At 41.9% G+C, this 72,089-nt stretch overlaps 1 protein-coding gene across 1 annotated transcript; it reads left to right on the forward strand.

Moving 5' to 3' along the window:
• Window positions 1–4,314: 4,314 nt before the first annotated feature.
• On the forward strand, window positions 4,315–54,267 carry E2F7 (E2F transcription factor 7). Its single transcript, XM_066257607.1, has 13 exons — window positions 4,315–4,514; window positions 5,222–5,314; window positions 13,366–13,641; window positions 18,398–18,566; window positions 22,551–22,841; window positions 24,824–24,979; window positions 26,405–26,539; window positions 41,905–42,090; window positions 42,865–42,937; window positions 45,190–45,691; window positions 46,997–47,252; window positions 48,939–49,360; window positions 50,996–54,267. Exons 1-13 carry the CDS (start codon window positions 4,449–4,451, stop codon window positions 51,164–51,166), a joined length of 2,796 nt encoding a protein of 931 aa, XP_066113704.1. The 5' UTR covers window positions 4,315–4,448; the 3' UTR covers window positions 51,167–54,267.
• Window positions 54,268–72,089: the final 17,822 nt, after the last annotated feature.

The following is a 72,089-nucleotide window of genomic DNA, read 5'->3' on the forward strand; positions in this document are numbered from 1 at the left end:
AATCTTACCTTTTGCAATGTCATGGATAAATCTTGGAATTATTATGCTCAGTGAAATAAGCCAGGCAGAGAAATATCATATGATCTCATCATATGAGGAATCTAATGAACACAATAAACTGAGGAGCAGGATAGAGGCAGAGGCAGGATCATAGAGACCAGAGGGACAGCTGTCAGAGGGAAGGCAGGTGAGGGGAAGGGATTAGAGAAGGTGAACAGATTAGTGAAATTATATAAATATAATATATACATAACACATAGATACAGAGAACAGGACAGCAAATCCTAGAGGAAAGGGGGGAAGGAGTCAGAGAGAAGAGGACAAAGGGGATGTAATGGGGGCATGTTGTTGGGAAGTGAGGGTGTTATATTGAGCAGGACACTTGAATCCATGTTAACACAATAAATTTAAATTTTTAATTAAAATATATTGGAAAAAATGCTTTTCTGCCTTCTCTGAATTTGCTAGCAGTTATAGAAACAAATGTGTCATATTCTCAGACTCACAGATGCCTGAAAACAAGGGTTATTTTAATGGTAGTACTCAATTTTAGAAGAACTGCTAACCTGACCCACTCAAGAAGACCTGAGCATTGCCAAGATGTGAAGCCAAAGTCCCTTTTACCAACATGGTGGACACCCAGTTTCTAATTCCCTTCTGTGGTTGCACTTCTGTGAGCAGATGATAAATCAGGATGACTATACTTGCCGTAGTGAAAGGAAAGGGAAATATCTGAGGAAGCTTATCCATTAACTGGACAACTCAGACTGTTCTAGCATGAAATATACCTCACTACAGTAAATTCTTTCTGTAAAGGTAGATAAATCTTGGGATTTGGAACCTTGAAAGGGTGAAAGGCTATTGGCAAGTTCGAGAAGCTGTCAGTTGAGTCTTTTACACAGAGGAATGTCAGATGCCATTGGTGTATATTCTCCTGAGCACAGCCTTTGTTGCTTATCCTTCTGTTATACCTCCAGCACATGCCCTGCTCGTAAGATTTCTCATTTACAACCTCACCTTCTTCCAGAAACCAGTGACATAGCCACACACCAGCAAGACCCAGCCCTTTGAAAGCTCTGCATCTACTCCACAGGGTAACATACCCAGCCAACTCTTCTATTCTTATTGATGGGACTTGAAGGCCTCTTTCTAAAATCACTGAGTCAGAGAAGTATCAAAGGAATTGATGAGTAGGCGTACAGATGGCACGATGCTAAAGAACAAGACACTAAGCGTTGAAAAAATAATACCCCAAGTCCAATTCCACATCAAGTAAACTAGAAATCTATGGGTCTGGGGTTCAGAAATGGGTATATTTTAAAATCTCCCAGCTGATTCTAAAGCCTGGACAGGGCTGAAAACCATGAGCTTAGTGCAATACAGAGCCATTGGGACTGTTGCCATATATATATAATACTATACTATGCCCAAGTCAATGACCTTTGCAGAGATTGTTGGGGTAGAACTGAAAAATTCTTCAGGTGGCATAAAATCTGGTATGACAGTTTTAAAATATGGCTCCAATTCTTCAACACGTCTCTCATTGAGAGGTAGGATGTATACCCTCTCCTATTCCTCATAAATATGGTGGATCTTTGACTGCTCCATCTAAAAAAATATAGCAGAATTGATACTATCTTACTTCTGAGGCTACATCACAAATGACAACATAATTTCCACCTCACAGGCTAGGACACTCTTGGAGCCCTGAGCCACCATACTGTAAGGAAGATCAGGCCACATGAAGAATCCACATGCAGGAAGTGATGCCAGACCCAAGTTCCTAGCCATCTTCAGTATCAAGTGAACAATTGAGAGATTGATAGCTTATTTACAAATTCCAGGACTTAAAAGTATCAATATAAATAAGAGCTGGAGTAATACCTCTGAATTTGCCCATCAAACATTCATTTTCATTTTTCTCCAAGTCTAAAATCAATCTTATTTTAAACAATCAATGAAATTACAAGTGCCTGAAGCCTCATATTGAGTTTTTCTTGTTTTGAATAGCGGCTACATCTGAATTGAAAAATTTTTTAAAATACTCTGGAAATGCTAGGAAAAAGTCTGCAACATAAAATTGCCTAACCTCAAAGAAATAACCATTATTATTTTGAAATACCAGAAAAATGAATGAACTTTGAATAATATTAATATGGGTCTAGAAGGCTGAATGATGTTCCCATAAAAAGGTGTATCCCTATCCTAATCCCTGGAACCTGTGACTGCCACCTTATTGGGGAACAGGGTCTTTGCAGATATAATTAAGGATTTTGAAATAAAATCAACCTGGATTATACAAGTAGAATCTAAATTCTTATAAGAGACACAGATGAGATCTAACAGACAGAGAGGGAGAAGGAAATGTGACCACTGATGCACAGATCTCGGAGACCTGAGCCAGGCCGCCATTAGTATAGAAGCCACCACAGGCTGGAAGAGGCAAAGAACTTATTTTCTTTTAACACTCCAGAAGTGTGGAGCTTGATTTTGGACTTCCGGCCTCTAGAACTGTGAGAGAATAAATCTGTGATCTACACCAAACAGTTTGTGCTGATTTGTTACAGCAGCCACAGTAAATGAATACAGTTGGAAAAAAAGAATCGTTTCCTAATAGAAATGTTCTGATTCCACATGTGCAAAATTTAATAAATTGCTATTTTATTCTTTATACTTGTCTCCTTATGCTTCTACTTACATGACAGATTTCAGTTCAAAATATCACTTCTAATATAAAGTGTCATATTTTTATTACCATTGTTTTCTTTATTTTTAAGGTTTCCATGCTTTTATCATCTTTTTAACATATAACCTAGTAGTGATTTTTAGGCTGTATTTATATCAACAATCTAGGTAGGAAGTGAAAGACTAGATTGAGCACCCTGAACTATGCAGACAGTTCATTTAAAATTGTGTGTATTGGGGAAATGAGGGGTGGAAAGTGAAGCACTTGGTACAGAAAAGATGATAAAAAGAATGATATTCTTGTTATAAAAGTATATGGTTTGTAAGATGTCTGTAGACACGCTTTAAAGAAGGCTGTCTCAAATTCCAATAGCGGAACATTCTACAAAATGACTTAACTAATACTGTTCAAAACTCTCAAGGTCATCAAAAATGAGGAAATCACTGTATGACAAATTGTCACAGCCAAGAGGAGCCTAAGGAGACATGAAGACTAAATGTAATGTGTCCTAGAAAAGGAAAAAGGACAACAGGTAACAATCGAATCTGAATAAGGTGATGGCTTTAGTTAAGGATAATATATGAATATTGGTTCGTTAATTTTAACAAAAGTACTATACAAACGTAAAATGTTAATAAATAGGCGAAGATGGTTGCTGGATATCCAGGCACTCTGTCTTCTGTTCTCAATTTTTCTGTAAATTTAAAACTGTCCCAAACAAGAACGTCTAAACACGCGCGCGCACGGAAGACTATCAATACTCAGTTTAAATAAGAAGCTCAAGTTGAAGGAAATGAAACTTCTAATAGAAATCAGTCATGTAGAGGAAATTTTCTCGACTGTTTCCCAGAGTACTAGTCCTTACTGCAAAGAACTATTTAATAAAGCTCCCCCTCCCCCTCTAATTATTGGCGATGTTCCGAAATGAAAACACCAAAAAACTTTTCCAGACTTGCAAGAAAAGGGGCGGGCGGGCGGGCGGGGAGCTGGCCTTGCCTGCAGCCCGGCTTCCAGGGCTAACTGGCGTGCCATCTGCTCGCGGCAGCGCAGTAACCATGGTTCACGTGTCGCGCTAGCGTTAGGTGTTAGGAAGTTTGTCCCCGACAAGCCTGGGCAACTTGGCTTCGGCGCAAGTTGCCGGCGTTAGGGGGTGGCGGTGGCAGCATCCAGCGTGTGTGTGTCGCTTTCTAAACCCCATCTGCTTCCCCTCCCTTAGCCGAGCCCGCCGGCTCCTCTCTCCCCGCGCGGCAACCTTGGGGGACCGGAGCGGGTCTTTTCTGCATAACAAAAGAGCCCTCCTGCTCCTCCTCCCGCCGCCCCGCCCGCCCCCACCTCGGCTTCCAGCGGCCACCGGGCCCGCGGTCACCGCAGGAATTGGCTCCCAGGCCCCAGGTTTCCAGGTACCCGGAAGGGGGAGGGAATCGAGGCGGCAACAATCCGGCGGGTGAGAGCGAAACGCGCGGCCAGGAGCGCCAAGACTCCGAGGGCCGCGAGCCGGGGCCGCGAGGCCGCGTGATTGGTCGGGGCCGCTTCCCCCCGGCCGCCGCTGATTGGTGGGCTCTCAAATTCGGCCTCAAGGCGCCAGAGGAGGTGTTTTAGCGGGGATTGCGATCCTGGGCTTCGCTGTTGGCGTGTGGGGACCTTGGTGCTGTCCGGATGCCGCGGGGTGCCCCCGGGCGCAGGGCTTTCGGAGCGGGGGTCTGCGCGCCTGGCTCTCCGCGCCCGGGGTCGCCGCCCGGCTGCTGATCGCCTCGCTCCGCTGATGCCGCGCGGCTGTGAGGGCGTGGAGGTCCGGGTGGAGGCAGGAGACCTCTTTCGCAAAGTGGGGGTGAGTAGCGTGCGGCCGCAGCGCTGGCGGGCAGGCGGGAATGGGGGAAAAGGAACCCTCCCGCCCCGCTGCCAGCCTGCTACCCCTCCCCTCCTCTCCTCGGCTGGCGGGGAACTGAATTGGTGCCCCCGCATCAGGCGGGCATGGGGTATCCTGGCTGCAGCTCTTCCGATGGCCGGACTGCAGAGGGGACTTGCCTTTCCTCATGATTTGGGGGCTTCACTGGAAGAGTTGGTCCTTAGGGTCTGCTTGGGAGTCTGGAGAGGGGCTGCGCTAAGCGCCAAATGGATTTGGTTTAGCGATCAGGTTTCCTTCCCCCCGGATTCAAACCTCCTCAAAGTTGAATTCCTCCCAGTTCTTTGCGCCAAAACTAACTGACCTAGGAGACCCCGAACTTTCTGACAGATTGGCCCTACACCTTCCTGACGTGGTAACTTTTATTTTGTTCTGTTGCTTTTCATTAAAAAAAAAAATTGTACTATTTCTGTCGATTTTTTTTTCCTTCCTAAATTTTCAGTAATTAGTGGGTGTTTGTATTCGTTCCTGTGCGTTTCAGAGAGTTGGAGGGTGGCTAGCGCCTGGAAATTCGCAGGATGAGTTGAGGGCGGGGGAAGTTCATGTTCACGAGCAAGTAGTAAATAGATATTTTTGTTGGAGGAGAAAGTATCTAATTGTAAAATCATTTTCTAATGTAATTGGCATTACAGATGGATGTAAATTGTTTAACACTAAAAGACCTGATCGACCACAGGCAGCCCAGAGTAGATTTTGCAATTGAAGATGGGGATCATGCACAAAAGGTAAGTGCACCAAGGTCTAAAAGGATGGTTATGTCTAATTCAATTAAGTGTTTCAAATATGCCACTTGTATTTGTCTTATAAACCTAATAATTATGATGAACATTATAGAAATATACTGTTTTTTAATAGAGGCATGCCCACCATTATTAGTTGAGTTTCTCAGTCATTGTACAGTGGAAAGAGGCTAGGTTAGTGTTGAGACCAATTTGTATGGATCAAAGACATGATGGACGCCAAGATCAAAAGTTTGTAGTACTTTAAGTTGGCAAAACTGGATTGAGGTAATGCTGTGCAAGAATGTTAAGCCTTGAGAATAGACTCTGCTTTAAATGCTGGATTATTAAAGTGCTATGAAATGGTCTTCATGCACATTAATTAGTTTCTAGAGGCTGTTCCAATTCCCCATGTAGGAAGATATTGTATTTCCCTGTGTATAAGATGTTCCCATGTATAAGACGCACCTTAATTTTGGGGTCCGAAATTTGAAGAAAATGTATTACATAAAGTTATTGAAGTCAAGTTGTATTCATCATAAAATTCATACAACTCTTCATCACTGTCAAAACTCCCATCCATTAGCTTGTCCTCATCTGGTGACGAATCACTGTCTTCAACAATGAGTGCAAAACAAGCTCAAAAAAGCAGGAAATACAAGTAAAAATATCTACAACCACTGTATAAGAAGCACCCAGTTTTTAGACCCCAAATTTTTCAAAAAACGGTGCATCTTATACATGGGGAAATACAGTAAGTGGCAGTCCACCAACACACTCTGAATATTTTACAGTACTACTGTTGGTCTGGTTTTGCACTGAGTCATCCCTTCATCCCTCCGGTTTTGCACCCCTGTGATTTGTAAGACCATGATGGTGTCCTCAAGAAACATTACCAAGTAAATTGGCCATAGCAATATCTAAACTATCACCGTACCCACATCAACCCAGACACTCACTGACCAGTGGCCTACCAAAAAGTTGTGAAAGTTAGTAGCAAACATCTAAGCATTTTTAGACAAAGGCAAACAGATGTAACAAACCTGTATGTAGGAACTTTGAATATATTTGAGCATAGCACCTTTCTTTAGATTTTCCATCAATAAAACTGCCTGACTGCAAAGAACCTGTTACAGTATATGGATGGCCCTTTGAAGAATATTTGACAACCACTAATTTTTGGATAGGTGTGAAATCGTATGCTTTTCTGTGTAGGGGTATTTTTCTTCTTAGCATTTGATTTTTTTGTTTGTTTGGGAAATAAGGATGCCAAAGCATTATTGTTCTAAAGAGGACTTTAAAAAAATTACCTAAGCCATATGAGGGTGGTAATGCCCAGACTATAATTTTAAAGTTTTGGCTTAGTGAGCTTCAGAGCAGAACTTTGTTATCTTTTATCATTTGGATGGGACAGCCTTGAAAAAATATGTATATAATTTATATAAAGCCTAAGTTGGTGTCCACTTTTCTGGGTCATTGACTTTTTATCAAGTACCTTCAACAAGGGCACTTCTACTCTAGTGAACATCGGTGAGTGCTGTGTCCAGTTAAGCTTTCACAATCTAATGGATATGGAGGAAAAAACTCAAATGACTCGAAAGAGATTGGGGAAGTGGTTAAAATGCTTGAAATGGAATGTCTGGGCAGAAATTGCTTTTCTCTCAAAGAGAAGGCAAGAGATGAGAACAGTGCTCCTGCCTCCATACTTGGTGTGGCTTTTTGTCCTTTCCTGTTGCTGTGAAGGATTTCTAGGGATGGTGAGAACATGGGATTTGGAGTCAGATCTGGGTTTTGAGTTTCTGTTCTGCCATTTAGTAGCTATGTTACCTCGAACAGCTATATTTATTGTCTTTCAACAAATACTTATGTCAAAGGTGCTAGGGGTACAGTGGCTTAGTAAGTCTTCTTACCTTGTTAAATCTGTTTCTTTTTTCACTAAATTGCAGCAAGTTAGTAGCATCTCCCTCTTCGGGTTTTTGTTAAGCGCTCAAGAACACTTAGTGTTCACACTTACTCACACTGACAGACTAAAGCTGAATATGATACAGACCCTGCCCTCAGTTACTGGAGAGACTTGCAGGGATTCAGATGTAAAACTAGCCAACTGTACTATGATTTGGTAAGTGCTCTAATAGGAATGGGAACAGAGTGGCCCCCACAGAACAGAAGAGGAAGAAATAAATTCATGAGGAGTCTAGGGAGAGTTGAAAGGCATCAGAAGAGCTAACATTATGGTTGAGAATGTTCAACCTACATGAAGACAGGAGTGCTCTGGCTGGATTGCTTAGTCGGTTAGAGCGTCATCCCAATTCTCAAAGGTTGCCTGTTCAATCCCTGATCAGGGCACGTATAGGAACAGATCAATGTTTCTGTCTCTCTCTCTCTTTCTCGCTCCATTCCTCTCTCTAAAATCAATAAATAAATTTACAAAAACAAACAAAACAAGTGAGTGAGAGGGACATTCTAGGCAGGAAAAACAACATGATGTGTGGGCATTTAAGAAACCTTCAAGAGATTCAGCGTGGCCACAAACTCATGGTGCTGAGTTGTTCCTTCTTTAAACCCTCTGAGGGATGATTGCTGCAGAATCCCGTGGATTAGTCGGCATATATCTTTCTTGACTGGTCAAGAACTCTTATAAATACTGTATTATACATGCATCTTCTTACTACTCACAGAGACACTTACTTTAAAACATAAAGGATTTTCAACTTGATTACCCAATACTGTGCCCAGTTGTGGGATTATAAACAACTCTCCTAAGCTGTTTACAGACCATTAAGGCATGACAAAACTAGAAAATGGATGATTTGGGATAAAGAGGTGAGCAGTAAGGATTGAGCTCTTGGGAGGGCTTTGTGAAGAACATACACTAGAGCTTGAATGAGTGAAGGCTAAGACAGGCACATAGAGAGGGAAGGAACTAGTAAAGAAGTAGAAATGAGCCTGACCTGTGGTGGCGCAGTGGATAAAGCATCGATCTGGAAATACTGAGGTCGCTAGTTTGAATCCCTGGGCTTGCCTGGTCAAGGCACATATGGGAGTTGATGCTTCCTGCTCCTCCCCCCTCCTCTCTCTCTCTCTCTCTCTCCTCTCTAAAATGAATAAAAAAATAAATAAAAAAAAAAAAAAGAAGTAGAAATGAGTGGTATATTTGAGCACAATGCTAGACTTAGTGGGCACAGCTTTTCTTTAAAGGTCATTCATCTTCTTGAGGAGTGGTTAAGAAGGTGAGTTAACTATGAAATATATATATATATATGTACCTATGTGATGACAGGTAAATAAATATGTGCAGAAGGCAGCTGATTGCCTGACTTTGGAAATCATGGAAGGTGCTAGCCAGACACAAACAGGAATTATCAATGTACAGGTTGGTTTTAAAGCCACGGACAGGAGAGTGGTGAACTACCCAGAGACAGCAAGTAAAGAGGAGTGGAGGGTCATTAGTAAGAGTGGGAAGAGGAACCAGTGACGGAGGCTGAGAGAGAACAGGGAACTAGGAAGAGAACCAACAGAGAAGGACTGCAGTCTCCAGACTGGCAGTTTCATAAGGCAAAGAACAGCCAACAGTCTTAACCATTGCAGTCACCTGAGGGCTCCTGCCATTGATTTGGCACCTGAAAGGTGGCCTAAGTAAGAAGCAGTGGCTCAGAATACACTGATCATTTGAGGCACCCCTGGGATACGGGGAAAGCCCTCAGTGTGGATTACTCATTCTAGAAAGTGCTCTGAAGAGGAGGAGAGTTGTTTGTCAGTAGCTAGGGGCAGTGAGCCTTAAACAATAGGTAGACTGTCAACAAGCCAGGCAGTAGCCAATGGCATTCAAGGCAAAGTGATGGTGTGAGCAGCAGCTCAGATGTGACCAAGTGCAGGGCGGGTTTAAGAAATGCAAGTGGAATGTTGGGGCAGAATGTGGAATTTGCATGAGATGGAACTGGAAAGGAGGTTGGCGTAATATTACCAAAGGCCTTGCCAAGGCTGATGGCTGTATATTATTTAGGGTAACATGATCAGAGTTGTGTCTGACGCAGAAGCAGGACTGAAACCAAGATCTTTTTAACTACCAACCCCTTTCTGTGGAAGCGTCCAGCATACTGGTAATGCTGGTATAATTAATAATAATGAACATTTGTATAGCACTTCACAGATTACAAACTGCTTTCACCTTCATTATCTGGTCTGATCTGATCCTCACAGTGACTCTATGGTAGGTAAACCAGTGTATTACCTACATTTACATATCAGATCTTAGAGACCCTGTGTTATGGGTTACTTTCTCCAGGCTCTAAGGGAGGAAGTGACTTCCAGGGTGTTGCAGCTTAGATTTCCAGATAAGCAACTGTGACACAGAGCTTAGCGTGTAGGAGGAGGTTTGTAGGGAGTGTTCTGGGGCTCAGTGCCTGGGGAACGGAAGGGAAGCTGGAAGGCAGCAGAAATGGACAGAGCAAGAAGCAGATCTGCAGCACAGTTTCCATGCAGTCTGAGTGTACCCAACAGGGAGTTCTGGAATAACCCTTCAGAGCAGTCCTGAGTCGGTGAGGGAGCCAGGCTTCCACGGATCCGTGCTACCTCTGCCGGCCGGGAGGTCCAGGCATCTTCAGCCCAGGCATTCCAGCTGAGAGCTTCTGTTGCAGCAGCTGGGGGATGCACCACTCATTCCTGAAGACGTCTGGCTGCATCCCAGTGTCCACTGCACAGCTGGGCAGCCTTGCTGGAAAGCCTTGGAGATAGAGACTTTCATCTAAGCTCCTTAGTTAATGGATCAGGAAACTGGGTCCCAGACATAATGAGCAATTTGTCCGTGTGAGGGAGACACAGGGCTGAGACAATAACCAGGTTTCCAAATTCGTGTTTCAGTCCCCTTTCCGCTGCTTTGTCAGGACGGCAGGATAAACAGACAGAGTCAGGTGTGACTAGATAGCAGTTGACTTTCTACCCACCGCCATCTCATAAAACAATTGGCTAGGCTTTTTCTTTGTTTTTCCTTTTGATGTGGAGGTAGGATACAATCACACCTGCCAGGTAACCTAACTCCCCTCCTCCTTTGGGTACAGATGGCCCCAACTTAAGACAGTTGAACTTACAATTATTCAACTTTACAAAGGTGTGAAAGTAATACACATTTGGTAGAAACCATAATTCAGGTTTTGAATTTTGCTCTTTCCCCGGGTCGGTGATGGACTGTAGGATGTTCCCTTGTGAGGCTGGGCCATGGCAGCCAGCTGCAGCCCCCACCGGCCACGGGACCACGAGGGTACAAAACCCATTGTTGCTGTTTTTAAATATTGTGGTTTGTATTTTCACATCCCTGCATGTCTACAAAATGCTTTCAGGGCCTCCTGCTTCTGGTGAAAAGAGGAAGTAGTTACAGATGCTCCTCGGTTTAACGATGGGGCCACATCCCCATAATGTAGGCTAAGCGATGATCGGTAAGTTAGGTATACTACATGCATTTTCAACTTACAGTTGGTTTCTCAGGACGTAACTTTGTAAGTCAAGGTGCATCGGTAACACATAAACCAGGGGTCCCCAAACTTTTTACACAGGGGGCCAGTTCACTGTCACTCAGACCATTGGAGGGCCAGACTATAAAAAAAACTATGAACAAATCCCTATGCACACTGCACATATCTTATTTTAAAGTAAAAAAACAAAACGGGAACAAATACAATATTTAAAATAAAGAACAAGTAAATTTAAATCAACAAACTGACCAGTATTTCAATGGGGACTATGCTCCTCTCACTGACCACCAATGAAAGAGGTGCCCCTTCCGGAAGTGCGGTGGGGGCCGGATAAATGGCCTCAGGGGGCCGCATGCGGCCCGCGGGCCGTAGTTTGGGGACCCCTGACATAAACTGTAGTGGAACTCTATCAAAGTGTTGGAGGAAATGATCTATCTGGATTGCTCCTTGGTAGGTAAAAAGTGGGAGCACATCGCTCCTGTGAGTACCAGTGCCAGGGAAGGCAGAGGAGGAAGGTGCACCTCTACCTCAGCAAGCCTGAGCCACACCCTCTACTGTAGGGGTACCTTTTCACATAACTAAATAATCAAGGCACAGTGTTCTCTGAGCACTGATATGGGGAAAGGCATTGTGCCAGAAGTTGTGAGGAATGAGACATGTGGAACTTAACTCCCTGACCTCCAGAAGTGCAAAGTCTCGTTAATGAGACAAGAAATACACCCAGGAAGTTATTAGCTCTGAGTGTCAGAATGAATGGTAATAAAGAATGGAAGAGATAATAGCTAAGTTTTATTGCATGCTCGCTATATGCCAGGAACTATTCTCATAACCCTTGAGGTTGGTGTTTTTATGAACTTCATTTTCAGTTGAGAGAATGAAAGCCTAGTGAGGAGAGGAATGTGCCCTCCCTCACACTGCTAAGTGTCTGGCCCGAGAACCTGCGCACGGAGCGGCTACCCATTCTGCCTCTGCGAGGATTCTAGTGGGCCGCTGTACGTCGGAGCTGTGGAAAAGATAACTCTCTCCCCACTGGCACGCAGGGCAGGCTTATTTCTAGATGCAGAATTTCAGAACCTCCTGCTTTCAGCTATTTCTTGCATACCCGTTACTTTTTATATGGAATGAGGTTGTATGTAACGTCGAGCAAGTTATTTAACCCCTCTGTGCCTCAATTTCTTCATCTGTAGGCTGAAAAAATAATAGTACCTAGGTCACAGGATTAGATGAGGAGTGAATATAGGTAAAATACGTGAACCAGGGGGTGTTACATGATAAACACTGGATACTTTCCCTGGAGGGTGCCCTTGTGGAAGACTGGTAGGGACTTGTTAAGGGATGTTGGTAGATGCAGCGCCCCAGGCTGGATGCTAGCTGCTGCTGTGGCGTGAGAAACCGCCACTCCCATGCCCGCCCTCTTCCTTCCTGTTGCCAGAGGACAGAACCTCACCATGGCTAGCTGGCAGCTTCTGCTAATCCCAGGAACAAGGGTTGGCATGCTAACACAGACTCCAGTTTCTCCTGATCGGTTCCCTCTTCACATGTTGCTCATTTATAAGAAGGCATTTTTTTTAAACTACTGTTCAGCCAAAATACAAGAGTACATTAGCTATAAAGTGATATGTGCACAGGAAAAGGAGTGACAAACACTTAACTCACCCACTTTCATCTTTCTTTAAGACACTATTGCCCAGAGGTGAATTCTGCTACAGGAAGAGCAGGCTTTCTCTTTTTTTGAATGCCAAACACTGGTTTTAGAGGAAAGAAATTTGTTTTAATTACTTGGTAGCTTTAAATGTGGGTTCTCTATTATACTCAGTCTTTTTTTACAATGAACATAATGGGCTCACCATTAATTTTTTCTTATACTTAGCTAAGACATTCTATCAAGTGTTATCTGAGGGAAGGTTATCCTCCACAAACTATTATCATGCTGCAAAAAATTAAGAATACAACCTGCGAGTTAAGCACTTAGAAACCTCAATAGCCATTTGGTATTTCCCTCATGACGTCTAAGCCTGTGATCAGCGGTCTCCTTGTTGAACAGGCTGCAGGCCAGTTTGACTGGCAGACTCTTTTACCATGCGTGGTTTGAGAAGAACTGCTTTGTGGGGGAATAGCATTAGATAGCTCTACAGGTCTGCTTGAAATGTGGCGTTTTGTTGAATGAGCTTCCATTAATTGGCCCTGCTAATTGCTGTCTTCTCAGTGGTGAACACTGAACTACAAAAGCATAATTTTCTTCACTGGTTAATGCAAACTTACAGTTTTAAAAAGTAAGGCGCTTAGGAGCATATGGACTCAACTCACGCTTGCCCTTCTCATCCCCAACTGTTATTACGAGCATCCACCAGTGACAGATACACTCATCACTTCTTTTGCAGAGATGCCACGAGAAATATGCATAAAAGGAGTAGCCGACTATGATCAGTTTCTCAGCGAATCCTTTCATCCGTTTTTATTAGTTCTATCCTAATATTTTTCAGTCATGGCCATATGGTCTGTTTGTATTTTCATGGTGGGAACTAATTGTCCTCTTAGCTGATAGCTGATCTTTCTCATTCTTGCTAAAAGATCTCTTTTTTAAAATAGGAAAATATATTTGTTGAGCGATCACGGATGGCCCTGAAGACTCCTATAAAAAATGAACCAATTGATTTATCAAAGCAAAAAATCTTCACTCCGGAAAGAAATCCCATCACCCCGGTGAAGCTTGTCGACATACAACAGACAGAACCATGGACGCCCACTGCCAACCTGAAGATGCTTATCAGCGCCGCCAGCCCAGACATAAGAGACTGGGAGAAGAGGAAGGAGCTGTTCAGACCCATTGAGAACAAGGGTGAAGCTTTTACGGACTCCCTGCAGGTAAACAGGCTGTGCTCCCAAGGGCTTTTATGGAATTTAAATTTTTTACTTATTAAAAAGAATAGAATTCTCAATTTTTCAGCTGCTATTAAGCCAAAAGCAGTATTAAACTTAATCTATTTTTTTAATATAGCTGAAATGGAATTTTTACTTGATCTCATTTTTTACACTGAATGCTTTCTTTAGGATACTCCCTTGAGTCTACAGCCATACCACCCTGAACGTGCCCGATCTCGTCTGATCTCGGAAGCTAAGCAGGGTCGGGTTGGACCTGGTTAGCACTTGGAAGGGAGGATACTCCCTTGACCAGTACACATTTAAAAATCAAATCTTAAGCAACCATATTTAATCGTTTTGATTTAATGAGGGAATTTGCTTTTTGTTTCTTATCTTAAATGCTACTATGGGTGTAACTTTGCTCCAATCTTAAGGAAAATATTAATCTAAATATTTTTGACTTGGGAAATTTTATTATTTTCATGTATGTTTAGTTTGTTGGTTTGAGGCTTTAATTTGATCTTTAAATTACATGTTCAATGGCAAATCAGAGCTGTTGGATAAGCAGCATATCTATACTTTCTTATATTTTTTTAAATTAGTGGTCAAAAATTTTTACTCTCCTATCAAATCTCATCTCCATTTTCCCAGACTTGCTAAGAAAAATTACTTACAGATTTGAGTGTTATTTTTTCTTTCACTTTTCCTCATTTTGGCAAAAAAAGATTTTTAATTTATAAAAATTACCAAAATAAATAAAGTAGGACTAGGGAAGAGAAAAAGATACCCCGAATTACAACTTGAAATTTATAGACCAAAATGAATCTGCTATACACTTTACTGCAGGGGTAGAAGAGATTCTTTCATGTAACTGAATGCAGATTAGATCACACATTGAGCAGCACTGCCCTAGAGAAACTCCTGTCCATGTACATGAGTAGCCATGAACAAGAATACCATAGCAGTATATATAGTTCCTATTAACCCAATTTGGGAAACAACCCAATCATTATAAACAGGTAATGGATAAATAAATTGAGGTTTATTCATGCAATGGATTATCACACAGCAATGAAAACATTTAATGTCAATAGGTTATGTGACTTTAAGCAAAATGACATTTAAAAAAATACCAAACAGGTCTGACCTGTGGTGGTGCAGTGGATAAAGCATCAACCTGGAATGCTGAGGTCGCCAGTTCGAAACCCTGGGCTTGCCCAATCAAGGCACATATGGGAGTTGAGGCTTCCTGTTCCTCCCCCCACCCATTCTCTCTCTAACATGAAAAAACAAAAACAAAACCAAACTATTTTTATCGTAGGCTATTTGATATAAACAAGAGTTAAGTTCCTATAGCATTTCCTCAACATTATAGCACGATGATATTGAACTAAATAACGTTATTTGAGGTAAGGACCTGTTGTAGGTTGATTGAAGAAAACAAGTCCCAAACTACTAAGATCCAAATAAACAAGCCTATGCAATATATTATAGATGGATAAACATATATGTGATAGAGTAATTTAAAGGCCCAAGGAATTGATAAATACAAATTTAGGAGGGAGGTTACTCTGTGGCGTAGGCAAATGTAAATTAATAGTATTGTTCTGATGTAGTGGTTGGTTGGGAGGTAGATTCATGGGTATTAAAGACATTATGTATGATAAAGTATATTTTATATGACCAAATATTTTATTAATGGATAATAAAGAGTAATTTATTAAAAGATATTCCTTGGTAAGTTTTAAGGATACAGGTTGTCCTCAAGTTATACAGTCTTGACATATGACGTTTAGAGTTTAAGATGCTCACTCCCATAAAATCTTTAAAAAATTGAGACATGAGTGTTTCGACATACCCTGTTAGCATCGTACTTACAGATTATGTAGGCAGACTAGTTTGGTTTCGTGTGCCAGAAGAATACGTAGTAATGTGGCCTATGAGTGAGGGAGTTGCATCCTCCAGTACTCTTAACTCTGCCATTTTGGACTTTAAAAACACAAGTGTTCCATTTGTGTTAGGCTAGAGTGCGTTTTGACTTACACCAAAATTTGGGTTACGTCACTGTCGTAGGAACGGAACTGTGTTGTAACCTGAGGACCCCCTGTATAAAGGGATCCACCTGACCAGGCAGTGGCACAGTGGATGGAATGTCGGTCTGGGATGCTGTGGACCCAGGTTCAAAACTCGAGGTCACTGGATTGAGTCCAAGGTTGCTGGCTTGAGCAAGGGGTCTCTGACTCAGCTTGTAGGCCCTTCCCCCTATCAAGGCACATAAATAAGAAAGCAATCAATGAACAAGTAAGGTGCTACAACTATGAGTTGATGTTTCTCATCTCTCTCCCTTCCTGTCTGTCTCTCTCTCTCTTTCTCTCTCTCTTTTGCTAAATATATAAATAAAGGGATCCTTGGACCAAAAAGTTTGAGAACTACTATTCTAGAGTATACACCTAATAGTGGAATTACTAGGTTATTGGCCAAATACTAGAAGATAATGCCAGATTATTTTCCCAAGTGCTGTTTGCCTCTACCTGAAATATATAAACATGTATTGATCCACACCCTCTCTGACACTTGAAATTTTCAAATTTGTTAATTTCTGCCAATCCAGTGGATGTATAATTGTGTATTATTGTGGTATTCATTTTTTTCCCTTGGTTACTAAGGAGGTTAAGCTTCTTTCCATATCTTTACTGGCCACCAGGTATTTTTCCTCTTCTGTGAAATAACCTGTTTGTTTCCTTTGCTGATTTTTTTTGTCGATTTGTAGTGTTTATTGTATATTCATGAAACTAAACCTTTATTAGTTATACGTGTTACATTTCAATTTGGTGCTTGTCTTTTCTCTTTATGTTGCTTCTTATAGTCAATTGTCCTTGTATCATTTATTCAGTTCTTCCTCTGTTGTATGTCTGAGTTCCACTGTGTGTACATCTCTTCCTGGGCTCTTTTCTGTTCTGTTGGCCAATTTGTCCATCCGTACACAATGCCACATTGTAATAAGCCTTCATATTAGATAAAGCAAGAACCTCAAATTTATTTTCCTTCAGAATATGTGGGATATTCTTTGCCCTTTTTTCTTCTATATGTACTTTAGATTGGATTTTAATTGTAAATTGCATTGCATGTAGATTAATTTGAGAATTAACCTGTTTAGGGTACTGAGTCCTCCTATCCATGAGTATATGTTTCTCTAAGTTCTAGGTCTTATTTCTTTAAGATATAAGTTTTAATATTTTATGCAAATAAATATTTGCTAGATTTGTTCCTAAAAACTTTATCATTCTTTTTGTTAATATAAATATCTTTTTAATTCATTTTCTGTCACGACCAGAGCCACTCTAGCGCCTGGGGCAGAGGCCAAGGAGCCATCCCCAGAGCCCGGGCCATCTTTGCTCCAATTGAGCCTCGGCTGCGGGAGGGGAAGAGAGAGACAGAGAGGAAGGAGGGGGGGGGGTGGAGAAGCAAATGGGCACTTCTCCTATGTGCCCTGGCAGGAATCGAACCCGGGTCCCCTGCACACCAGGCCGACGCTCTACCGCTGAGCCAACTGGCCAGGGCCTTTCTTACTATTTTTAATAATTTGTTAGAGTATTGAGTTTTCATGTAAATAATCATGTGTTCTGCAGAATGAATAATTTATTCCTTTCCAATTCCTGTGTTGTGGGTTTTTTCTTACCCTCATGTACTGGCTAGGATCTCCCATATGATGCAGAAGATCTTTTCCTGATTTTTAAGGGAGTGTGTCCAAGATTTTCTTTTCTTTTTTTCTGTTTTAGATTTTATTTATTGATTTTTGGAGAGAGGGTGGAGAGAGAGAGAGAGAGAGAGAGAGAGAGGAAGGAGAAGCGGGAAGCATCTACTCATAGTAGTTGCTTCCTATATATGCCTTGACCAGGCAAGCCCAGGGATTTGATCCAGCAACCTCAGTATTCCAGGTCGACACTTTTATCCACTGCGCCTTTACAGGTCAGGCAAGATTTTCTTTTTAAGACAGATATCTACATTTGGGTTTTTATTGATACTTGATTAAAATTCTCTATTCCTGGTTTTCTAAGAGCATTTTGAAAATCATGAATGGGTGTTAAATGTATTAAATTGTTTTTCCTGCAGCTATAGAGATAATTATATTGCTTTTCTCTTTGAATATGTTCATTGAAAAACTTTTTACTTTCTTGGGATTGAATTCAGTCCTTTTCAAATGTGGGTTGATGAGACAAGGACACTCTTTCTGTGTTCTTGCAATGAGGAAGAATAAGATTTAGCTCTTGTTCTGTTCTATCAACCCTTTCTCGATTGTAAACATATAAAACAGTTCAATGACACAGTGGAGGTCAGTGTATCTAAAATTTCATGTCCATAGAAATCACCCAGGATCTTATAAAAACACAGATTCTGATAGATGAGGTCTGGGATGAGGCCGAGATGCTGCATCTCTAAGCAGCTCCTAGTGCTGCTGATGTGCAGTCCTACGAACACACTATCAGCAAGGGTACAGCAACCTGGGAAAGACCACGTGGTTCATTGTTTAAGCCTTTAACCAGTAGACTCAGCCTCAGATTACAAAGGAGAAAGAATTCAGTCCAGAGAATACAATAGTTGAATGTGAAGAAAATTAGTTTAGGAAATATACTTTAACTAGAATCTAGGAAGGTATGGGTTGGGATGCCCCTCCCCACCTGCCAATACTGCCAATGCAATTTCTTTATTACAGTGTTAACCGTGACGTCTCCCCCCGCCCCTCTGTCTGCTTCTGTAGCTTCATGTTGTTGGAGACAGTGCTGTGGACAAATTTGAAAAGCGAAGGCCAAGCAGGAAACAGAAAAGTTTAGGACTTCTGTGCCAGAAGTTTCTAGCTCGCTATCCAAGTTATCCCTTGTCAACTGAGAAAACTACCATCTCCCTAGATGAAGTTGCTGTCAGTCTTGGTATGTATCGTCAGGTTACCTGGAAGTCTGTCTCCGGGTGTAGTGGAAGACTGGTTTCTTTGGGCAGCTTGAAGCTTCAGATTGCCTCTTATTAAGAGTGGGCCTTCCAAAGGAGTGAGCACAGAGGAAAAGGTAGAGTCTCGCTTTGCCATTATCATTATGCACAGGATTCCAGGGTGCCTTCTAGGCCTGAGGGTCATACAGAAATTTGGTTTTCTTAACCTTAACAAATGCTTTTACAAGACTCATGTTGCAGTGTAATATCTCATATTTTAATTTCATCTTATTTTAGACAGACTCAAAAAAATTTTTTTAAATATCCTGATATTTATTTTTAATAATACTTCTAAAGGTTCAGAACTGGTGTTATTTATATTATAAAGCAAGATTTGGGAGCAAGAACATTATATTTGAAACCCTATGCTGTGATATTCGCAGCAAGCCTACCCAACTAGAAAAAGCCACATCTGGACATATCTCAGACAGCTAAACCTTATAACAAAGAAGAATACATGTGTGTGTGGGGTGGACATGTATAATGTGCAGTGGTGTATGTTCTGTAAGTATGTACAGCAGCCTCCGAGCAGAGACCTCTAGTGGACGTGGACTGCAGTTGCTTTCAGGATGAACATATTGTAGACAATCATTAAATAAGCAGAAATCACAAAGACTTGAAAGTATGAGGTATCTCCTTAAAAAATTCAGAAAGTTTTTCATACATGATTTTGATAGATTATATTTTTAGTTTGCTTACTAGTTCTAGTTCTTCCAGAGAAATGTGCACCAGTTGATGATCACCAGTCTTATTCATCATCATCGGAATTACTCAGACTGATGGCTGGAATTCTGATTTGCTGGAAACGGAAAGAATGAGGAGGCAGTGGGTTGTGATAGGAAGACCACGGCCTTGGCTTTGGGTCAAATAGGGCTGGATTTGAAGGCCCGCTCCCCAATTTACAGGCTGTGAGAGCTCTGAGAAGTTAATTAAGTTTTTCTCTTGGGGACCATGGCACTTACCTGGTGGACACTTAGCAAAGTCAGGATCGTGTTGGTGACGTGCCTAACTTGGAACCTGGCGTGAGTGACTTATTGTTACATGGAAGTTTTCACTCCGTTCTTACTAGTGTATCCCCCTTTCCCTAAGCTGTCCTTTCCACCTCTGTACTTAGAAAGAGGAAGCAGAGTACTTTGATTCAAGAGCCACTTTGAAACCCAGAAGTAGAACACAGGATTTGGCACTGGTGGCAATGAGACAGGAAGGGGACAGCGACCCAGCTGCACAGAGGCTTGGCATAGAGCCGTGTGAGGCACAGCGTCGTGTGGAAACTAGTTCTGCGGAGGATGAGGGTAAACCAACAAATCCCAGTGTCCTCACTGGGGTTTACGCAGCCAGGGCCTCGCACTGAGGTATATGCAGAAGACAGAGATTCGCTGTGGGAAGGCTGTGTTCAAGGACAGAAGAGCAGACTCCTCCTCACGGGCTACAAGCCATTCTGCAGGTCCCAGGTTATGACTGCCTGGAGCAGAGCACCAGAGCTTTTTTCTAACAGTTTCCTAATGCCTCGCATCACCCAGACCTACCAGATACATTTGCCACAACTCATCATGTGAGGTCGAGAAAGGAGGTCCCCCCCCTGGAAATTAGTTCAGTGGTGACCGTTGCTTCTGGTTGAGTCTAAACTCCCCGCTGCAAGCCAGGTGTTAGGCTATAAGACCACCAGTTTTTCACCAGGGACATGCAGAGTCTTCGGATTGCACACATTCCCAGATTCTGGTCCCCTGTAGATTTGACATGGATATTAAGGTGAGAAGTTAAAGAACTGGTGGTGACTTTATCAATGGAAACTAGCACAGCCTCAGAAACTATCTGACAGGATGGAGAGGTATTCTTGGAACGGTGAGCTCCCTCAGGGACTAAGGGGAGCCGGGTAAGAATTGGTAAATCCCTGAAGGCATCGTGTATATGCCATGACTAGGATTAACAGGATTGCCTTGAGACACAAGGGAAAGAAGACTGAGTGCCAGGGAATGCCTTCCTGGCAGAGCAAGGCCCAGAGAAGCCTGCACACCCCGAGACTTGTGAAACGGGGCTTTGTGTGCACCAGCCTGTGGACAGCTGATCTCAGTCCAGGGAGAAAAGGTGATGGTTATAGCTGTACGTGCTGTGACCAGCCTCACCTATGAAACACCTCGTGTGCGCATTAAATACCATCTTACTCTCCAAGTGATCTGAATCTTCCTTTATTTTCCCTTCTGGAGACGTCTAGCCACTAGGTGGAGATTTAACAGCTTGCATCTAATACAAAACAACAAAATAGCTGGGCATGTGGCTGGCCCTGGGCTGTCTCAGTTGCATTCACATGACATTTCCAATGGGAAGGTTTATAGAATGTTACAGTCTAAATACGATGTGTTAAAACATCAAGGCAGATTGGAATAAGGAACCTGGGAGGTCTGGACAAGGGGCTGCTGGCTGCCCCTGCCACCACCTTCCTGCAGACATCTGGCACTGAGGAGGGAGCTCCTGATGGTGAAGAGCCTTTCAGGGTCAGGAGCTGAAATGTTCTGACTGACAGTGAAATGCCTCTTCATGCACGTGCTAGAACTTCCTCTCAGCTCGGAGTCCTCGTTGTAATATGGTCTATCTCTCCTGTTAATTCTGTGAAGGGCCAAAAGCCACATCCACTAACTCTGCCCTGATTGTGTAACAGCTCCTGGCAATGGAACAGAAAGAGGGCATCTGTACAGCCGGGCTGGTTTTCTAGAAGATGCCTGGAAGCTTCTGTTACGGATACTTAGATGAGAGCAAAGAGAGGCCAGCTGTAAAAGAGTATGAGTCACAGGCAGATTTTTAAAAATTTGTTTCTGCTAATCCTCTTAGGCTAGCAAGCGATCTCAGGTATCCCCAATGCCATCCAGGAAGTATTTGCAAAATACTATACACACAGTGTAAAAGTAGACATCTGTTGGAGACCCTTTACATTGTGGTCTCATTTAACCCTCACCGTCTTAGGAGATAGATACTAAGGCACAGACAGATTCAGTAACTTCCCAGCATCGCCCGTTTAGTAAGGGACAGCACAGGGATTCAAATCCAGGCAGTCTGTCCCCAAAGCCCCCACACTAACCACCATAAATAGTTTTGGTAAATTCAGTTGGCAGCCCATAATCCAAGCTATTTGGGGAGTATTGGGAAAGAGGGTAGGGAACTGATGAATTTGATGGTCCATCTGTACTGTACATGAAGTCTCTTCTACCGTTGGGCTATCTGGCAGGATACAGTGAGTGAGGGCACAGGCAGAGTTGTCAGTAGGCATGATGAACCAGGGGATACTCATATTATTCCAGGCCTGGCTGTAGCTTCCCCCATCAACTTGGAAAGGGTGCCCAAGCTCTTGACTCTTGAGTTTCTGTGTAAAACAGGACACAGAATATTGACTATATGTTTTTCTTATTGGACCATCAAGAAAGTTAACGAGATAATTCTTTCACATCGTTCAAACTTCAGGAAAGGATAGTATGTCCAGACAAGGTATCAGTTATTGAACACAATTTATTTTATAGTCTGCATGATTAGGAATATTAGAATAAACCAGCCAGCATTCCTCGGCTGTCTGTTAGGCATCCTAGCACTTGAGAGGCTCAGTCCCACCCGTTTTAATCTGCTGCAGTGATTGTGCAGTTTGCCTAACAGGTCTGAAGAAAAGACATACTACTGTATGTCATACAGATACAGACGGAATATCATTCATCTCCAGGTGGATGATTTATCCTCTATCTTACTGATGGTTGGATCCCAAGAAAAGGAGAGAAAAAAAATGTCTACTACTTGCATCCTTACGAGATGGATCTTTGGGGCATCCACACTTGCTGGGCATTTCACTGGGCATCATGCAAACTAGTTTGCAGACATGGGCCAGGCTCTCAAGGATTTATACTCACAAATGTCTGCGTGATGATGGTTGGCTTCTCTTTTTCAAACAGGCGTTGAAAGGAGACGCATCTACGACATTGTAAATGTGCTGGAGTCACTGCATCTGGTCAGCCGGGTGGCCAAGAACCAGTATGGCTGGCATGGACGGCACAGCCTGCCAAAAACCCTGCGGAGCCTCCAGAGACTGGGAGAGGAGCAGAAATACGAGGAGCAGATGGCGCACCTCCAGCAGAAAGAGCTAGACCTGATGGACTATAAATTCGGAGAACGTAAAAGAGATGGCTCTCCAGATCCCCATGATCAACAGTTACTGGATTTCTCTGAGCCCGACTATCCCTCCTGTGAGTTCATTGCAGCCACACAAGCAATAGCGAAGGCGGTGGTGGTCTCTTCTGCAGAGATTCACTACTGGGATGGGAAGTGCCAGATTGACAGCCCTAGAGGGAGGTGTCCTCTCATTCTCACTACTGGAGAAAGGGAGACAGATGGCTCCCCAACTGGGTTGCCCACTCAACCTCACTGAAAACCTGGGTAGTGGCAGATCACTTGGTATTTGGTGTTTGGACTGCAGATCGCTAACAGAACCCTCATTTCAGATTGACAGCCCCATGCTGATTTCTATTTTAAGGAAAATTTACTTTGAACGAAGTTATTGTTAAAATGGATTCAATTTTCCAAATTATATATTGGAGCATATTACTTAGAAAATAACCCCGTTAGCAAAAAACGCTGACCAGAATGGTGGACACCCCTCCTTTTGTTGGGTGCAGCACTTTTTCACTTACACCTACATTGTTCTTCCCCTCCCAGCCCATGTACGCCCTCCCTGTTTTTACCATTGTTTCCATAGCTCTCACCCCACTCCACCGTTGCTAAGGTGACAGAGTGCAAGTATCACTCACAGTTCACTTGCAGATTAAAGAAATGGGAATGGAAAGGTGGGCCTGGTGTTCATTCATGTTACTGCCTCCTGTCTTTTAGTTCTACCCCATGAGCCAGTTCTTATCTTAGTAACCAGAGGAGACAGCCATCTGTCGGGGATTGTTTGCCTGCCAGCCGCGGCAGCACACATCCCATCAGCACCTCCTATTTGCTTTTTATTTCTTCACCTGTTTCTGAAAAGAAATGGAAGAGGTGGTCACCTACTGCGTTTGGAGTATATTCTAGATACAGACCTACCTGAGAGCTGTGGGTTTGTTTCCAGACCCACAATAAAGCGAGTCCTAATCTTTTTGCTGGTGGAAGGTCTTGCCTTCAGTTTGTTAAGAAAGAAAGGAAGGGAGGGAGAGAGGAAGGGAAGGAAGGAAAAAGGGAAGGAGGGAGGGAGGAGGGAAGGAAGGAAAAAGGGAAGGAGGGAGGGAGGAGGGAAGGAAGGGCTGTATCTGTGATGTACAATAAAGCGAGTAGCCATGAAAGGGGGTCTGCCTGTGTCTGGGCAGAGACATTAACGCGTAGCCCTTGCCTTTAAAGGGAGAGTTGCTCTGAAAACAGTACCTCATCCCCATCTTATCCTTTTTTCCTTCCACATGAATCCTGGCAAAAAGTTGCTTTAGGAAAACTACCTAATGGATTCTGCTCAGTGAGGTATGGGCACAGAGCATTATGAGTGGCTGGACGGCCGCATTTCAGGGTTTACACCCAGTGGTCGGATTCAGCCAGTTCGCACCAGTATGGCTGAACTGATCCCTAATTTTTTGTTGAGTTCGGCAAACCAGTTGTTAAAATGGCACTTGTACTCAGGGTTCTAAGGTGGGCACCTGGGCCACCGCCCAATGTGGAAATCTCAAATTTACATTCCTTACTCTTTTTAACGTTCATCTGCACAGCAGCGTATTTAAGTGCCCATAGTAATGTTCATTCTGTCCACAGGCAAACAAAATTGCAAGTGAGGATGCCAATCAAGAAGCAATATGGAAATATCTTAAGTAACAGTTTTATTGTTTTTGTCATGCGTTATTTAATATTTTTAGATTAATATTTTAAAATTCTTTATAATCTAGTTTTATGTACCTCTTTTATTCTTATTTATTAAATGCATGAAATAATAAACTACCTTTCGGTGTATCGTTTTTTTATACTTAGAACTGTCATTAGGGCAGCGAACTGGTTGTTAAATTATTTGAATCCCACCACTGTTTACACCCACTGAAAGTTCCTTTGTGTCTCCATGAGCCATTTCTCATGATGTGTCTGGAAGGCTTCTCGCTATAACAGAAGTGATCTTCCATCTGCTAGCCGAGTCAGGTGGTTCAGCAAACTGTAAGAACAGTCTTGCTTGTGGTAAATTATCTTTTCTGATGCCTTTGTTTTATTCCCTTTGTAGCAGCTGCAAACAGAAAAGACAAGTCTCTGAGAATCATGAGCCAGAAGTTTGTCATGCTGTTCCTCGTCTCTAAAACCAAGATTGTCACTCTGGATGTGGCTGCCAAAATCCTGATAGAAGAGAGCCAGGACATGCCGGACCACAGTAAATTTAAAAGTAAGCATCTTCACCTAAATCCTCCTCACACAGGAAGGGTGGGGTGTCCTAAGTTGACATTTTCTGCCTCTGAACATAAAATAATTATGAGAAGTACACTCCTTCCTGCGTCCAAAGGTTCTTGGTGCTACGAGGGGTAAGTGAGTCACCTACTGCAATTCCCATTCAAGTTCTGTCGGGTGTCTCTCCATGGCCGTTAGAGTGGACGGCGGAGGCAGAGTGCCGTCCCCCAGTGCAGGTCAGGGAGGGTGTAAGATATTTTGCATTTCTCTTTCGTATCGCCGCGTCCAAGACAGAGTGTCTGAGTTTTGTTTCCCCTTTTCTCCTCGCCCCTTGCATACCCTTCTGATGGGTGGAGATGAAAGTCGTCTGCAGGTAAGAACCAGAGCAATGACCAGGGCGGGGCCAGGGTGGTGGGGCACAGCTGCCGGACTAGGAGAGCGTGTCTGAGCGTCATACTCGGTGCGTCTTCCTCTCTGTCAAGCATGGGTCCCGAGCCAGATGTCCTTGGCTGCTGGTAGTCCTTTCAAGCCCTGGGAAGCCATGTGCTCAACATATTCTAGCTGTTTGTTTCCAGGAATTATAGCCACCCTACGGGGAAAATGACTAAAGAGAATATAGCTTTACAATAATCAGAAAGAAACACTGCACCTGGGACAAATGCTTCTTCTTTCTAGAGATAATTAGAGCCCCCTTTTGTGTGATTTTAGCCCTGAAGTCAAGCGAGTTTCCTACATGTAAACTGACTTCTTAAATGGAAGTGACCTTGGGGGCATTTTCCTGCCTATTTAATGTGCTACCACCCCTTCCGAATGTCTCCTCCAGTACATGCATTTTCAAATGTGTCTCCCCAAACCTCTCCAGACTCAGCGAGGGTGTGCCCCACCCCTCCCTCACTGGGTGGCCTCTGGGTTTCAGGGGAGGAACTGCCCATCTTTAGCACAGTTGTACCCCGTCATCTCGAGCCAGGAACACCTCCTGTGCCCAGGAGTGCAGCCTTGCAGGAGGCCCTAGGGAATCCCTGTCATTTTCACAGCCCAGCTGCCTGGTGGAGCTGGTGCCACCACCTCCTGCTGGGAGACGCTCAAGGCAAGTTTTCAACACGCCACACATCAAAATTACATTTACTGAGCCGCTGAGTGCAGCCCATTTCCCTCCCTTGGGTGTGTCTGCATCCAGGCACTCCCTGCTTGTTTTTTAAGGTGTGAAGTTGTGGAAGTGGGAGGACACACTGACCTTACTTAGTCTGCATCTTCAGACACATCAGATACATAAATCCTGGGTGATTTCCTGACAGAGCCGTTGGTCGTTCATTCTACCCCACTGCTTTCCCATCGAGGTTCATGTGGCGGCTGAGAAAATGACCCGCCAAGTACACTGAAATGTCACGGCAGCATGACCGTAATTGTGTTTCCTATCTTCAAGCCAAGGTACGACGCCTCTATGACATAGCCAATGTCCTGACCAGCTTGGCCCTGATCAAGAAAGTGCACGTAACAGAAGAACGGGGCCGTAAACCCGCCTTCAAGTGGATCGGGCCTGTGGACTTCGGTTCCAGTGGTAAGGCATGGGTTGGAGAGGGACATGTTTTATTTATCATCTCCAGTTCCTTTTGTAAATCAGACATCTACTACAGAGTGAGATTGATCTTCTCCTCCATTTCCCATTCCCCAAGACACATTCAAACCTAGACCGGTGATGCGGCTCTTGGAACAATGAGTATTGTCTACAAATGGTACGGGCTGCTTGGCGCGCACGGCAGGAGGGAAAATGTGGAGAGCTTGTCATGTGAGAGTTTCTGCAGCTATTACATTACAGCTCTTTAGCATTTTCTATCTTATCCAGAAGTGTTTTTTTTTTCCCCCCTGGAAGTTTGGAACCGAGGACTAAAAATGATACAAAATCTGGTGATAACAACATGAGTGGAGTAAAATTCCGCTTTTCTTTGAAATTTTGGATAATATAAAAATTACCGTCACTAAACGGTAAAATGTGGTAAAATGGCTTCTAAATATAGTGCGGCTATAATGAACACTTTTTTTTGTAATTTATTTAAAAGGTTACAAATGTCAGTTTTACTAAACTAGAACAAAAGAGGGTATTCTACCTACTTCACAGATAATATCTGAGCAGTGAGGACTGGATCCTGCTGTACCGGCCACTTTACATATAACTGGGCTGCCTGCAAAAAAGCTATTATAGTTATTTTAAAATTACCCTTCTAATTTTGGTGCTAGTGGTGTAAATTCCTGCCACTTAACCCAGGTTTATAAAAGATACTGCTGTCTACCTCATTATAACCCATTATTCACTTAGGATCTAGATGAAACCACTTAATATCTAGTAAAACTAATGCAACCCAGCAAGTACTTACTGAATGCGGACTGTGCACAATTATTATCCTGAGCGCCGTGAGAGATTTGAAGATGTATATGATGTAGTCCCCGCCCAGGTGAAATACACAGCTTTGCTATTTTCTATCCTCTGCCTTTGGTTTCTCTGAATCCTTTCACCTGTGACGCCCTCTTCTTTTTGAAATGAAACTATTCTGTTCAACTTTCAAGATCTGTCACAAATGTCAACCCCTTCATGAAGCTTTCCCAGATCAGGCAGAGCAAAAAGTGTCTCGTCTAAACTGTTGCAATTTAGCACTGTGCTGTTGTCCTTGGAGATGCTGATGTTATGCTCTTGTCCCTTCCCTGTGCATCTGAGGGCAGAAGAGGTCTTTCTTCATCTTTGATTATCTGTAGTACCCAGATCAGTGCCATACTCACTTTAGTTGGCTAATAAACTTATCGACGGTGTATAATTTGCACACATTTGGAAGTTAGAAAACAAGCACTACGCATGGTGGTAGTAGAAATCAGAGAGGGACATAGGTTAGGTTCTGGTGGACTGTTCAGTTTTGCAGGGATGGGGAACTTTTCAATTGAAGGAACTGATACCTGTGAACAAATCCGGTTTGTGTTGGAACGATCGGCCATCCTGATTTAAATGGAGGGCGTAAGGTAGAGAATGGTGAGGAATGAAATGTAATCAGCGGAAACAACATTTTTGGAGGGCCTCAAAAGTTAAGTCAAGAAATAGACTGAAGTGACAAGGGATCTTTAGAGAAAGAGATAGAAAGAGAGGAGGGACCTGAAGATGTGGTAATCATCGCAGAAAATGAACGAGTTGGGGAAATGAGCTGAAATTGAGAAACTGAGTTCATGTATTTGCATACCCAGTGGGATAGCAACTGGGAGAGCTTAGATATGATGGGGGAAAGAGGGCTTGGAACCAAGTCAGGAACCCATATTGAATTACCTACCCTTCAGAAACACGATTCTCCTACAGTCCCTAGTTTCAGCCTAGCAGTCAAATGTGGAACATCAAGTTACCCCTGACTCCTTAACTCACGCTCCTTCCCTCCTTGATGAGCACCGCCTCACAATTAAACTTCATAGATGCCTCTTTCCTCTTTCCCTCCCCACCATGATGGCCTGTTCTTCCTTTCAACAGCTCTCTTGAGGTATCATGACATACACTGAATGGCGTGTGGTGGGAGTTACAATTTAATACGTGTTTGTATTGTCTGCACCTGTGAAATAGTCACCACAGCCAGAATGATGAACCCATAACCCTCCCGAGACGACTCCTGCCCTTTCAAATTCCTTCCTTCCTGACCCCACCCCACGGGGAACCACAGATCTGCGTTCTTTCACTCCAGATTTATTATCCTCTAAAAATTTTTTATCAGTGAGTCACATACAGTCCATGTTCATTATTCACAGATTGCATATTTGTGAATTTACTACTAACTAAATTTATTTGTAACTCCAGAATCAATCATCGCGCCATTTTCAGTTGTTCACAGACATGCTAAGAGTGGCAAACAATCTGAGTTGCCAACACAGTTTCCGGCTGAGGTCAAACAAGGCTATGCTGTACCTCTTTTCAGCTCTCTTAATATAAACAAGTGTCCTTTCTTGTGATCTTTTTTAAAATTATTATTCATTGGGGGGGGGGGGGGAGAAAGAGAGAAAGAGAAGAGGGGAAAGACCAGGAAACATCAACTCCCATATGTGCCTTAACCAGGCAAGACGGGTTTCGTACCGGTGACCTCAGCGTTCCAGGTGGAGGCTTTATCCACTGCGCCACCACAGGTCAGGCTAATTTTGCCATGTTTTCACATTTGTGTGCTTCAACTTCGTGATTTTGCTGTTTCAAATGGTTCCCAAGTGTACTGAAGCATTGTCTAGTGTTTCTAAGTGATGTACCTTACAGAGAAAATGCATATATATATGTTCAAGAGTCTTCATTTAAGCGTGAGTTCTAATGCTGTTGGCTAGAGTTCAGGGCTAATGGATCAACAAAGTTTATTAAATGTAGTGTCTTTAAACAGAAACACAGAAAACAGGGTTATGTATTGATCAGTTGACAAAAATGCTGTCACCAGAGGCTCGTAGGAACCTAACCCTGTATTTCTTGTAGGATCAGTGGTTCAGTATTTGCTAATTCATTGTTTGTGCTGACTTTATAAAACACAAGAATCACAAATAAGAATAGACTGTACTCCGTACACTCTTTTCCAGGCTTCTTTCAGTCAGCATAATTATTTTGAGATTAATAATATTGTAGCATGTGCCAGTGGTTTGTTCCTTTTATTGTCAAGGAGTATTCCACTGTATGGGTATATCATTCTTTAGTCATTTACTTGTTAATGGACATTTAGATTATACTTTTTCTTTTTTGGCTATTACAAATAAAGCAAAAATATTCATTACTTGTCTATATGTGGGCCTGCTTTTTCCTGTGTGAGAAGGTTTTTAACAAACAGGTTTAATTACTTAAATAACTGTAGGGTTATTCAGGTTCTTTATTAGTTCCTTTCTTGCACTTGGAGTTCCATTTGCTCTTTTTCAAGTCTCTTGAGATAGAAGTGGAGGTCATTAATTGGAGGTCTGGTTTATTTTCTAATACCTGTTTAGTGCTAGAAGTTTCCCTCTTTATTTCTGTACCACAAATTTTGATTATTTTCATTGTCTTCCAATTCAAGATAACTTTGAAATTTCCCTCTTGATTTCTTTTTTGATCCTTAAGTTATTTAGCTGTGTGTTACATAGTTTTCAAATATTCTGGAATTTTCCAGATAATTTTTTCTTGTTGATTTCTAATTTCACTTCCTGTGGGCAGGGAACCTACTTTGTATAATCTGAATCCTTTTACATTTATTGGGCTTGTTTATGATACAGGTGTGTTCTATCTTGGTAAATATTCCATGTATACTTAAAAAGAATGTATATTTTGCTTTGTTGGGTGGAGTGATCTATAAATGACAAGTAGGTCAAGTTGGTTGATAGTGTTGTTTAATTCTTATATGTCCTTTTTGATTCTATGTTTACTTGTGTCAGTTATTGAGAAAGAATGTTGTAGTCTCAGATAATAATTGCAGGTTTGTGTAGATCTTTCCGTTCTGTTGAATTTGGCGTCATTTATTTGAAGCTGACATTAAGTATATAAATATTTTAGGATTGATATGTCTTTTGAAGAATTGACTCTTTTGGCTTTATGAAATAACCCCTCTCTGTGCCTGATGATACTGTTTGCTGTGAAATCTACTTTATGTAATAGTCACTTCAGCTTTCTTTTGACTAGTTAGCATAGTGTATATTGTTTATCCTTTTACTTTTAAACTCTTGATGCCTATATTTAAAGTGAGTTCCTGGTAGTGCAGAGTTGAGGGTTTTTTAATCTAATCTGACAACTAGATTTATCTAATCTAACAATTTGGTTGTTTAGACTGTTTACACTTAATGTGATGATACATTTGGATATTAGTCTATCCTCTTGCTTTTTTATTTCAGTTTATCCTACATGCTCATTGTTATTTTACTCGTTTTTTCTCCTTTTGGATTTATTATGTTTCCATTTTACCACCTTTATTGGCTTGTTAGTTATAACTCCTTGTTGTGTTATGTTAATGTCTGCTTTATGGTTTATAGTATGCACCTTTAACTTATAGGCTACCTTCAAATTTCATACCATTTTTATTGTTTAAGAACCTTAGAATAACGTACGACCTTTGTACGATTGTTTCCAAACATTGTACTACTTGCTCTATTGTTATAAACCCCATAATACATGATTACTATTTTTGCTTCAAAGAATTGATTGTCTCTTAAGAGATTTTAATAAGGGGAAAAAATTGATATCTAGCCATGTAGTTACTGTTTCTGGTGCTTACCATTTTTTTTTTTGTAGAGGTAAGTTTTCATCTGGTATAATTTCTCTCAGCTTGATGAGCTTTAACATTTCTTATAAAGTAGGTCTGCCAGTGATGAATTCTTCCAGTTGTTATATGTCTAAAAATGTCTTTATTTCACTGTTGTTTTTGAAAGATATTTTAGCTGGATAAGAAGATTCTAGGTTGAAGGTTTCAGCACTTTGAAGAAGTTACTCCACTGTCTTTAAGCTGGCATTGTTTCTGAAAGGAAATTTACTGTCATCCTGTTTCTCTGTAATGTTTTTGCTTTTTTTCTGGTTACTTTTAAGATTTTTTTTGTGTGTGTGACTGGTTTTAAGCAATTTGATTATGTGTGCCTTGGTGTACTTTTCTTCCTGTCTCTTATACTTGGGTTTAAGCCTCTTGGATCTGTGAATATAAAGTTTTTATCAAATTTGGCAAATTTTCAACCATGACTTCTTTGAACATTTTTCTTTCTTCCTCTTCTGTCCTTTGGGGTCTCCATTATGCTCATATTTGCCTGCTTGAAGTTTTCACATCATTCACTGGCATTTTGTTTGTTTTTTTTATTAATTTTAATGAGGTGACATTAATCAATCAGGGTACAAAGGTTCAGAGAAAACATCTCCAGGTTATTTTGACATTTGATTATGTTGCATTCCCATCACCCAAAGTCAAGTTGTCTTCCGTCACCTTCTATCTGGTTTTATTTGTGCTCCTCCTCTCCCCCCCCTCACCCCTAGTAACCACCACACTCTTGTCCATGTCCCTGAGTCTCATTTTTATGTCCCACCTATGTATGGAATCATATAGTTCTTAGTTTTTTCTGATTTACTTATTTTGCTCAGTATAATGTTATCAAGGTCCATCCATGTTGTTGTAAATGATTCGATGTCATCATTTCTTATGGCTGAGTAGAATTCCATAGTATATATGTACCACATCTTCTTTATCCAATCATCTGTTGAAGGGCTTTTTGGTTGTTTCCATGTCTTGGCCACTGTGAACAATGCTGCAGTGAACATGGGGCTGCATGTGTCTTTACATACCAGTGTTTTTGAGTTATGGGGGTATATTCCCAGTAGAGAGATTGCTGGGTCATATGGTAGTTTTATTTTTAATTTTTTGAGGAACCACCATACTTCTTCCATAGTGGTTGTACTACTTTACATTCCCACCAACAGTGGATGAGGGTTCCTTTTTATCCACAGCCTCTCCAACACTTGTCAACCTGTCTTGTTGATAATAGCTAATCTAACAGGTGTGAGGTGGTATCTCATTGCAGTTTTGATTTGCATTTCTCTAATAGCTAATGAAGATGAGCATCTTTTCATATATCTGTTGATCATTTCTATTTCTTCCTGGGAGAAGTATCTGTTCATGTCCTCTTCCCATTTTTTTATTGGATTGTTTGCTTGTTTGTTGTTGAGCTTTATGAGTTCTTTGTATATTTTGGATATTAGGCCCTTATCTGTGCTGTTGTTTGAAAATATCATCTCCCATTTAGTTGGCTGTTTGTTGTCAGTTTCTTTTGCTGTGCAAAAGCTTCTTAGTCTGATGTAGTCCCATTCATTTATCTTGCCTTCACTTCCCTTGCCTTTGGAGTCAAATTCATAAAGTGCTTTTTGTAACCAAGGTCCATGAGTTTAGTACCTATGTTTTCTTCTATGTAATTTATTGTTTTGGGTCTTATATTTAGGTCTTCGATCTATTTTGAATTAATTTTAGTACACGGGACAAGCTGTAGTCAAGTTTCATTCTTTTGCATGTGGTTTTCCAGTTTTCCCAGCACCATTTGTTGAAGAGGCTTTATTTTCTCCCAAATTGTGTGTTGTTGACCCCTTTATCAAAAATTATTTGACCATATACATGTGGTTTTATTTCTGAGCTTTCTGTTCTGTTCTATTGGTCTGAGTGTCTTTTTCTGCCAATACCATTGCTATTTTGATTATCGTGGCCCTATAATATAGTTTGAAGTCAGGTATTGTAATGCCCCCAGCATCGTTCTTTTTCCTTAGGATTGCTCTGGCTATTCGGGGTTTTTTATAGTTCTATATAAACCTGATGATTTTTTTGCCATTTCTTTAAAAAAATGACATTGGAATTTTGATGGGAATTGCATTAAATTTGTATATCACTTTGGGTAATATAGTCATTTTGACTAGATTTATTCTTCCCATCCAGGAACAAGGAATATTTTTCCATTTCATTATGTCTTTTTCGATTTCCCTTAACAATGCTTTGTAGTTTTCATTATATAGGTCCTTTACAATCTTTGTTATGTTTATTCCTAGGTATTTAATTTTTTTGTTGCAATCATGAAGGGGATTGTTTTTCTGAGCTTGTTTTCTGATGTTTTATTGTTGGCATATAGGAAGGAAGGCAATGGACTTTTGTATATTAATTTTGTATCCTGAAAACTTACTGTATTGGTTTATTGTTTCTAGTAGTCTTTTTGTGGAGTCTTTGGGGTTTTCGATGTACAGGATCATATCATCTGCAAAAAGTGATACCTTTACTTCTTTCCCAATATGAATGCCTTTTATTTCTTTTTCTTGTCTGATTGCTCTGACTAGAACTTCCAGCACTACATTGAATAGGAGTGGAGAGAGTGGACAACCTTGTCTTGTTCCTGATTTAAGGGAAAAAGTCCTCAGTTTTATGCCATTTAATATGATGTTAGCTGATGGTTTATCATAATGGCCTATATTATGTTGAGATATTTTCCTCTATACCCATTTTGTTAAGTGTTTTAAACATAAAAAGATGTTGTATTTTATCGAATGCCTTTTCTGCATCTATTGTAAGATCATATGGTTTTTCTTTGTTGTTGATATATGGTGTATTACGTTATCCGTTTTACGTATGTTGAACCATCCTTGTGATTCTGGGATGAATCCCACTTGATCATGATGAATTACTTTTTTAATGTGTTCTTGTATTTGATTTGCTAGTATTTTGTTTAGTATTTTAGCATCTGTATTCATTATAGATATTGGTCTGTAGTTTTCTTTTTTTGTGTTGTCCTTGCCAGGTTTTGGTATGAGGGTTATGATGGCCTCATAAAATGTGTTTCACATTATTGTTTCTTCTTCAATTTTTTGGAAGACTTTGAATAGAATAGGAACCAAGTCTTCTTTGAATGTTTGATAGAATTCACTAGTATAGCCATCTGGACCTGTACTTTTATTTTGGGGGAGCTTTTTAATAGTTGTTTCTATTTTCTCCCTGCTTATGTGTTTGTTTAGGCTTTCTTCTTCTTCATGACTCAGTCTAGAAAGATTGTATTGTTCTAGGAATTTATCCATTTCTTCTAGATTGTTGAATTTGGTGGTATATAGTTTTTCATAGTATTCTACAATAATTCTTTGTATATCTATGATATCTGTGGTGATTTCTCCTCTTTCATTTTGGATTTTGTTTATATCAGTCATTCCTCTCTTTTCCTTGGTGAGTCTTGCCAAGGGTTTGTCAATTTTGTTGATCTTTTCAAAGAACCAGCTCCTTGTTTTATTAAATTTTTCTATAGTTTTTCTGTTCTCTATTTTGTTTATTTCTACTCTGATTTTTATTATGTCCTTTCTTCAGCTGGTTTTGGGTTGTCTTTGTTCTTCTTTTTCTAGTTCCTTAAGATGTGAAGTTAAGTGGTTTACTTGGGCTCTCTCTTGTTTGTTCATATAGGCTTGTAGTGATATGAACTTCCCTCTTATTACTGCTTTTGCTGCATCCCAGAGATTCTGGTATGTTGTATTGTTATTTTCGTTTGCCTGTATGTATCTTTTGATCTCTGCACTTGTTTCTTCTTTGACTCACTCATTTTTTAAAAGTATGTTGTTTAGTTTCCACATTTCTGTGGGTTTGTTTACCTCTTTTTTGCAGTTGAATTCTAGTTTCAAGGCTTTATGATCAGAATATATGCTTGGTATAATTTCAATCTTTCTGAATTTGTTGATGTTATTTTTGTGGCCCAACATATGGTCAGTTCTTTAGAATGTTCCATGTACACTAGAGAAAAATGTATACTCTGGCACTTTGGGATGAAATATCCTATAGATGTCTATCATATCCAATAGCTCTAGTGTTTCATTTAAGGCCCGTATTTCTTTATCGATTTTCTGTTTCGATGAACGATCTAGAGCCATCAGCGGTGTATTGAGGTTTCCAAGTATAATTATATTTTTGTTGGTTTTTGTTTTTAGGTCAGTCAGTAGTTCTCTTATATATTTTGGTGCTCCTTGGTTTGGTGCATATATATTAAGAAATGTTATGTCTTCTTGATTCAATGTCCCCTTAATCATTATGAAATGACCATTTTTGTCTCTGATTACCTTTGCTGTCTTGTAGTCACCATTGTTAAATATGAGTATTGCTACACCTGCTTATTTTTGGATGTTATTTGTTTTGCTTGGAGTATTGTTTTCCAACCTTTCACTTTGAACTTGTTTTTATCTTTGTAGCTTAGATGTGTTTCTTGTAGGCAGCATATAGTTGAATTTTCTTTTTAATCCATTCTGCTACTCTGTGTCTTTTTATTGGCGAATTTAATCCATTTACTTTTAGTGTAATTATTGACATTTGAGAGTTTCCTATTGCCATTTTATATATTGCTTTCTGATAGTTTTCTATCTTGTTTGGTTCTTCTATTTTTCTATTTGTTTTTGTTTGGTTGTAATCCATACTTCTTTTCTCTCTTACTTCTTTTTTCAAGCCATGTACTTCTGTGTTGGTTTTTTCAGGGGTGGTTACCATTAAGTAATGGAAAGCATACATATCATGTTCGTTGTAGTACATTATCTCATAAGTACTTCTGCACTTCATCCTCCTTTGCTACCGTTAATCTTTGTCCTCTCCCTTTTTTGTTTCTTTGTCACAGATTAATCTTGTTTTTATTGCAATCTTGATGGAGCTTTTACTTGTAGTTTTGTTTTGTTTTGTTCTTTGTGTCTGGTTGGAAAACCCCCTTTAGTATTTCCTGAAGTGGGGGTTTTCTGGTGATAAATTCCCTCATCTCTTCTGTATCTGTGAATGTTTTTATTTCTTCATATTTGATATGTGATGAGCTTTGTGATAGCTTTGATGAGTATAGTATTCTTGGCTAGAAGTTCCTCTCTTTCAGAACTTTAAATATTGGGGTCCACTCTCTTCTAGCTTGTAGAGTTTCTGCTGAGAAATCTGTTGATACTCTAATGGGCCTTCCTTTATATGTTGTATTCTTCTTTTCCCTGGCTGCCTTGAGAATTTTTTCTTTGTCATTGGTTTGTGCCAATTTAATTATGATGTGCCTTGGAGTAGGTTTATTAGACTCAGTGTTCAGTTTGCTTCTTGAATTCGAGGCTTTAGTTCTTTCCACAGGTTTGGGAAGTTCTCATCTATTATTTGTTTGACTATGTTCTCCATTCCATTTTCTCTCTCTTCTCCTTCTGATATACCCATTATTCTTATGTTGCTCTTTCTGATGGAGTCAGACAATTCCTGTAGGGCTACCTCATTTTTTTAAATTCGTGAGTCTCTCTCCTCTTCTCTTTGTACTACCTCTAGTTGGCTGTCTTCTATGTCACTAATTCTTTCCTTTGTCTGGCTTGTTCTATTGGCTAAGCTTGTTACCTCATTTTTCAGATCATGAATTGAGTTTTTCATCTCTATTTGATTCGTTTACATAGTTTTAATTTCCTTAGTGAAGTATTCTTTCTGTTCATTGAATTGTTTTTTGAGCTCCCTAAATTGCCTTTCTGTACTTTCTTGTATATCCCTGAGTATTTTTAGGATTTCAATTTTAAATTCTCTGTCATTTAACTCCAAGGTTTCTAAGCTATTGAAATATATTTTATTATAGATTTTTCCTCATCTGTCTGAGCTACATCACTGTTTTTTATCCATGATATTTTATTTCTTTTTTAATGGCATTTGAAAGTAATATTGTTAATAACACTAGTAAGAGTTGATAAAAATTTTTTTTGAGAAAATGCAGTGAAAAATTGAAAATTTTATTGTGCTAAGTGGAACAAAAATACATAGAATGGAGGGCCTGAGTTGGGAGGGAGTGACAAAGAGGCAGAAAACGAGGCAAGAACCCACAAAATGTCACAAGGAAAAAATTTGGATCAAGAATAAAATAATTTGTTGTAAATGATGGTCGAATGAAAGAAATAGTGTAAGGAAAAGAAAAACAGAAAAAAGAAGAAAAATACAGTGAAAAATCAAAATTCTATTGTATTAAGTGGCACAAAAACTATAGAATGGAGAGCCGGAGTTGGGGGGAAATGGTAAAGAGATAAAAAGTGAAATAAAAAGCACACAAAATGCCGCAAAGAAAAAATTTGAATTCAGAATAAAATAATTTGTTTTTGGGTGAGATTTGAATGAGAGAAAAAGTGAAAGAGAAAAGAAGAAACAAAAAGAGAGAAAAAAAATAAGTTTTTTAGAATGTAACACTCAGAAAAAATAAAGAATGGAAAATGTAACACCTATGGGTAATAACGTTCAAAATGAAAAGAATAAAATGGAAAGAGGATAAAATGACCAAGGTGGAAGGAAAAAAGAAAAAGATAAAAAATACAAGATAAAGAAAGGAAAAAGTTATAAAGACTGTGGATTTTTCCTGGTTTTGAGAAGTTATCTTCTTCCTTTTTCTCTCTTCTATTTTCGACCACTGGCACTGTACCCCAGGTTCTGCCCCTGTGGCACTCTTAAGCAGAGTTTTGCTGTTGTGTCGCTATGGTGATGACATAAACTAGGCCTCAGTCCTTTTGGTAGGCGGGGCTTGTTAGCGTTTGCAGCCTCTGACAATGGGAGAGTCTGTTTTCCCAGAGCCTCTCCCCAAATCTCTCCTTCCTTAACCAGCAGCCTGGTGATTCTGCTGTGAAGTTGCCCCAGCCACTGCCTGAAGAGCAAGAGGCTCTAAGAGCTGCCAAATCCCCTCTCTATCCCCACTCAACGCAGGGTTCTGGGTAAGGCTTTTCCAGCCAGAGCCGCCAGTGTAATCAGGCAGGGCTGGGAGCCGATTGCCTTTCAGGTGTCTTTCTATGAGCCTCCGGGCATGTCTAGTGTGCCTCAGCAGTCCGCAGGTCTGCTCTCCAGAGGCTGTCTGCAAGCTGCCTGCACGCCCTTCCCCCCACCACTTCCGCAGTTCTCTTCCCCAGGAGTGTACTTTGTTAGCCTGTATGGCTGGTGGAGGTGCTGCAACCAGACAGGTCTGGGTGTAGGGAAGCCAGCTTTCATGCACTTCCCACGCGCTGTTGTTTGTGAAGCTGGGATTATTCAGGAACTGTGGTTTCGGCCCACACAGTGGGTCACTACTGACAGTCTCCTACCCAGCCCCTCCATCCAGGAACGCAGGCACCCACGCCTGAAGTGTCAGGTGGATCCACTCATACACTGCCCGCACTCACTGACTGGGATACTGGGAATAAACAAGGCAACTGTTCACCCACCTCTGCCAGGTTCTGCCGCTGGCGTTAGCTCCACATGGGCTGAGCCACGAACACACTCTCTCCTTGGCTTGAACATCTCTGCCCTAGTCCAGCTTTTTCCACACCCCCAGTCCTCGCTTTCTCTCAGTTCCAAGTGAAAGAAGCCCTTGCTCAGGTCAGTGAGGAAAGCAGAATACATCATTCTCTGTCTTATTTCCTTTAGAGTGGATTATATATTCAGCCACCTTTTCGCCCAATCATACGTTTGTTTGATGTGTATTTCAGATGCTCCTGAGATTGTTTTTCTGTCTCTAGTTGTTGAATTTGTTGAAGTTTCAAGGAGAGGTATCAGAAGCACTCCTCATGGTGCCATTTCTCTGACGTCACTCCTTCACTGGCATTTTTTGTTCATTTCTTTCCATCTTTTTTCTGTTTCATTTTGGTTTCTACTGTTATGTATTCCAGTTCACTATTTTGTTCTGCAGCATCTAATTTCTATTAATCCCATTCATTATTGTTTTCATCTCTAGCATTGTCATTTTTATCACAGAAGTTTGACTTGGGCCTTTATATTTTTAATGTTCAGTCTCTCCCTTACTTAACATGTTAAGTCTTTCCTCCAGTTTCTTTAATTTATGGAATACAATTATAGTAGCTGTTTTAATGTGCCTGTCTACTAATTCTATCATCTGTGTCACTTTGAGTCCATCTTAATTGCTTTTTATCATCACTGTGGATATTTCCCTCCCTTATTTTGAGGAGGAAGGGGAGAGTGAGAGAAACATGACCTTGCTGTTCCACTTAGTTGTGCATCCATTCATTGCTTCTTATACATGCCTTAACTGGGGGTCGAGCTGGCAACCTTGGCACTCTGGGATGACTCTCTATCCACTACACCACTGGCCAGGGCCTCCCTACTTCTTTACGTACCTGGAAATTCTTAATTATATGCCAGACACTGAGAATTATATATTATTAGGTGTTAGATAGTTCTGTACTCCTAAAAATGTTCTTGGGCTGTGTTCTGGAATACAGTGAAGTTGTTATGTAAACAGTGGTCCTTTCTGGTCTCACTTTTAAGCTTTGGTAGATATTCAGTAGCATTTAGTTTAAGGACATTGTCCCCACTATTGAAACACCCCCCTTTTTTATATTTTGAACCAGTGACTCATGAATTATGAGGTTTTTCTACTCTGGTTATTGGCAGTAAGCACAAGCACTTCTCCCAGCCCTGTAGGAGCTGTAGACGCTATGCCCTCCTCTCCTTCTGAGTTGTTCTCCCCCATCTCCAGCCTTGGGCAGTTTTCTCACTTGTGTATTTCACTGAACTCTTGAGGGGCATCTCCAGCACTTTCTGTATGCTCTCCTCTCCAGTAATTTGTCATACTCACTCTCGTTGCCTTGGCTCTCCTGGCCTCCCAGCCCCATTTTCTCAGGTGTCCCCAAACTACGGCCTGCGGACCGCATGCGGCACCCTGAGGCCATTTATCCGACCACACTTCCGGAAGGGGCACCTCTTTCATTGGTGGTCAGTGAGAGGAGCACTGTATGTGGCGGCCCTCCAACAGTCTGAGGGACAGTGAAGTGGCCCCCTGTGTAAAAAGTTTGGGGACCCCTGTTAGTTGTAGAGACTTCCAGGCCCTGTCTAGGTCCCCGTCTCTACACCCCAGCCTGGAAACACTGCCCAGGCAGTACACAAGGGCGGTCATGGAGCTTAATTTACTAGGTTCTTGTCTCTAAAGGATCATTGTCTTTCATGTCCTGAAGGTCAGTGTCTTGAGAGCCATTGTTTTATTTATTTTGTTTCATGTTTGTTTCAGAGAGGAAGGGAACTCTGAGCCCTATTAATGCCTTGACCCATCTGCTTTGTTTGGAGTCTGTAATTCCTGATTTTCTAAAAAGACCAAAAGACCACGTACTGGGTTTTTGTTATAAGAAATAGAAAACCATAAAGGTGATTTTTTTCTTCAATGTCTGTGTGTTTTAAAGAATGTAATTATTAGCTGGACTTTTCAGTTTAATTAGTCTTAGTAAAATGTGCATGTTTTGAGCTTACAAAAAAGAAATAGCACAGATGAAAAAGATAGGAATAACTATCTGAGCAACAAGGTCTTTTTTTTTTTTTTTTTTTTTTTTTGAGAGAGAGAGAGAGGGACAGGCAGGCAGGCAGGCAGGGAGAGAGATGAGAAGTCTCAATTCATAATTGCAGCACCTTAGTTGTTCATTGGTTGCTTTCTCCAGGGACTATTTCTACACAGAAATACAGGCCTGGTCCTATATGCAGGTCCTGTCCTGACATGATTTAGGTTTTTTTAAGCTTAAAATGGGCCCCTAAGGCCCAGCCTTTTATTAACTACTGTTCTGCAGTTTTTCAACCATGCAGTTTCTGCTGACCGTATTCCTTTGGTCACTTAGTAACGGAGCCTCCTGCTGCATAAGAAAGAAATAATAAAGCAGCAGAAAATAGAACTCTTATATCCATTGCCCTAGAGCTAGGGCATAAGGAGCTGATTTCCATTAACATTACAATCTCAAAATATGCATATTGGTCCGAGCATAGCTGGGTTTTCCTTTGCTGCTTTCTGCCCCAAAAAAGTATCTGAAATGGCAGGTCCATTCTAATTTAGGGTGAAGAACATCTTGCTCTACTTTTGTTGCAATTTAGATAATTTTAGAATGTATATAGATTCACTCTCACTTTATAGTCATCACCTAAAAAAAGCTTTGTACTTTGAAAAAATTGGGGTTTGAGACAAGGCTCATGAAATTCCTCTGAGTGCCATAGTTTTCAATATATAGGGTAGCTCCATTATAGTTATAGGCTTTCCTTTTTTTTTTTGTTTTTTTAGTGAGAGGAGGGGAGGCAACAATACAGACTCCCACATGTGCCCTGACCGGGTTCCACCCAGCAAGCCCCCTATGGGGCAATGCTCTGCTCATCTGGGGCTACTGCTCCGTTGCTTGGCAACCAAGCTATTTTAGCACCTGAGGCAAGGCCATAAAGCCATCCTCAGCACCCAGGGCCAGTTCGCTTGAACTAATCAAGCAATGGCTGTAGGAGGGAAAGAGAGAGAGAGAAGAGGGAGGGGTGGAGAAGCAGATGATCACTTCTCCTCTGTGCTCTGACTGAGAATCGAACCCAGGACATCCACACACGGGGCTGACACTCTACCACTGAGCCAACCAGCCAGGGTCCAGTTATTGGCTTTCAAAGCCATATCTTAAAAAAGGGTAAAATTATCCTGAATTATAGCTGTATAACAACATTGCTGAATCTCTCATTTATTTAGATGAAGAACTAGTGGATGTTTCTGCATCTGTCTTACCAGAACTGAACAGAGAAACATATAGCCAAATTCAAGTCTGTGCAAAACAAAAGCTGGCTCGACATGGTTCTTTTAACACAGTTCTAGTTTCTGAGAAGATTCACAGGAAAGCAAACTCAGAACCCAGCAGCCCTTCCAGAAAAGAACAAGGTATGTGCCTTGACTTAATCCATGGAATCTGTCAGTTCCAGGTACTTGTCGCCTTACACGTGCACTGGCACTTTAAATTGAACTAACTTTCTAGGTCCTGCCTGTTTTTTTCACTTACTTGAACTGAAACAGTTATTGGGGGTAAAAAAGTTGGTGACTTCATAGGGTATGAACATGGCCATGTTCCTTGAAATTGATCACAGCCTTAAAGATCAATTAGCTTGCTACAAATTGGCCTGTTTTATACATCTCAAAAATTAATCTGATTACAAAACAACTTTAGTTTCTTTTTTTTTTTAAGTGGGAGGAGGATAGATAGACAGATTCCACATGTGCCCCGACCAGGATCTACCTGGCAACCTCCATCTGGGGCTGATGCTAGAATCAGCCAAGCTATCCTCAGTGCCTGGGGCCAATGCTCAAACCAGTTGAGTCACTGGCTATGAGAGGGGTAAAAGGAGAGAAGGGAGAGGGACAGAGAAAGAACCAGATGGTCACTTCTCCTGCATGCCCTGACTGGGAATTGAACCCGGGACATCCATACACTGGGCTGACACTCTATCCACTGAGCCACCAGCCAGGGCCTTTCTTACTAATTCTTGGTGAGACCTGAATTAATAACTAGCTTCTGAAAGTTTCTCTCTTTGAATCGAAACCAGAATGAATTTGAGATAGCCGTATAATCCCTGAACTGTGAATAATGAGTCCTGCTGTATATAATTGGTATGTGTACATCTCTTGCTGTATCTGTTAGACCTTCATTTTCCTTTATAGGATCAGGTGGCTTCTCCTTAGAAATTGGAAGTCTGGCAGCTGTTTACCGACAGAAAATAGAAGACAGTTCACCGTAAGTAGTCTTAAAAAAACTCCAGGTATATTCTTTTCTATTTCTGAGAGTGAATTTTGACTAAATTGAAATGCCACCCATCAAAACATAAATTTTAGTAATCTTGCTCATAAGTCAGCTGTTTATTAAAATTTTTTAGTTTTTCCTTTGTACAAAACACTGTACAGGTTGTAGCATCAGGGACACAAAAGTATTTATACAAAAGAAATCTCATAAGCTATGAAAGCTTATAGGGAAAAAATATTTTAAAAAAAACAAATACACTGAAAAAAGATATGTCACTACTAGTGTGACACTGAGAAATGATGCATTGTAGTCTCATGAATCACTTTGTCATCATTGGTGCTGTTTCCTTGTTTTATAGAAATCACATATCAGAGGAAGCAGAGGAAATGCTAGAGAAGGAACAAGAGCAGTTTTTAATGACAGATATGGGCAGTAACAGATTCTGAGGCAGAGTCAGGGAGTGAGGGGCAGTAAGCCAATTAGCGATAACTGCAGTATTTATCTAAATAGGATAGTAAAAGGAAATATCATTCAGAAGAAGAGCTTGAGGTGTTGGAAGTAAGTAGGTCAAGTTGGAAAAAAGCTTTGAAAGCCAGATACAAGAGTTTGGATGTAGCCTAGCCAGTGGTGGCACAGTGACAGCGTGTCACCCTGGGACAGTGTGCCCCAGTTCAAAATCCCGAGGTCACTGGATAGAGCACAGGCCTGCCAGCTTGAGCGCAGGATCTTCGACATGATCCCAGAATTGCTGGCTTGAAGCCCAAGGTCTCTGGCTTGAGCAATGGGTCATTAGCTCGGCTGGAGCCCCCTGGTCAAGGCACGTATGAGAAACAATTGAAAAACAACTTAAATAAAGCAACTACGAGTTGATGCTTCTCATGTCTCTCTTCCCCTTCTCTCTCTCCCTTCCTGTCTCTCTCTAAAAGGAAAAAAAAGTTTGGATGTATGAGATAAACAGTAATAAAGAACTGTTGTAAGGTTTACTAGGAAGGAAAGACCATCATGGCTGCTTGAAGCAAGTGGGATTGGAGCAGGTAGAGGAGGTGCCAGGTGAGCAGATCAGAGAGCAGAGCATTTGCGGTCATTCTGGTCTGGGGTGCAGGCCTAAGCAGGTCAGGTGGAGGTGGAAATTAGTGTAAGAAATCAGTGAGTCAGCAAGACCTACCAAAGTAGAAAGAAGTCTCACACAGAGAACACCTGGGTCTCAGACGATGATGCTGTCGGTAGAGATGGAGAGGTTGAAGGTCAACAGCTGGAGGTAGAGGGGTGGGTGATGTACTCAGTGTGGGATTGAGTTTCACAGAGCTGAGGAAGAGCGATGACTGGTTCGGAGAGAGCTGCGGTTGGAGAGACACCTCTGCAGCCCAGTGCACTCCATTTTATTCCTAGCGGCGCAGCGGACAATGAGATTGTGGGCACTGCGATCTCAGCAGTCCCATCAGAAAGGCTGTGGGGAATCCCTGTCTCTGCCTGCTAGTTCCTAAAAGAGTCTTGAAGGGATTTTCCTCATCTAGTTCTAAAAAGATATAATATTAAACATATAAACTTTATTATTTTTTTAATATTTGGAAGTCTTTTTTGTATAAAAGGCCAGACATTGTGTAATCTCACATATTGATGGGCCTTAATTTTGAATGTGTGTTGTCTAAAAATTCTATAGTAATACTGTGCAGAATGGGACAAGAATGAGAGAAAATAATTTTGTAGATACATTTATTTTTTCACTCACTGCCCACTTCATTTATGTCACAGTCTCTTAGGCACCCGGGACCTCTCACGGTGACTGTGTGAGGCCTGGCTAGGTGACCTTCAGCAGGTAGCTTAGCCTCTGGACCTCAGTTTTGCTCCCTAGTAAACTGGGGGGAATGAGAGTGGCTATCAGTATTACAATAATTATGTGAGTTATTAATAACATGCTGATTATTATAGTACGTATGTAAGGGGTACGTGCTGGGCAAGTGGTTAGATGTGGAAGAGGCCGGTGAGGAGCCAATGTCACTCTCACCTGAGACCCTCCCAGAGCGACGGCCACGTCAGCTTCCCCTCCCTCCCTATCCGCCACGGTTCCACCCGGTCGTCTGCCTCTGGGTTAGTAACCAATGCGCGTTCAGGAAACAGACTTTAATATCATCCTGAGCGGTCATATCTTGTTCCTGCTTTGGTGCATCTCTCTTCAGAATAGCAGAGTCAGGAGTTGGTAGACTGTGGTAACTCATTGGTTCCCATTATGTTTCTTTTTATTGCAGGGGGAAAACCTCTGACAGTACGAGAGCGATGCCTCCCTCAAGCAACCTGGACCCCGCTGCTCCTCTCCCTGTCCTCTCTGTTGACTCAGAACACTGTGTCAACCCTTTGGCCCACCCAGTGTTTTCTGTGCCTCACACGGACTTGCAGGCCTTCTCCATACGGAATGGTCTGCATGGAGAAGTCGGTGTCTCGCTCCCTTCGGCAGCCTCCGATGCCGAGAGCCTGCAGCCAGCCCTGCTGGCCGGCCAGCCGTTGCTATACGTGCCCTCCACCTCCCTATTCATGCTGTATGGGAGCCTGCAGGAGGGACCGTCCCCAGGCTCAGGGTCAGAGAGGGACAGCAGGAGCTCAGAAGTCTTAGCAGCCCCAGAGCCGTCACCAGCACCCGCCTTCCAGAAGCGCCTCAGTGAGGAGAGGAAGCCGCAGGCGGAGGAGGCGCCGGCCCCTAAAAGGCAAAGTAGGGACGAGGGAGATGGCCCTCTCTCTTTTGTCATGCCCAAGGTAAGGGAGTTCAGGTGGACGGGACTAGTGACGTCTCCCTAACCGAGAGCTTCTTCCTGTTAAGGACACACAGATATTAATAAGCTACTGAGTCTGGAATAGGAAGTGTTTCATCTGTCACCTCTATACTTAAGCCATGAACTAGCTTCTCACCAAAAAAAAAATCTTGCCATAAAGTAGTACTATAAGAAAAGTGATTTTTATAAAAGTCACACTTCGTATAAAATGATAAAAAAGTTTGAAGAAAGAAACCTGCCCATAATGCCTCTTCATAGAGGTGATCACTGTTAACGTTGGTATTATTTCCTCCCAGTCTTTTTGCTGTACTGTTGTTTAAATACACTGAGATCACGGAAATAACCTTACTCCAGGGTGGACCTACGTTCCAGAGTCAGGAGCGGGGATGCTGCTCGACTGTCCGAGTCTGTGCTTGGTCAGCGGTCCTCTCCGCCCAGAGATCCCGTTTCCTTAGCCACTCAGAGGTCCATGAGACATGACCAGCGAAACTCTCACAGTCTGGCAGAAGCCCTGTCATTACAGCAGTTTATCATGGGTCAGCTGAGCATATTTCATGGAAATCAGTTCATTAATTAAGACCTTTTCTCCTCTATTCCTTTCTCTTGCCAGAGTGAATTCTCCTAAAGTTGTGTATAGCTTGAGCTGGAGACAGAAGAGAAACACTGAGTGGAATATGCCTTAGAAAACCAAGACAGCTTTGGGGCTCCCCACAATTCTTATCAGGCTCCTCAGAGATGATAGTATCCACACCCTGTGTTAGCAGCTCAGACATTTATTTCACAGTCTGAACACTGTGGCCAGTTTTCCATTATAATCTCCACCATCTCTGTGCTTGAGACGTGGCATTGACTGTCAGACCATTCCTGTAAACATGACTAAGACAGTTGACATATACACATGATGGTGGTGCACGGCTATGTTCGACCTTTCTGTGTATATGTTAGCTATTTTGATAAAAATGTTATTAACCCTTTCAGTAGTGAGGTTTTTTTTTTTCATGCTTGCTGACCCCCGGGAGTGAGTTTCTTTCAAAAAGTGAAATTAGTTCCAGTTCCAGTTTTATTAACTTAAAATCATGTTTGTTTGATAACCAATTTATGGAAACAAGAAGAACATACATTTACCTTTTTTTTAATGTTGCCTAACACACTTTTAAAATAAATCGATCGTACTCTGGGCGGTCAAGAGGCACGAGGACGTACATGAACGTTCGTACTGCTCAAAGGGTTAGGGTTTGCTGCTGGGGTTTTGACTTGCTTTTCTAATTCCGGGTTTGGTTGTGCTTAGAAACCCTCAGGTTCCACGGACACTGCCTCTCCCGAGATGCCGGGCAGCAGGGAGTCCGTGCCCCTCGGAGACGCGCACGTGCATAGCCAGCTCCCTGCTGCAGAGGAAGTTTGGGGAAAGGCTCCAGCAAGCGGCCTCGTTTCTTCTGAGTGGGGAAGTCTGTCCAGAAATACCGAGGTTGAAAAGCCTTCCAAGGAAAATGGAGGCACCAAAGAGCCCTCTCTGCTGCCTTGTCTTTATGTGCAGCCGCCGGCTGGTAAGGGACGTCATCCTGCCTTCAAGTCCCTGGGGGTAGTCAGGCCGTAAATTGGATTTTTAAATCTTTGTCATGTCACCTGACCAGAGCGGTTCATTGATGAGCTGCCTTCTGCCCTCTTGTCTCCTCCATCGACGAAACGATGTGACGAAGGGGGAGGCTGCTCTCACTCTCACCAGCCTCGAGGAGAAGGAGAAAATCAGTAGGGCAGGTGATTGTTTTCAAAAAAATACATTAAACCTAAAAAAGCACAACAAATTCAAAAAAAGATTGACTTTATAATTCAGCTGAGCCTGGCATTGGTTCCGTGTGACACTGTGTGCCCCTGGCACGCTGATCTCCTGAGTATCTGATCGTGCTGCATGGGACCGGGGCCCAGTGCAGGGCAGGAGTGAAGGGCTGGCTGTGAGGACCACGTAGTATCTGTGGGGACTTCAGACGAGTATTCAGCCGTCCTCGTTGGTAAAACAGCAATAATAATAGCACCAACTTGATGGGGGGGGGGGGTGCTGTGAACATTAAAGTTAATAATACAACAAAACAAAAACATTTAGAATAATAGTGCCTGACACTCAGTAAGACTCAATAAATGCTGTTACTATTTTGAAATAAAGAGGAGATACAATCAATTCCTAATTTTTAAGATAGATAGGCACATTGTACAGGAAGTTGCTCTTGATGCAAAGAGACTTAAATTGGTTTTCCCCAATTCCTTGTTTACCTCTCAGGTTAGGTAGGTACTGGTTATTATTCACTCATCTAGAAAACATCCTTAGCCCTGGCCGGTGGCTCAGTGAATAGAGCAGCCCAGAGTATCAAAGTCCCGGGTTCAATTTCCAGTCAGGACACACAGGAGAAGCGACCATCTGCTTCTTCCCCCTCACTTTTCTCCTCCCGCAGCCAGTGGCTTTATTGGTTCGAGCATGGGCCCCAGGCACTGAGGATAGCTCCTTGAAGCTCATCAGCCTGAGGCACTAAAAATAGCTCAGTACTTGAGCATTGGCCCTAGAGGAGGTTGCCAGGTGGATCCTGGCTGAGGTGCATGTGGGAGTCTGCCTATCTCACTTCCTCTCATCTAAAAAAAACAAAAGGAAAAGAAAATATTCTTTATTCCTTTAGCAAACATTTTTTGAGAGTTTAAGCAAAATACTTTGTGTTACAGATACATTGAACAAAAAACAGACGCAGCCCCTGCCGAATGTAAATGACCACCCAGAACAGGGCTGGGCCAGGGGCCCTTTGCCACTGTGGTGCAGCTTGTGGACTCCTCCTTAGTATGTTTACAAATGCATAGAACATAGAGATTGCAAAAGAAGCCAGTTATATTGAAATACAAAGTACTATTAATAGTGTTGTGATCCTAACAGCGTGAAATAAAATTTCAGCTAGAAGTAAAGACAGAATTTTTCCCATCCAAGTTCACTTTCCTCCTCAATCTGGATTCAGTGGAGCTCACATGTAGAAACCCTCTCAGGAGACACAGGCATCCACCAAATTCTCACACAGGAATGTGTGGGATCTCAGTGCAAGCCGCTCTGCGAAGAAGCGGTTGTGGGGCTGAGAGAGCACAGAGGAGGGGCTGACCCGCTCAGGTGGGGATGGTCAGTTGTGGGCTCCCATGTGCAAGGGCCACGAAGAACGTCTTCAGGTTGTGCCGACTTTTGCCTTGTTCTGCTTCTGTTGCAGGATTAAATGGTCTCAGCGTGCTCTTACCTGGCAGTCAGACCCCTCATGCTGTGGGACCACCATTGGGTCAGCTGCCATCCCTCAGTGTCCCTTGCATGGTCTTACCATCTTCAACACTGGGTCCGTTTCCGGTTTTCTACTCTCCCACAGTGGCCGGGCCCGTTTCCTCTGCTCCTGGCTCACTCCCAAACCCAGGACATGTGAGTTTTGGCTTCCCAGGCCTTGGATCAATGCCTCATCTTCTCATCAGCCCTGCAGGCATGGTTAATCCAAAATCCTTGACACTCCCTTCTGCAGACCCCCAGCGTCAGGGTCCATGCTCACTGAACCAGAGCCCAGTGATGTCCAGACCACGCAACGTCATCCAGCCCCAACCCCCAGTTTATGAGGGACAACCGGTCTCTGCAGTAAAATCACAGCAGGTAAGCCCTGAAGTTTCATTTCGGTGTGGCACAGGAAGGCTCCTCTCCCTGGCACGAGTACGCCTGCGTTTAAGTAGCTTTGGTTTAGTCACCTGACTGCAGGACAGAGGTTCTAGGTCGGGTTCTGCCAGCTTCCCTTACAGACTCACAATTTTCTGCTTGTTTTATAAAACATATGCTTCAGGCAGGGAGATCTGTGCTTCAAAGACAAAAATATTTTTCAGTTTTTTAAAATTAGGGGGATTTATTTTAGGCTTAGTTCAGGTAGATTTTTGTTGAATGCTGAGTATTCAGATTCTTCAAGCTTTCATTTTGTTAGGTTCATAAATAGACTGCCCTGAATTTTAATTGAACAGCTAACAGAAGCACGGAAGATGGTGTTAATCCTGATGCAAAGATTTTTTAGCATCTGTCAGTTCTTAAAATGTAGTGCTTGGAGGCAATGAATAAATATATATACACACACACACTCATAAAGTATATGCAGGTGTACATATATAAAGGTATATGATCATTATATTAATCAGTACTGTATTTTCTCCCCAAACTCCACCTGTACTTTAATCAGTATTTGTTGAATGACTGTCCTGCACTGGGCATTGTTCAGAGTGATTATTTTCTCTCCCAAAGAGAGAGTAACATTGTGGCCAGAAATATTTTAGAACTGTTCTTCAGAGGCCAGATGGTGGCTCAGTGGATAGGGCATCAGACTGGGACACTGAGGACCCAGGGCCAAAGCTCTGAGGTCACCAGCTTGAGCGTGGGCTCACTGGCTTGAGTGCAGGGTCGCTGGCTTGAGCATGGGATCATAGACATGACCCCATGGTTGCTGGCTTGAGCCCAAGGTCACTGGCTGGAGCCCAAGGTCGCTGGCTCAGCTGTGCCCCCCCCCCCCGTCAATGCACATATGAGAAAGCAATCAATGAACAACTAAGAAACCACAACAAAGACTTGATGCTTCTCATTTCTCCTTTCCTGTCTGTTTATCCCTATTAATTCCTCTCTTTGCCTCTGTGTCTCTTGCTAAAAAAAGAAAAAAAACAAGGCGATTATAACATAATGTATGCTTTTTGGTCCCCAGTTATGTGCCAGACACTGATCTAGGCAGTGAAGCTAGAACAGTAAACAGTATAATAGTCCCTGCCCTTTTAGGGCACATTAAGGGGATAAATATTTCGCATTTAACAGGAGAGAATAAATATTAGTAAACAAAAAGGTAGTATGCATATATTTACTATTTGCCTAGCATGTTCTAAGGTGCTTTGTAAATATATTGTTCAGTTTTTCGACACTCTGAAGTCGGTACTTTCCTCATGCCCATTGTATGGATGGAGAAACTGAGGGACACACTGGTTAAGTTTCTTGCCCAAGGTTGCACGGCTAGTGCTGGCAGAGCCCAGCCCCAGCTCCGGGTGCCACGCGGGTAAACTTCGCTAGGCTGCCTTTCTGCACACACACCAAGTTAATTTCCAGTTGTGAGAAGGTGTCGAGAAGGAGAGAAATTGGATGACTGTGATAGGAAAGTGAAAGGAGCGAACACCTGCCTAGGGATTAAAATGACAGGTCTGGGCTTCCGGTTCAGAGACTGAGAACAATTTGACTTCACTTCTGCTATTATTTATTCTTCTTTTGTAGTCACCAGCTCCTGTGACCCCTAAGAGCCTCCGAGACACACACCGGGAAACATTCTTCAAGACACCTGGCAGCCTCGGAGACCGTGTCCTTAGGAGAAGAGAAAGCAAACGGTCACAGAGCGCCAGCTCAGCACAGAGGAGACTCGAAATACCCAGCAGCGGGGCCGACTAACCTGACGCCTTGCCAGATGGGGGTGGTATCACCCCACCTGGATCTCCCCAGGTCACCGGCCATGTCTTTAGGCAGGCATGGAGAGCAGCATGCGCACCATCTCCCCCTTCCTCTCTTTCATCCACCGGTTCCAATGTTAACTTCCCGCACCATCCGTTTTCCTGAAGGTCACTGTTACTCACTGTGCATTTAATCCGAGTTAGAGTCCAGATCCTGTGCCTGGTTTCCCAGTGAAAGTGCTGACTGACCTGTGGTTTTGCTTCAAGAATTATCTCCTTGCCAGACGTAGATTTGAACGGACTCCCGGAGCCTCGCGGTTTTCCTGCAGGCGGGGCCTGTCTAGCACTTAACTCGAGTGAGCCTTCTCCACGTGCATTTCCACTCGCCCCGATGACATCTGTGGTGAGAGAAACCTCCTTTCTGCAGTTTAAAAAAAGCTACTGCTTCCTTCAGCTTCATCAGGAAGGCAGCTACAGTTGTGAAGCCTATGGTATTATTTATTTTGCTCCCGAAATGGGGTTTAGTGCAAAGAGTTTACAACTGCAGCCAACCATGTTCTTCAGGGTATGACGACTTGAATGTTTGTTTGTACTTTTGTCCTATAACTTGCCCTGCACTTACTTTACAACCTAGTGATAATGTAGATAAATGTCTACACATGACAGAATGTCAAGACCAAAACAACTGTGAATGGCCACCCGTCTGAGCATGCGAACTCAGACCAAGTCCAGCGGCCTCAGCACGGCGTCTCCCTAACTGTGTGGACATGCTCAGTAGCCTTCACTACGTGCCCCTGTGGTTTCTTTATTTAAATGTTAACTGTAGAGTATAAAGTACGGATGCCTTCTAACAATGGCTGTTCGTTGAATAAATCAGGATGGTGGAAAGTAATTAAATGGAAAATTAGGACATGAATAAGACCTTTTGATAGAATTCTGAAGAGTTAATGTAGACATTGATAATAGAACAATAGGTGATTTTATTTTTTCCTTTTACTCTTTTTCTTCAGTCTAGAAGGATAAGAGGAAAATGGACCCGTTATGTTCGGTATCTCAAGAGCATTTGAACCTGAGTTAACTTTCATGGAACTTCTGGAAAATAGGAGCAGTGAATGCAGGGGTTTATTCTACCATGACTACAATTCTGGAAATGTATGCAGTATCTCGTTGTTACACCATATCATGTTGGGGCATTTGGAAGTAGCCAAACTAGAGCTTTGTATGCCCATATTAATTGCTATTGACCTCAGTCCTGTCTCTTGAGAATAAACGGCTTTCTCCCTCCCCTGCCTTCCTCTCTGCCTGCTGTCATTCCCTCTTTATTCCTTTCTGTTTTTTAAATTTTCTCTTAGATTTGGAACCTTAGTGTGGGGTTTTATTTTATTTTTACTTTTGGACCCAATAAAATGTTCTATGGAAGAATAAAAATATTAATTTAAGAGACTCTAGGAGTCTGTGTAAAGTAGCTTTATATTAACTACAGGATATTATTAGCTTTATTACCCCACAAGATATTTTTGAAACTCGAGGTAGGTAGCCAGATTAAATAAATTTGCGACTACATAAAATTTTTATTAACACTAAACTTTTAAAGTTTACAAGGTGATATTTTTCCCTTTTTCACAGTCTTCTCTAGAATTAAACATAAAAATGTTCAGTCATCAACGACTGACTGATAATGGTTACCCTGAACTGACATGATGGATCTTCTCTCGAAAGAGATAAACACCTGTCCTTTCCAGGACACGTGGCCCACAGACCTGCACAGGGATTGCATTTTAAATATACCGCACGGCAGGGTTTTCCCAAAACAGTTTCACCTGAGAGGTCTGCATTTAAATTAAAACACAAACTGACTTTTCTCCTCACTGTCCTTAGATCAGGAGTCCCCAAACTACGGCCCGCGGGCCGCATGCGGCCCCCTGAGGTCATTTATCCGGCCCCCACCGCACTTCCGGAAGGGGCACCTCTTTCATTGGTGGTCAGTGAGAGGAGCATAGTTCCCATTGAAATACTGGTCAGTTTGTTGATTTAAATTTACTTGTTCTTTATTTTAAATATTGTATTTGTTCCCGTTTTGTTTTTTTACTTTAAAATAAGATATGTGCAGTGTGCATAGGGATTTGTTCATAGTTTTTTTTTATAGTCCGGCCCTCCAACGGTCTGAGGGACAGTGAACTGGCCCCCTGTGTAAAAAGTTTGGGGACCTCTGCCTTAGATATTCCTCACTCTAACCTGACTGTCCTTTTGGAAAATGCTGTTCCTGACAAGACCTTGTACACCTCAGAGAATTCTCAGTTCTTGGGGGGGGGGGGGCTTAGGGAGCAAACCCATCAGTAAGATGATCATGACCCTGACCACAGGGAGCAACAGAAAACTAAGAACAGATTCCTTCGTGTTCAGGACCCACTTCATACTCTGGCCGTGTGTTGTGTACAGAGGACAATGCAGTGGCCGTCTCTGTGGGGACAGGCGATGGGTCCGTTTCAGGCAGAGCACCTGACGGCAGCAAGGCTGCTGAGCTAGACTTGGGTGTCCGGGGCAGTGACGCAGCCCTAGGGACCTTGAGTCTATCGCTGTGTCATTCAGTCAAAGAAAAAAAATGGCGAGTCGGCCTGCTAAGGGGATGCCGCTCTGCATTGGCACTGAGGAGGGTATGTGTCCTCCCCTGTCCAGGGTTTGTGAAACCCTGTCATGACCCAGGGGGTATCACTTTTATACTTGAATCTGCCTACCAAGTTTACATTTCTCAATTCCTTCTTGTAAGGTGCTATTTCTGTGTTTAAGTCATGTTTTTCTTCTGTGTAAAGCTACCTTCTGCTTCTCTTACTGCGCTGCTGGTTTTATGTAGGTATTAATTTTATTGCTGCCCGCTGCTCTTGTTCCCATATCTAGTTCTCTTTTTTTCTAATGGCTATATTATCTATAGCTATGTGCTTGTAACTTGACTACATGTAAACAGATTTCTTTATTCTTTTAGAAAAATATTAAGCTTTATAAAACAGCAATAAAAATTAAGGGGTGCTAGTTACATGTGTTGCTGGACTTTCTGTGTGTGCTGCTTCCAGGACAATCGGCAATATTTGCAGGATAGCCAGCAGGCCCTCGTAAACCCAAGGCAGACTTGGGTGGCTCCCCAATGCCAGAACATCTTGTGTTAGATTTCCACGGGAGCTTGGGTGGGGGTGGGGGGGTTGAAGCACTGTGCTATTCAGCTTCTGAATTCTGTCTGACTTAGAGTCTCTGGAGGTTTGGACGCTCTGCAATAGAATCACAGGTGAATGCAGACCACCTCCCCAGTTTTTCATGGTATCTACAAGGTTAAACACTTCTTAGTCTCACACGTTCAAAGTCAAATTCCATTGTTAACCCTCACTTTTAAATGAACCTCCAAGCAGACAATCTGACCTACACTAGCTCATTATATCTCCCGGGTCAATAATGTCGCAGTGTTGTTAGCTTCCCCTGCTAAATTGTGAGGTGTTCGTGACAGCAACAGCTTTGAATCCCAATATCAAGTGCTTGGTACCCACTTGAAGCACCCAAAATGGTGAACAGAGGAACTGTAAGACCCCTCCCCCATAGGGCTTGTCCCTGTGCTAGTGTTCAGTTAGATTTAGCTGGTCCCTCCCTTATTTTACTGTGACCTCTTCTAACATGTCACTTCTTGCCCCAGTCCCTTGTCTCACACGACAGAAAATAAACCGGGGTCAGTTCTACACAGCACCAGGTTAGGATATTACTAGCATATATTTAGGGGCATGTTACATTGTAACAGGATCTTGCTGTGTTTATTGTAGGCATTTCCAGTATCATCTAGGCCAGGGGTCTCAAACTCACGGCCCGCGGGCTGCATGCGGCCCGCCCACCAATTTTGTGCGGCCCGCAGACTAGCCCGCAGATTAATCCACGAAGTTTGATTAGTCTGCGGGCCGCACAAAATTGGTGGGCGGGCCGCACAGCCGCGAGTTTGAGACCCCTGATCTAGGCCCTTCTGTGGTTGTCTTGAGTGGTGTAAACTGCATTGAACAAGCAGGAATCGGAGTCTACGTGAAAACAGCTTTGACGTGTCTCCCAGATCCTGGAAACCTGGTCCGAGAAGGTAACCCACTCATCCTTATGTGCTGGGACTTACCTGGTTACTGTAGGGAACAGAAGTTCTACAGTCACTTCAAACCACAAAGACAGTCTGATTCATTACATGGAAGTATTTAAAGTGGCAGCTCGTCTCACTTGGAGAAGGGCATGGCCCTCTATCTCTGCTGAGCATCTGCTCACCCTCAGTGTGCTTGCCTAGGCTTCTAGCCCCAGCAAGGCCACTGATTCTTGGGCAGGATTCAGAATAGTTCCCGGCTGGCTCAACCATCAGCCCACATTGGTGCCCTGTGCTCTGATTTTTGGAGAAAAGACCCTGCTAACTCAGCAGCCTCTTCCCTTCACTGCCAGAGCTGCTGGCACACCCACATCCCGTAGGTCCCGTAGGCCAGAGTCACACCAGAACACACCTACATTTAGAGGAAAGGGGTGAGAAGGAAGCAACGCCCCACACCTCTCCTTAGTGGCTCTGAGGAGGCAGCGGTGAGGATCCACAGCCTAACCCTCCAAGGACATCTACAAAATGCGTTTCTCTTTCCGTTTGCTCAAGTCAGACCTTTCAAGCCTCATGGGTGAAGGCATTCAATAGTTGTGTAACGGTTTGCAAAACCTCCTCTCAATGTTTGGAATGCATCCTTTACTATAATTTAACACTGCAGCCAAGCTCACCATTTAACATCTTGTTACAACAGTTATCAACTCAACATTGTCCGAGATTGGTATTTTCCTCAATGATTGTTATTGCACTTAATAGCTCATCTTTATAGAAGTAAATTATGATAGCTAATCATTTGTTGTTAGTGTTAAAATTGGTTTAATGTTCTTTCTGAACCTGAAAATGCTTCTGAAATTAAGAAGTATCTAAAACTTAAGTAGTTTTGTTCGTCTTATTCTCATCTAAATCCTTTGTTGGAAATGGCCCACCGGTAGTCGTCAATATGATTGGCTCTTCTAGGCAAACGCCCATTGTTTTAATACAGGATTTATTAGAGACTTAAATTCACAAGAATTTTGTATGTATAAAAAATAAATTTAACTGATTTCATAGTTGTTTTATGTTTCTTTAGGACATTTTACAAAGTTCTGTAGAACTATGAGAAGCAATGAATTAATCCACTAAAGTTTAGTGGCTAAACAACCCTCTAAAACTCTTTTTAGTTTTCACTCAAAAGGAATTAATATTAGCCTTTTAAGGGCGGAGACCATAGATGGTTTCTATCTGTTCACAATCCCCCCCCCCCCCCAGCCCCGTTACTCAATAAACATTCACAGTTACTATGCAAACGTAAGTAATGGGGCAGGGCAGCATTCTACTTTTTTCTTCTCTCTTTAATCATGATAGAGAATTATAGAAATGTGATTCCCAAAGAAACCTTAAAAGTCATCTTAGTCACTCACCTATTATACGGAGAGGAAACTGAAACAAGAGGGACTCACCCCGGATCATACAGTTCCTTAACCGGAAAGCTGAGACCGGAACACAAGACTCCCAACATCCCGGTCCAGTATGGTACAATCATGTAACAAAATGTTGAAGGAGTCATCCACACAAACCGATCCAATTTTCAAGATGTATGACTTTTATAGATTACAAACCTGGGTGTGCGAAAAAGGTGTGACTTCCATAGGCAGTCCTTCTGCACGGCCAGCTGAGACTGTGCAAAGTAATCTGAACATGTGACCTGGTTTGGGAACATGCATATGAGCTCATCAGTAGACCACGAGAAATGGGGCGGGAGGCGGGCAGCAGAGGCACAGGCAGTGGCTGGCGTCAAAGGCATAGATGCACAATTATGATTATTCTGTGATCTTTAAAATTTTATATCAAAACATTAAAAATGCTTACTGTTGACTAAATATTTTAGAATATGAAAAAAGAGTAAAACTAATATTTAGTATGTAATTTAAAATATTAGAAACATTGAGATTTGAAGTGCTTTATTTCTGTCTTTTTTAATTTTTAATTTTTTTAGATTTTATTTATTTGTTTTTAGAGGGGAGAGGAGAGAGAGAAGGGGGGGAGGAGCAGGAAGCATCAACTCCCATATGTGCCTTGGCCAGGCAAGCCCGGGGTTTCAAATGGGCGACCTCAGCATTCCAGGTTGATGCTTTATCTACTGCGCCACCACAGGTCAGGCCTGTTTTTCTTTTAAAAAGTTACCAATGATAGTTTGAACAGTACTTATCTTCTCATTGTCTAAATTCAATAAGTACTGGTCATCTTTTCTGTATTGTGGATGAATTGTACTCATTTCTGAGTTTGGGACAGCTTCCCAATTTTACTCTTTCAATTCTATGAATTATCTCCAAGAGTTTAAGTTTTAGTAGCATCATTTTCTCTGGGGCATTGTCATCTTCTTCATCACAATCACTTTCCTCGCTTATGTGGATAAATTCATCTTCATTAAGTTCCTCTAACTGCATATGCAGAGGCTCTCCAGTGGTGGCAGTATCACCATCACCATTCTCAGCTGTTTCTCCTTGACTCCATTTATGTTCAAGTCCTGTTCCCCTCCAGGAGGACCACTACCTGGTTCTTTGCTTCACTGCATCTTTAGTGGCCATTTTGCTCTTCCAAGTACAGTTAACCCTTGAGCACAGGGTTTAGGAGTGCCAGCCACTTTTGCAGTTGAAAATCCGAGTATGACTTGAGTCTTAATTAAGATGGTCCTCCGCACATGAGGGTTCCCAACCGCAGATTGAAAATACAGCATTTCACTTTATTAAAATGTCATGTGTTTCATCATTGGGAAGCACAAAACCAATATAACTACATGCTTTGCTGTCTGCATAGAAAGACTTTGTAACAAACAGGTTTTGAAAGGAGTGACGTAATTGGCCATTGGTCATGATTGGCACCTGCTTTTCATATAGGGATTTGTGGACTGAAGCAGCAAAGTGTCTATTTTTATCCAATTACAATTAATATATCATAGTAACTGAAATTTGAACCATGTTATTTGGAGACTGGAGTTTATTGAACTAAACCATGGTAACTGACATCATGCTCATCAGAACCATGGAAAGCAAGGACCATTTGTATATATTCTGTGATTGAAATGATTTCCTATTTTAAGACTCTATTCTACCTTGTGGCAGAAATTAATATCAGTCATTCTGAATAACATCAGTCAGCTAAGCCTGCTTCTGGCCCCACACATACTTCCTGCCACTCTCTAGAAGCAGTACCTTTTACCAGCAAGAATTCAAACTCATAATTCAAACAAACTTAAGCAGTACAGGGCCTTGTTGGCTTCCATCACTAGAAGCACAGAGAAAGGACAATGGCTGCAGCTCACTTTCACTCCAGTCTCTTTGCTCTTACTCTGTAAGTTAGCTTTATCCACAGGCTGCAGTGATTATGGCTCCATACAAGTCAAGATCAAAGGGAGAGAAAAAACAACTCTCTGAAAGTTCTTTCTGAGGAGTAAGAAACAACCTTCTCAGAGTCCCCCTGAAAATCTCTTCTCAGATTGTGTCACAGGTCCATTTCTAGACCAACTACTGGCAAGGGACAAGGATAACCTTTATCTCTGGAACTGAAGGACATGGGCTCTGTAAGGGAGGGGTTGACACCGGAACAAAATTTGGGTTCTGTTAGGATGGGAAAAGGAGGAACTAGATGCCAGCTAGCATCAGCAACCTCAGTACAGCCCGGTCCCTCTCCCTGACCTCATGCGGCACCAGGGCAGGAGCAGAACAAGCGGGCTCTCTGCCCTCATCTGTTCAAGTTGACATCAGCTGAGATGTACATTTTTTCCTTCTGCTCTTTGGTTCCTGCATCCCTTTGACAACCACTATGAGTTCCTTGGCTGCCAAGTCCACGCCCCTGGCATCCCCTGCGGGACCTTCCTCATCAAACCACAAGAGTCTCTCTCTGAGTCTGCGGGTCTCTGTCCTCCGTCCACCTCATCGTGCACTGTCCCATGGGGAAGCACTTGTTTTCCAGGATGGTGATCTTTCCGATGCTTTGCCCACAACGCAGGGACTCTGCAAAGCCCTGCGAGGCTGCTGTTCACTCGGCCACGGTGGTTTCAGGTAAGACTGAACCTGACCCTATCACTGAAACCAGACTCCAATAGTTGTTGTTTTTTTTCTATCTACTGTTTTTGTTTGGTTGGTTTTGGGTTTGGGGGTTGTTGTTTTTTTTTAGTTTTTCAGCAGATAACACCAGGTCAGCTCTCCAGAGGCCACCAGACCCAGCTGGGTCAGAAGGGTCTCAGAAAGTGAGCAGGTGCAGTCAGTAGCCAAAAGACCCTAAGCTGATCTCTAGAGCATCACAGAACCAAAAGTCACAAAGTCACAAAACTCAAGTAACAGAAATGCCACTGTAGCCATTCAAAGCCCTTCAAAAAGCGGGGGTCTATCAGTCAGGGCGATCTGGTGCCCAGATCAAATATGGACACATACAAGAGTGACCAATCAAACTTTGGCAGATTGAAATCACTGTCTCCCCCACCCTTGTGCTTTCACATTCTTCACATTAGATGGCCTCTTCTAAGACTATCCAATCAGAATATCCCCTACATTAGAATTAATGAATATGCATAGCCCCTCCTTCCCCCATTCTTTATATTTGCTTTCAATCAATCTGGGAGGCGAATGTGGGCTTTCTCCTCACCTCCTCCTTGGGCTGCCTCATAAACATCATGTTTCTCTGCAAAAAACCTGTTGCCTCGGAATCTAGCCTCTCTGTACACAACATTTAAAAGACCTACCAAACTTGGTCAGTAACAGGCCTGGGCCACAGTCCCACTTCCTGTTAAGTCAGCCTTTTTGTAGCTGCCATTTGTAAGGCTTTAATTTGATTTGCAAAAGCAAGTAGCTTTTCAACCCTGCAAGCCACTGGTCAAGTGTTTCTATCATCTTTAGAGCATAAATGCTAGAGGAACTCTTGTCTTATGCACAGGAAAATGTAGAGAGGTGTTTGTCATTCCATTTTTGTAACAACAAAAAGCTAGAAACTAAAAATACAATATGGATAAATTGTGACCCATTCATATTGCAAACTACTATTGAATACTTAAAACAACTAGATCTATATGCATCAACACAATATGTCTAAAATTGATAATGCTGATTGGAAAACATTGTCAAAAGATGTGCACATTTTAGATTATGTAATAAACATATAAAAGAATAGACACAAAGAATACATACTAGCATTAGAATAGAAAGGCAGGGTTTAAAGAAGGAATGAGACAGGATTGGCGAGGGCCTTCAGCAGCACCTACAATGATCTCTTTCTCTTTTTAACAAAGGGAACTGAAGTCAATATAGCAGATGTTAAATTAACAGTTGGTAATTCTGGGATATAAGTACTCATGTCTTTGTTTTATTCATCTCTGTACTATTCTCTATGTTGGATTATTTGTAACTTTAAAATTAAATATCTTAATATAATAATTTTAGAAAATGATTATCTTCTGTTTAAGTCAACCATTCCTAGATTTGGGGTTCTTATGGGTGTGAAAAGTTGCAATATTGGTCAAAATATCTGTTGCTTCTTCCTGAGGAGGTTTGTACACGCTCACTCTGTTGAACTCAGGGGAGTTCATGAACTTACTTTTTCCAATGAGACGTAGATGGAAATCGCTTTGGAGCAGAAGTTTTAAGAGACTGCTCATGGTCTTCAATGTCTGCTTTTCCCTCCGCCAAGAAATCAGAGGTCCCAGAGAGGGGCTGTTCTGTCACTGTCTTAAGTAAGGAGCAGAGACGTAGACAACCTGTAATGAACATGAAGCATGAGGATAAATAAAACTTACTCTCAGATCTCTGAGATCTGGGTTGTTTACTCCCGCAACCTCATCTAGACCATCCTAACTGACACAATTTTAAAAGTACAACAAAGGAAGAACCAACATCGCATGGGTTTTCAAAGTCGCTATTAACGTCTCCCCAGCACCGTTTCATTTTTCAATGAAGAAGACATTACAGCAAAAATAGAATTATTGCAATGCAGTCAATTCAGCAGGTTGAAAATTTCTGCCTCTTAACCATTTTGGTATCAGACTTATGAAAAACTTCATCATAGACTGATGTTGGGGATAAATCAGTGATTTCAACCTAGGATGTAAAAAGAGTTTTCAAGGGATAGGTATATATTAAAATAATTAACTTTCCTTGTATTTTCCAATTCTATTTATACTTATTTCTAAAACTGATAATTTTCATAATTACTAAGACAGATAAACTTGATAGCCTTGGTGATCTCTGGCCAACTTTCGCTAGTATAACTGTCTCATCATGTTGTGTTAGGTTGTTACAGTATTTCGTTTCCATCTACCCCATTTTAAAGTTCTTTCACCCATAAAAAAAGATCTTACCACCTCTACAATGAAGCCTAAATAGGTACACTAGAAATCGATGGAATGGCCATCATAGGGGACAGGTTTAATCATTGGTATCTGTGCTGAGAAAGTAAATGATTGTAATGGCTGGGTACCAAATCCTTTTGCAAGTCAGGTAGCTTCCAATTCTTTTGGTCTTGATACCACTGAAGCAAAATGAAGCAGTTGTTCACTGATCATTAAGTATATACCGTATATGGGGGGTTGTACAAGGTCACATTTGGCAAGTAACACACAAACAATTCAAAGAATTGAGTTATGTTGCCTTTAAAATTTCTTCCAGTCTCATTACTTACTACTTTGAATGAAATTTCTTGAGGTTTACAACTAGAAAAAAATAGTAAGTATAAGCAGTATCAATGCGTACTTTTTATTCATTCTAGCAGTAATATTCATCATAGATAAGTGAGGTAGTATTTTTAAAAACCCTATCTCACAAAGGGGCAATTTCCAAATAAAGCTCCACTGTTTAATGTTTAAGAATTATTCATTGATATTTGTGTTTTTTAATCAATTATGTGCTAAAAAGATAAGGATAACTACTATAGTTTTATAGTCGCAAAAAAATTTATAATTTAAATTCTAATTTATATATTTATTTTTGTTACAGAGAAATATACATATATAAAATGTAATATATATAACATATGTATAACATTCTATAGTTAACTAAGGTAGATATACATAAAATATTAGGATATAATTCTGATGGGGAAGTGGAATTCAAATATAAGTTAAAGGAGAAAAAAATAGTATGTAAAAATTACTTATTTAAAATAGCATTCTCGTGTAATTTAAAAATGACTAGTGTTACATATTAAATCAAGGGTCCCCAAACTATGGCCTGCGGGCTGCATGCGGCCCCCTGAGGCCATTTATCCGGCCCCCCACCACACTTCAGGAAGGGGCACCTCTTTCATTGGTGGTCAAGTGCACAGCATTTGCATCCTGTGCTCCTAGAGTACTGTATGTGGCGGCACCACAAAGCGTCACTCACATACAGTACTACTTCCTGTGACGCAAGATGCACGCGTCACGGCTCCGGAACAGTGTCATATCACTTATTACGCTAGCAGTGACAAATATGGAACCGGACATTGACCATCTCATTAGTCAAAAGCAGGCCCATAGTTCCCATTGAAATACTGGTCAGTTTGTTGATTTAAATTTACTTTATCTTTATTTTAAATATTGTATTTGTTCCCATTTTGTTCTTTTTACTTTAAAATAAAATATGTGCAGTGTGCATAGGGATTTGTTAAAAAAAATTTTTTATAGTCCGGCCCTCCAACGGTCTGAGGGATAGTGAACTGGCCCCCTGTGTAAAAAGTTTTGGGACCCCTGTATTAAATCCTTTAAATTCCACTGTATATATTTAAAGAAGTGATATAGCAGTTTTATTTTAAAATGTCAATATTCACGGACAAAAGAGATTACATTTCTTACAATTATTTAAACTTATCATTTAAATTTTTATATGCCAACTTTAAAGTGGACCAGAAACTTTTATATTATTCTAAGGGACACTGCAAACCACTATCATATTTCCAGAAATGAACCCTCATCTTTCAGCTCCCTGTAGGATCCCAGCATTGTCCACACGGTGGCAGTAGTGTCTATGCAGAAGGATGGGTTTCCAAATTCAGAGGGGTTGCTAAATCATTGCTACATTTTATTTGCCATCAACATGTTAAATATACCGTCTACATATTGCATTAGAACAATAAATGTCCACTGTGACTTAACCACTGATGAATTTAAAACTATTTCATTAAATTCTCCAGTCATGTAAAAAATAGGCTATAGCTATAAATATTAGAGCTATATAAATCTTGATTCACCCAACTGGGGATGACTCGGACATTAAAGTCATTTTTTTTACACTCCTTGTTGCTTTTCTCTTCTCTGCTTACACTGTCTCTGCCCACCCCCACCCCAGCTTCAGTTGCTAAGCAACTAAAAGAGCTTTGTCGCTCTTGAACACAAACCATTAACTGCCCTCAATTTCTCTAATGAGAACATGGCTGCAGCCCAAATTACCTCCTTTTCCTGAAACAAACAAACAAAAGCAGAGCAGGATGCTATGACTTAAGCTAACCACATCCCAAGATATAAATACAACAAATAAAATAAAATAAAAAACACCCAGAATTCTCAAGCAACCCTGAACAGGATGCCCAAAAACAAAGTCCACTAAGCCTTATTAAAAAGATCATGATATTATTGAGCATCTATTATAAGCTAGGTACTGTACATATATGCTATGTGGTTAATATTTATTATTTCTTTCAATCTTCAAAATATCATTTCTATTAATATACAACCCTATTTTTTAATGTTTTTATACCCCAGGATACAGTGACTATAAGATTCGATTGGGTGCAAAGTATGTCTTTTTCTTTTCTTTTTTTGAGAAAAGGTTATTGACAAAAAGGAAGTGGGGGGAAAAAAACTTGGATAGATAACCATTCATCGGTGATTCCTAGCCAAAATTCTTTTTCATTTTAATTTTTACTTTAATTTTCCAGATCAGAAAGCTGAGACCAATAGAAGTTAAATGATGTGCCTTACAGCAAATGGCAGATTTAGACTGTCAGATTCTAATACCATCATGGCACATTGCCTCTTGCCCAAATTGGGTTCAGAATGTTGTAAGAATTGCTCTCTTAGCTCATTAATCTATAATAAAGTGGGGTTTTTTGTCCCACATGTAAAACTATGATGAGAATCTCTACAGTACAACTCTGGGAGGCTCTTCTCTCTGTATGAATGAAATACTTGTGGGCTCTGTGTGAATGGGGTTAGACTGACCAAGTTCAAACCTTGCTTTGCCATTTGTGTAACCTGAGAAAGTCACCTCCTCACTTTGGGCCTCAGTTCTCCTTTATAAAAATAAATAGTATCTACCTCATTAGATGATTTGAAAATTAGTGTGTGTATTAGGCAGATATTAAATCGCTGTAGCAAGTGGATTCCCAAATGCATCATGGCTCAGACGTTACAGAAGCCTTTTGCTCACTCACATTGTAGTCTGAGGCAGTCACGCCAGCAGCACCTCCTGCCTTCAGGGTCAACAGGCTGACAGCAGTTCTGCTGTCTTCAACACATGGCTTTCAAGATGACCCTGGCATTATCTCAAACCAGGTAAGCTAGAAGTGGGAAAGAGTGGGAGAAGTGTTTGAAGGTGAGTTTTTTTTTTCAATTGATTTTAGAGAGTGAAAAAAGGAGAGAAAGAAACATTAATATGCTATTCTACCCATTCATGCATTCACTGGTTGATTCCAGTATGTGCCCTGACTGGGGATCAAACCCATAACCTAGTGTGTCGGGAAGACACTCCAACCAAGTGAGCTACCTGACCGTGGCTGAAAGCTTTTCAAAGTTATACCTGGAGGCTGGGCACCACTTCCTACAGACACAGCCACCAGCAGGAGGCTGGGAGATGTAACATGGCTCAGTTCCCAAGAAATAGACCTAGAATTTGGGCAACACTTAACAATCTCTGCCACGGATCATGTTTCTGTAATCACTTCTTCCCACACACGTAGTAAGACCAGGGTGGAGAGAGAAACCTAAATGGAACAAAGACACTTGCGCGAGGCAGGGACAGGGTGGGGGTGGAAGAGGAGCTTCAGAGCCCAAGAACCAGTATAAAGTCTTTGAACATCTGAGAGGGAGTTTTTAGTTTTGTTTTTTTTTTTAACCTTATTTATTAAACACTTGGATACTTATACAGCAAAAACAAAACAACAAACAAACATAAAAACACTTCAGAAGGCAGGTGGACAGATCACATTACATCATTTGAAAGATGAGTAAGTTAGTTCTCAGAGAACTAATTGACAGACAAAAGACATAGTAGGGCCGAGATCGGAAGTTGCTCTCTTTTTTAGAGAAAATTTGAAATTTATTTTAAATTACATTTTGTATTTTTATTTATGTTTGTTTTTTTATATAAAGTGAGAGGCAAAGGGGCAGAGAGATAGACTCCCACATGCGCCCTGACTGGGATCCACCCGGCAAGCCCCCTATAAGGCAATGCTCTGCCTGTCAGGGCTGCAGCTTTGTAGCTGGGCAACCGAGCTATTTCAGCACCTGAGGTATGAGGTGAGACCATGGAGCCATCCTCAGCATCCAGGGCCAACTTGCTTGAACCATTCCAGTCATGGCTGCAGAGGGGGGAGGGGGAGAGAGAGAAAGAGAGCGAGAGAGAGGAGAGCAGACTTCCCCTGTGTGCCCTGACCAGGAATCGAACCCAGGACTTCCACATGCAGGGCCAACCGGCCAGGACCTGTATTTTTTTTATTATGGAAATTATTGGGGTGGCACTGGTTAACAAAATTATACATGCTTCAGGTGCACAACTCTACAACATATCATCTATAGACTCTACTGTGTGTTCACCACCCCAATAAACCTGCTCTTTTAACTTCAAATCCACTAAACTTTCACCTAACATAGGAAAGGGAGCAGTAATTACCAAAGACACATTTCATTCACTGCATGACTTTCCTGTTGCGGCCACAGTAGAGAGATTGTAACTGTGGTGCCTGTTCTCCACCAGCCCATGTTTATCCATGCTCGTTGCAACATGACTCTGCAGTTCTTCTTGCCAGCGGGTAGAGGGCATTGCCCCATCCCTTAGCCTGGCTGACCTTGAGACTTGCTCTGGCAAGCAGAATGAAGCAGAAATGGTGACACATCAATTTGAAGTCAGACCATCAGAGACCTCATGTGTCTCAGCTTTCTCTCCCTTGGACTCCTACCTCCACCATGAGCAAAAGAATTCTGGGATAGCAAGCTGGAAGATGCGAGACCATTTGGTGTAGAGGTGATTCATACCAGCCGAGACCTTCCTAAACAAGATAGCTCCCAACCAAGCCACCAGCTCATAGAAAACACATGAACGAGCCCAGCCAATGTCAACCCAGCCTGGCCCAGGTCATCAGACCTGCCCAGTGGTACCATAGACCAGTGAGTGATAATAAATGCTTAATCCACCATATTTCAGGATAATTGGTTAGCAAGCAGTTGCTAACCAATACAAGGGGAGTCTTGCATCAGAACTCTACTGAGGATCATGCTAGCCTAACAATCCATAAAAATCCACCCAAACATTACAAAAATATATTGGAAATGTACCAACTACCTCTAGTTTCCTCAGCTTTCTTATGTAACTGGCAAAATGTATAATTGTTCTTACTTCTTCCAAATATCCTTAAAGGAAAAAAAACTTTTCTCAGTCACAATCACACCCTCATTAAATAAATGTAGAACAATAATTTTAAAAATATGAATCCAGTCTGACCAGGCAGAGGCACAGTGAATAGAACATTGGCCTGGGATGCAGAGGACCCAGAGTCAAAACCCCGAGGTCACCAGCTTGAGCAAGGGTTCATCCAGCTTGAGTGCAGGCTCACCAGCTTGAGTGCAGGGTTGTTGGCTTGAGCATCAGATCATAGACATGACCCCATGGTTGCTGGCTTGAGCTCAAAGGTCACTCACTGGCTTGAAGCCCAAGGTCACTGGCTTGAGCAAGGAGTCACTGGCTCAGCTGTGGTCCATGAGGCAAGGCACACACGAGAAAGCGATCAATGAACAACAACTAAGGTGCTGCAACAAGGAATTGATGCTTCCCATTTCTGTCCCTTCCCGTCTGTCTGGCCCTCTCTCTGTCTGTCTCTCTCTCTCACTAAAATATATCCAAAGTACAAATAATTACATTGCCAAAAAGTTTCTATGTTTTTGTTCAACTTTGCCTGCTTTGTATATAGATCATTGCATAAAAATAAAAAATAAAAAACACAAGAGGAGTACTTTTTTAGCCGAGAAGTAGAAAAATTAGTAGGGCTTTGAGAGGTAAGAACAGATCAAAATTTAATGGCTGAAAAAGATGTCTCATTCCTCTTAATCTTTAAGTCTCCTTTCCTTCCTGGACAACTCATACTGTGTAACTCTGTAGGGCTAGCCTTCAGAATATCAGTTCCAGACACCAACTCATCTTCAGACTTTGCTGAGTTTGGAGTTTGGAGGATCAAGTTTCAAGAAAACCAGGAAAAGTCATTTATGAACTATGCAAGAGTAGAAATTCCATATGGTTCCTGACTTGTAAAAGTATAATAATATTTTTTAAAAACTCTGTCTTCTCCATCCAAACTTGTTTTCTTAAATTATAGCCTTGTCTGGTGGTTACTCTCTAAAAGGAAGTATTTTAAAAGGTCTCCCTTAGAAAATAAAAGTTATTCAAGTTCACTGTTGGTCTGTGTCAGCAAGTATTTCCACATGCTGTTCCCCAGCAGACCGCTGGTGCCGCACACTTGACTGAAGGCAGCCTGCCTCTCTCCAGACCTAGGACAGACGGGAAAAGAAATGTGATTGGACTGTTCCTTTTACCTCTAGTTGATATTGAAAGCATTTAAATAGAGTGTAAGGAACTCAGTTCTCTTATGCCAGAGGCCAATTATTCCCACACTTAACTTATGAGAAAGTATTGTTCGATGGTTAGGAGAGTGGGTTTGAGAAGTTCCAGTCCCAGCTCTGCCATTTATTTGCTACGTGACCTCAGTTTCCTCCTCTGTAAAATGGGAATAAACTAAGTCACAGAGCCATTTTTAGGGAAGTATGCCAGGTATATAATACATTGCTAATATTTATTAAGCTGAGCACTGCATTAAACATGTGACACCTTATTTAAACCTCAGACCAGAATTGAGGTTGAGCGCAGAGGCAGATTTAATGGCAGGCGCACCCAGTGTGCGCCCTGGGCCCCGAATTCTGAAGGGCCCCACAAAACCCCAACTTTACACTTTTTTCTAACGACACCAAGTTTGGATTCATATGTGCAATTTTAACATTAATAGTACATAATATTTTTTTATTTATTTAAAAATGTGGTTAACATGTATTTTTATTTTCCCTGTCTCTCTCTTTTTTAAGGGGCCCAATATTTTCTTCTCCGCCCGGGGCCTCAGCCGGCATTAATTCTCCTCTGACTGAGCAGGTTCATGCTTAGAGTATAGTTTGCAAATAGTGGAGCACATATTTGAACTCAAGTGTGTTGGATTCGAAACCTCCTGCGTGCTCTTCCTCTCCCCTTCTGCCTGCCAGCTTGTTATAAGATGGAAACAGGACTCTAGAGAATGGTCAAGACACAAGCGGGAAGGAATCTGAATTGCTGATTCCCCATATGGAAGAGAGTCACTCACCAACTTTGCTCTGGTTGTCGATCAAGAGAGAAGTCAACTTCTATTGTGTTTGAGCCACTGTATTTTGGGGTCTTGTTTGTTATAACAGTTTGGCCTATCCCAACCAATATTGTTAACAAGTACAGAATTAAAAATATATATATGTTAAAAGCTAGTAGGATCAATCTCTCCTAGACTCATATCCCCACCTCCACGAGGAAAATATGCACAAGAGGCAGAAGAGCAGGAACTTAGAGCATGGGCTTCCAGCCAGGTCAGACAGACGGGCTCAGTATCAGCTCTAACCAGCTGTGGGATAGTGTGGAAATCATTTAGCCCCCCCCCCCCCAGCATTAGTGAGCCCAGGTGTAAAGTGGGCATTGTAATAATCACCTAAGGTTTTGTCAGGATTAAATGGTGTTCATATAGAACATTCAGCACAACTAATACACTCTGTGACGATCATCCTATCAATATAACAGCCAGTTGAGTGGAGAAGTTCCTAACAGCTGGTCAGAGCACCCTTGCTAAAGGGCGGAGCTGAGAACAGAGGGACAATTCTTTTTTTTTTTTTTTTTTTTTTTTTTTTTTTGAGAGAGAGAGACATGAAGAAAGATGAGAAGCATCAACTCAGTGTTTTTGCTGCAATTTACTAGGTCATTGACTCTGTCACATACATGCCTTGACTGGGGGCTCAAGCCAAGCCAGGAACCCCTTTCTCAAGCCAGCAATCCTGGGCTTCAGACCAGCAATTTTTGGGCTCAAGCCAGTGACCATGGGGTCATGTCTATGACCTCATGATCAAGCTGACGACCCCACACTCAAGCCAACAACCTCGGGGCTTTGAACCTGAGTCCTCAGCATTTCAGGTTGATGTTCTATCCACCACACTACCTCTGGTCAGGCTAAATAACCTCTTTTTAAAAATTATTTTATTTATTGATTTGAGAGAGTGGAGACAGAGAGACAGGTGGTGGGAAAAGGGGCAGGAATGGGAAGCATCTACTCATAGTTGCTTCTCGTAGGTGCCTTGACCAGGCAAGCCCAGGGTTTTGAACCAGTAACCTCAGCATTCCAGGTCAACGCCTATCCACTGTGCCACCACAGGTCAGGCACATAAGGACAATTCTTACTCTCCAGGTTGTTCTTTTTGTCTCCAGCTTATCTCCCTCATTCTTCTTGTTACCAGAGTCATCCTTCAAATAGATCAGTAACATCAGTTAGGGTACCACTTTCTCTCACCCTCTATCTGGATTAAATTTCCACTCCTTGCCATGCTTTCTTTCAACCTATGAAACTTCACTGTTGTTGTTTTTTTTTAAGGTACTCATCCCTCATGTGTTACTTGTGTTATTTTACTAATTCAATTCTAAGAGAATAGCATTATGTGCCTGTTTGCAGATTCTAATGCACACTTTACTGTCAGGCCCAAGTACTAATCACTGATACTAAATTCTAGGCAGATCATGCCCGCTCACGGTAGACAGAGGAAAACCATGTGAGGGAGGACCATCTCTGTAGGCCAGCACGGGTATTCCACAGAGCGCAAAGAACTCTGACCCGCTCACAGCTGACAAGCAGTGTTCATCACTGGAGGATAACCCCGTCCAAATTTCCTAAATCAGCCAACACAATGACACCATCTGTGTGGCCCCACATCATGGGAGGAAGCATGAACACTGGTCATTCACTCCTTGTTTATCCTGACAAGGTGAGAGTCTTGGGAGCCGCCCGAAACCAGAGACAGCCTCAAAGGAGCATCCTGTCTCTCACTGAGGCGGCTGCCGTCATGAGGAGCAAGTCCCTGCGTCTCTAAGATTTCACTGTTTCTAAGCCCCACTTTTTGCTAGAACTAGGACGATTACATCATTTATTTATCCCCTTTCCATCACCTGTTTCTGCCCATATATATCCCATTGGGGCCATATCTCTTCAGGGAGCTTGGTTTTGTCATTCTCCATAGGTAGAATTTCTTGCTATTTAATGCTGTTTAAGTATTTCTGCTTTGCTTTGTCTTAATATTTCTTGAAGTAAACTAAATAGCCCAATAAATAGGAGTGCTGATTATTCCTAAGGCAGCCATGCTCTTATTCTATATTTTCAGGTATCCTGTAAAATTCCTTTGGCTTCTCTTGCGTGTAGTCACTGTGGTCATAACCAGGCTTCCAAGTTCATGAAAATCTTCCACAACACATTAAATTGCACTCTAATGCACCATGTTTTACTTGACTAAATTGGCACTACTTGGTTACAGCTGTATGATGGTTATAGTATTTCCTGGAATAACTTCAACATTTACTTTATTGCAAAATACTAAAAACCACATTGTGTTCATAGCAATATGCAGCTAGCGCTTTAACTAGTGTGCCTGGCACACCTAAATTTTTTCTCCTTCTCTTCTATCCTAGTGTCCTTTAATATTTGAGGTAGAAGGAAAAGTGGAAGTTATTTAAAGAAGTGGATATAATTCTCTGGAAAATGTTATTACTACAATTTAATTGTTTCTGAACCACAAATTAAATTATCATTTCCAGTATGTCTACCAAAGTTCATAGAAATTTAGGTAGCTATATATATTTTTCTATACTGCTTAGCAATTTCTCAATGCTATAGATCGGGAATTGACAAACTATCATCCTGGCAAATTGAGCTTGCAGCCTGTTTTTTTTTTGTTTGTTTGTTTTGTTTTTTTGTATTTTTCTGAAGCTGGAAACGGGGAGAGACAGTCAGACAGACTCCCGCATGCGCCCAACCGGGATCCACCCGGCACGCCCAACAGGGGCGAAGCTCTGCCCACCAGGGGGCGATGCTCTGCCCCTCCGGGGCGTCACTCTGCTGCGACCAGAGCCACTCTAGTGCCTGGGGCAGAGGCCAAGGAGCCATCCCCAGCACCCGGGCCATCTTTGCTCCAATGGAGCCTTGGCTGCGGGAGGGGAAGAGAGAGACAGAGAGGAAGGAGGGGGGGTGGAGAAGCAAATGGGCGCTTCTCCTATGTGCCCTGTCCGGGTCCCCCGCACGCCAGGCCGACGCTCTACCGCTGAGCCAACCAGCCAGGGCTGCAGCCTGTTTTTGTAAATAAAGTTTTATTGGAACACCTTCATGCTCATTAGGTTATGTATTGTCTATGGCTGCTTTCAAGCCACAGCAGCAGAACGGATGGCCCACAGAGCCTAAGATGTTTAGTATCTGGTCCTTTATGGAAAATGTTTTCTGACTCCTGATACAAGTATTACTTTAAAAAAAAATTTTTCCCACTGATTTGATAGAGAGAGAGAGAGAGAGAGAGAGAGAGAGA

This window comes from Saccopteryx bilineata, chromosome 2, assembly GCF_036850765.1.
Source record: "Saccopteryx bilineata isolate mSacBil1 chromosome 2, mSacBil1_pri_phased_curated, whole genome shotgun sequence".
NCBI lineage: Eukaryota > Metazoa > Chordata > Mammalia > Chiroptera > Emballonuridae > Saccopteryx > Saccopteryx bilineata.

Excerpts from the sequence above, each read along its gene's own strand:
- E2F7 (XM_066257607.1), top strand. The coding sequence starts at position 4,449 with ATGCCGCGCGGCTGTGAGGGCGTGGAGGTCCGGGTGGAGGCAGGAGAC. Across the intron at positions 4,515-5,221 it reads ACCTCTTTCGCAAAGTGGGG|ATGGATGTAAATTGTTTAAC; the intron begins GTGAGTAGCGTG and ends TTGGCATTACAG. Across the intron at positions 45,692-46,996 it reads TCTCTTTTGTCATGCCCAAG|AAACCCTCAGGTTCCACGGA; the intron begins GTAAGGGAGTTC and ends GGTTGTGCTTAG.